Here is a 72,089-nt window from a genome sequence, read left to right on the forward strand (position 1 = left end):
AACCAGGATTACACCCTGTTGCTCTTTTACTGGAGTAAAAGCCTCTTCGGTGGTGCAAACCCAGCCCATCGGGAAGTACTGTTACTGAAACCAGACGCTTCAAAAGCCTTGATACTTTTTTTGGAGCAGGCATTAGGAGTCCAATGTCTTGCTGCATCAAGGCAAAAAACATCAATCCCTTCAGTTGCAAAATTACTCATGAGATTTGAGATTTAAAATGGGAGAGGGTTTATGGACTCTCTTGGGCCAAAATTAAAAGTCCTTGAAGAAGTTTAGTTGACTGTGTGACTTCAGGAGACCCTGAATTTGAATGTCAGACTGAACAGAGAGCACTTGTAGAGGTGGATGAGGAAACAGAGGTATCAAAATGAAAGTAGCCAGTGCCAGTTCTGGGTAACGCACGGGGCTTTTTGAAAAGAGCTAGTGGTATGACTGCTAGATTAGATCTGAATAAGTCCGAGTTTACCACAGAAAATGAGATATCTTTTACCCACTGCTTCTGCTCAAGCTGGAAATACTAGAAAAATTCCCTCTGCTTGTGGCATTTTGGCACTTCTGAGTTCAGATGAGCAGTACACAGATGAGCAGTTCAAATGAGAGATTAATAAAAATCAGGGAAGGACCTAAACCAGAACTCTACCAAATATCCATGTATCTGAGAACTTGTTGCACATGTGGATAAGTTCAATGAGAGATGGATGCAGGAGAGAAAAAAAGCACAGCAGTTTCTCAAAAACATTGAAAAACTAATTCTTCTGGAACTGAATTTTGTTGTACAAGCAGACAGAGACTTATCAAGGACCCAGTTCTGTGAAGCACAGACACACAAATTAATAAAGAAGGACTTGAGCATGTGTGTAAAATTAAGCATGTACTCAGCTGCTCTTCTGATCAGAGTGTAGATTCTACTCCCTAGCAGTCATTTCCCACTTGGAAACCCTTGTCAGGAAGAGAAAGGGGAAGAAGGAGGCTTGTTTAGCACTATATTTTTAGAGAGATTTTTAATGGAATATTTGTTAAGCTTTCTTCCACCCTAACTCCCCCCTGCCTGCTGTCTGGGTTTTGTGTGTGTTTTTTTTAATGGCTAGCAATGCATCACAGTGCGGCTGCTGTTTAAATATTTGCCTGAAAAAAATGTAGTCTGTGCTTAAGAAAAGTGGTTTGGCACAAACTAGACATTTTCAAACATCCATTTACCAGATGGATCACTTTGTTCAATTACAAAGAAAAAAAAAAGATGGTGAAGGAGTTGAAAATCGAGTGGAATGTTCCTAAGCACACAGCATTGTTTACTATCTGCATGTCTCCTGGCATCCTGTGAGAAACTATCAATAGGCTCTTCAAAAATGTTCCTTCCCTTTAAAAAGTCTGCATTTTTAACTATAATAAAAAGGCAGTAAATATATTCTACAATAGCTTGATGGAAAAATGTGCTAAAGTATTTCTATAAATCAAATGTAGCAGTTTGGCATTAGCTCTGAGGCAGTAAATTTAGTAAATTAGGACCAGATGATTTTAAAATAGAATCTTACATAACTTTCTAGCGTGATATACATTTTTTTTTTTAATTTAACACAAGTTTGTCTGTCTTCATAAAGTTATCTTGGCTGCTACCAGAATGTGGTTCGGTCTTTAAGGACCATATTTTTTGTTATTTATCAAGTGTAGAATATTTTAAATATCAAAGTAAGATGTGGAACAGGTTTCTCGAAAGACAGAAAAGGCCATAATATGTACTGATCCACGTAAGGTGTGGGGTGCTTTGTATCCCTGATGCCCCTGACTATTTCACTCCTATTATTTTGATTAATAATAGTCTGTATCTCTATTCATCATCCTTTTTTTGCCCTCCTTCCCTTTTCCCACAAATTCAAGGAGATGTCTCCCTCCATTACTCTCTAGAGTGGTTACAGCTCCTATAAAAGCAGCTCGGTCCAACAGACTTCTCTCTCACCAATGTGCTTAGGTCAGGAGTCAGCATTTGGGACCTTGTATTTCTTTATACTATCCCACTCTTGATCTCTGCACCAGAATATTCACCTCTGAGAAATAAGGAAAATCAAATTATAAGAAGAGTCTAAGGAGCCTATGGCACCAGCTTCAGTCTAAACCTTTTGGCCCTACCTACACTTTTATCCCTGAAACCTGCTCTCCCAGCACAACTTCAACTTTCATTTCTGCACCAACATTTACACCACCAAACAGTCACATCAGACCACTCCTTGTGTTCTGAGGAGAAGGGATTACATACATATGTCCTCCTTGGTATTCTTTTTGAGCAAACACTCAACCATACCATGGTCTTTCACTGGAGGCAGCAACTTCTGGAACAGCTGCTGTGGAGCCATCCCAGTGACTGGGAAAGCATGACCAAGGTCCTTTTCCAGAGCACCCTTACTGTCTAGAGAGCCAAAGCCAACACCCTCTGTCTCAGAACTTGCAGATAAAGGAGAGTGTCTCCAGTACTGACTCATGGCTTCCAGACAAATGTACTCCAGCACAACAAAAGAGCTAAGCCCCTCCTCAACATCTGCAAGGACATGTGGAGACAGATCTTTACAGCTCCCAGACAGGGCTGAACTCTGAGGATATGAAGTGTCAAATCCTCGTGTCACTTCTCATGACTCAAGCCCTCATCAGACTTCAGAAGCAAACACCATGAGTCAGCTGGGATGTAAGGGAAAAGGGCAGACAAAGACAAGAGCAGAGATGCTGAAGGTGAGACCATCAAGGGTTGTGCAGAGCCTTCCTTTCATACGATCCCAAGACTGGTGCTTCCATTGCCTGTGCAAGTATCCAGACGGAGGGAAGGAGAATAATAACTGGTGGATACTTGTGAGGGCTGAGTTATCTGCAAGTGCTGTGTCCCTCAGCAGAGCCAGCCTGCCGTGAGGAGCCACTGAAGTCCTCAGTCCAAGGCTTGGGATGCTGCACAGCATGGCCAAACCCTTGTCCCAGTGAAGATGAGAGAAGTTTTGCCAATGGGAGCACGCTCTGTCCTTTTCACCCCGTCTTTGGCTACCCTGCTGCTGGAAGCATTCAGAGTTTGCAAATGGAAAAGAGAGGGAACAGAGTTCCCACGTTCCTTCTCTTCTAGCATTGTTTCCTGAGAGTCCTGCAAAACACAGCAATGCAATGATCTTTTCTCTAAACGACACCACACTGAAATGCTTGTTAAAAATAACAGAAGAAGAGGAGGGGTTTGAAAGTCAGTCATTTTCCTTTAAAGAATGATTTTGGGAGAGTAGACCATAAACAGATTTAGATGGCAGCAAAGAAAACCATTTTTGGCAGTTTTGTGGAGATGCAAATTTATACTGAGTATGAGATGAGAGCTTAAACAACAACACGCAAGGAAGAGAAAAATAAGTCAGACAGTGTGAGACATTTCATATGCTGTTCTCTGTTGTTATGGATATCAACTGATCTCCACAGATCTATTTGAAGCAAAAGAGAGAAGAGATGATTGCTTTCTGATCTTATATTCTCCCTCCAAACACCTCCAAATGAAGGAAATTTCCTTGAAATTCCTCAAGCTTCAAAACACATCTAGGCTAAGACTTCATGGGAAGCTTGGCAGTAAAGGCAAAACAGAACTTTCTCCTTTGTATTTTTTTCTAATCCCAAACTTGCATTTTATTAAAGTTTTATTTTTGCTTCTCCTCCTACTGGAAAAAACTGGCTGCTGGCTAGTGAACAACCACTGAGCTGATGGCCTTACCAGAGAGAAATGCTTTTGGTTTGAAAGAGTTGCTGATGAGAGACGGGGAGAATGAAAACATGCAATAAAATGCACGTATAAAATACAGCAACAGCAAATATTTTTTGCTAAAAGAAGTGTGGGAGATTTGCAGCAAAAGGTTCTTAAAAACAGAGAGAACAAATATAACGATCTTTTTAAGCAAAATAGACACAGCTGGCTAGTCCAGTCACAGGACAATTCCTTGAATTATGTGAAAAACTGATGGACAAGTTATGGTCAGGAGAGATTGTATTTTTTGGGTAATTTTTGATGTTTTGCCAAGTTAAAATAGTGCGCATTTTGCAAATCAGAGGAAGGAGAGAATATTTTGACACGGTTGGCTTTGGTCCTGACACCCAAAATGGAGTTAAGATACACAAATGCTCTGTACAGAGAATTCATGGGATTTCAAGGGTTTTTATGTAGTATTTTAAATCTATCTAATATATGTGTGAGGAGTTAATACACTCCCTTCTTTATACACTGCTTTTGTACCTTTATGTGCCTGTACAAGTGTGTCCACACAAGTCCAGACCAAAGTGCTAGCATATGTGCCTGGAATTGAGCTCCTTCACCCTTACCAACTGCAGGAATGGGAAGGCAGGAGGAGGGGTAGGAGAGGTAGGCAGGAAAAGTAGACAGGAGCAGGGCACCACAGGCTGGAAGGAGCAGAGCTGTGCGCTACCATATTCAAGAGAAAGCTTCTGGGGATGGAAGTTGCTGCATATTACTCTGTGTGTATGTGAGGAGGTGAGAGAGGTCGTATCTCCTGAGAAAAAAAACTTGCTGGTCCTAGTCTGCAAAACCTTACCTTTCCAGGGTGTCACAGGAAAGTGAACCTTTTCATTTCTGACCACTGTTTCCTACTTAATGGTCCACACTCACACTCCTGCTTTCATTTAGAAGCTCCTCTGCAGTTGGATTATGTGCTATTTAAGTAAGTTCCCACAAACCTGGTGTGCTGGATGCATGTATTCAAAAGAAAATAAGTACTTTACTCAATTCATTCCCATTTTTAACAGTTTTAATATGTAGTGGAATAATATAACATGTTATAGGTGAATAAAATCCCAGCTCTTGAGTTTCACCCAACATAGGGAAAGCTCAAGTAGAAAGTTCAGGTAAAGATTTGATCCTTTGGACGCCAGCACTATGACTTCTTACAACTGCATGAAAATGTTAACATGCCTAAGCTCTGTGCCCAAGTTTCTTATCTGAGGCAATTCCAGTCCCAATCCTGGATTCCTTTCATCTTAAACACGCTGTGATATCTAAACATACATTTCCTCTTGAGCAACCTCCCCTATATTACATTTATCATATTTCATCTGCACAATTGTGAGCCGGAGAGAACGGAAGTCCTTTGCAGTCTCCATAGTTGTGCTACTGCTCCATTTTTCTTTGGAAAAGCAAGAAAAACTCTTTTGGCATCAGTAGGTTGAATGGCATGCACGCCACACGTCGGGAAGCAAGCCGATATTTTTTAACCCCATGTATTAAAAATGTTCTGTGCTGGAGGGGAAAACAAGGGAGCGTAGTCTGCAAGTACAACTGTTAGACTGGTTTGTTTGTTTGGGAAATGAATAACCCTTTGACAGTATCTCTGGAAGCAACAGGCTAGTGCGTGCTCCATGCTGACATTCTTTTCCCTCTCCAGTCTTCCCTGCATACCTCACATTCTTCTTCCCCTCCCAGCAACATGAGCTCCTAGGCAAGCAGGCACTGGAGACCCAATGTGCCACTGCCCTGCACCCACCTTGATGCCATGGGCTTCTGCCACCTCTCCTCTCACCAATGGTGCACCAAGTCTGCACCAGCGCATGAACCAAGGTTCCCAGAGCTCCTGCTTTGCCTCAGCTCTGCAAAGGGTGCATGACAGCTCAGCTACAGCTGGTGCTGTCCTCTGCAAATTCATCCCAACATTGCTGAGAACATGAAGTCCTCCTGACTCAAATGCTCTAGACCAGCCATCTTCACAGGGAGCTGCTGCGTGGACCTGGAAAAGCTTTTCACAGGATCACAGAATATGCTGATTTGGATCACTGAGTCCAACTCTGGCCCTGCACAGCAGCATCCCCAAGGGTCACATCATGTGCCCAAGAGCACTGCCCAAACACTTCTTGAACTCTGTCAGGTTTGGTGCTGTGACCACTTCCCTGGGGAGCCTGTTCCAGTGCCCAACCACCCTCTGGGTGATAAACCTTTTTCTAATATCCAACCTAAACTTCCTCTGACACAGTTTCACACCATTCCCTCGTGCCCTGTCACTGGTCGCCACAGACAGGAGATCCAGGTCTGCCCCTCCTCTTTCCCTCACAAGGAAGTTGTAACTGCAATGAGATCTCCCCTCAGTCTCCTCCAGGCTGAACAGACCAAGTGACCTCAGTTACTCCTCATACAGCTTCCCCTCAAGGCTCTTCACCATCCTCACGGCCCTCTAGGAGCTGGATGTCTTTTTTGTACTGTAGTGCCCAAAGCCGCCCCCAGCCCTCGAGGTGAGGCTGCCCCAGCTCAGAGCAGAGCAGGACAATCCCCTCCCTTACCCAGCTGCCCATGCTGTCCCTGATGCCCCCCAGGACAGGGTTGGCCCCTCCTGGCTGCCAGGGCACTGCTGACTCGTGTTCAACTTGCCATTGATGAGAATCATTTCTGTGGCACTGATTTCCAGTGCTGGAACAGAGATAAATTTAATTCTTTTCAGTCTTGCATTCTTTTTTCTTTTCTCCAGAGTAAGATGTGTCCCTCATGCTGTTTTAATAGTCATTCTACTGCTTCCCTTTCCCATGTCCATTCTCACCTGAGAAGGTGACTGTTGCTTCTCGTAACAAGTGAAAATTGTAGTGGTATTTATAACCACCCCCCTCCCTTTTTTTTAACTGAACAAACTTTTCGGGTTTTATTCACTGGGTCAGGCTGGTAGCTTAGTGACATCCAGTGCCAGAATATCTAAATTCCAGCCTCCTTCTATGATTTCTCAAGCTAACAAAGGCTGGATTCACTTTCAAAACCTTTTGGGTGGGAGGACACCAGTATGTTTCTTTCTGGCTGGTATTTGAAGCAAAACAGAGAGGACAGAAGGAGCTGCATTTATTCCGCTTATCTGAAGGAGGGTCACTAAACAGGGCCTTGATGGTTGACTTACGAAGTTAAATGAGCAATTCCTGATGAAACACTGCATAAAATGCCCTTCTCAAGAATGTGAACAGCCTTTGTGCCTTATTGTGAAAGGAGGTGGGATGCCTGTAAGATTAGTTAGTATATATTAATGTAAATGTAAATTCTAAAGTAAGGCAAGTGAACTAACCCTGTGGTTAAAAGGCAGCTTAGGTGAAATGGCAAAAGGCAGGCAAATTTAAGAAGATAATTCTATGTCAATTTTTATTCTCACAATTTGACCCCTGCATTTAAATCTCACCACTACAATGACTGCTACCCATTCCTCTGTCTGCCAGAACAGATTTCTCATACTGTTAAATGGAATAGAATGCTTGCTTTAAAAGATTTCCATCACTGATCAAAGAAAAACCGAGCAGACTTTGTTTTGGTTTGCTGAAATGCAAAATATTCCCTTTTTTGGGTGAGAATGAAATATTTTTCTTATTATCTCCTAGTGAGGTGGGAGAGGGAGCCTTTCTGTGCAGACAGACACAGAATCTTGCCCATGTCAGTGGTGAACTTTTGTTAACGTTCTTCTCAGGAAACAGCAGCGTTTCATCTTTTTCAGCAGATTTGTCCAAGCAAGCAAATTCCACCACTCTGAGTGTGTGTACAAAACGATTCCACACTGAAGAAATTCCATCCATTGCATATCCGCTGAACCAGCCTGGGTAGCATTATATAGGTGACAGGACACGAAGCTAATTATGACCCTTGTGCTAAGAAAGTGCAGTGGCACTATAATGAAATTAATTCAAATCCAAATCCCCTGGCCAAGTATCACAGCAAGAAGAAATGCAGATGCCGCTCCACATTATCCAAGAGATAGTCAGGCCTTTGTGAAGAGGGGGGAAAAAAGAAAAAAGACAGCTCAATGTTTCCCAAACACAGAGCTCATAGACCCTTCCTGAAAAGGCTCTCTCAACTGTGAGGGAGACACTCTGCTGTGTCTCTCTTTTCTCAGATTGTGTCAATGGGGAAACGGGAACAAGGGGATTTCTGTTTGAGTAACCTTTCAGAGCAGGATATCTGTCTCGTGTTCCCCTATCAATTGTCACAAGGTGATAGCTGGCTGATGTGCTTCAGCGGGTATTCCCTTCCTGGCCCGCTGGCAGCTCTGCTCCATGCTGTATGGAAGGGTTGTGGCACAGCCCAGCTGACAAGCAGTCCCTGTGGCTGCCCTATCACCTCACCTGCTGCCACCTCCCAAATACCCAGCACCCCAGCCGGCAGCCAGGAGGGCAACAGGAAGACACATAGCAGAGACATGATTAGAAATAAAGCAAGCAATGCGCTCAGCAGGATGGGGTATGAGAGCAGGAGACAAACAGTAGGTTGCCCAAATGAGCAGAGAGTAATATTAATTGCCCTCAGCAAAAGCAAAGAAAGAAACAAAAGCCACTGACAGAGGCACAAGACAGAAATCACAGAACCCATTTGCTACTCTGCTAGAATTGCAGTGGAATAAATATGAGGCAGTGAATCAAGCGATTGCTGTGCTGCAAAGCAAAAAAGGCACATTACATGAATTACCCTCCTGAGAACTTCAATAGGACCTTGTAGTTATAAATCCTGGCAATATAGCTCAAGCTGCCTCTGAAACACAGACATCAGTAATGTCTGGTCCCAGCTTCCTCATCAGCAAGCTGCATTGTATAATTGAGCTGATTATCCAAGGCAACCGACTCAAAACTTCCCTAGGCTGTGCCTGAAATACAATATTACACAGCAAAGGCACGGCCGCCGCCGAGGTCACCAAGAACAGCAGAGTGCTTGCACTAACCACAGACGTGCCTGCCGCAATCCCGACTTCTTACAGCAGCACGAGGAGCTTAGAGGATCACGTTTACAAATCTCCCTTTCAAGTATATCTAATTCCTGATATCCGTGATAGACCATGGAGCTCCGCCATGCTGCCTGCTCTGCTACAAGCGTGCCTCTGAGTGGGAGTGTTTCACCCTGGGGGAAATTAAAAACCCTCTCAGGGTAAATGGAGTAGGTGGGAGAGGGGGAGAGAGGGTGCGTGAATAAAATGAGCAGTGGGACTTCACTGCGCAGTGGTGTGCGATGGCAATCTCTTTTTTCTCCCTGTAAAATACCAGCTCTTGTGTCTGCTCCTTCAGAGTTGTAAAGTACAGCTACCAACACTGACACACTTTGTGGGTTTGTGCCCAAAGTGTCATTCCAGTGGCATCTAAGTAAAAGTACTTAGTAAGAGTTATGGAGAGTGATAAAGGCAAAACAGTACACACACAGGAACTAGAATTTCATATTAACACATCTGTTACCTCATATTAAAATCAGTCAGGGATTTTTTACACACATTAAAAGCAATGCAAGCTAAAATAATAGCAGAAGGCAGAGCTTCTCAAATCTGCTTAGGTTTCATAATGTGATTGTAAAGCACAGTGAAAAAACACCAGTTACAAGAAAAGTACCACTATTGGTGGGATGACTGGAAACCAGATGCTCTGTCTGAGTTTAAATATAGGTGAAGTCAGAAATACGATGTTACTTTTCTTATTTTTGTCTGCAATACTTATTTGGTTCTTGCTGATACTGTTTTACAATCCTTAATGCATTTATCTTCATGGCTATGGTGCGATGGGAAGTGATTATACAGAGTTTATTCAAGGAAGGGGATCTGGACACCAGTCCAATACATGCTAACACCTTAGCCATTGCATCCTCTGTACTTAAAAGAATTTTCTACTTGGAGTATGAAGAGCAAAAACATGCAAAAAGAAAGCCAGTGTTTCTTTTATTCTTAACTCCTCAATTAAGCAATGTTCCAAAGATATTTGCACTCTCCTAACAGTAAGCTGGTTATATACACATAATCACTGGAAGAATTCCTTTCTTAATTAAAGTTTCTAAGGACACAGCAATAGAAGGGAGTTTCATTCTCTTGAAACTACCCAAATTTATTTTGATGCTGCACTTAAAATAACGCTGCCCTATACCCAGTGCGTATAAAGCATCATCTGTTTCACATTTCTTCTTGGGAAATCAGAAGAATCAATAGCAACAACAAAAATTGAAAGAAAGGCCCAGAGAAAAACCCAAGAGATTGGAGCACTAAAGCTACAGCCCAGCCACAGTGGCTCTTCTGCACTGCAGAAAGCAGGAGTTCACTCTTGCCACTAATTTCTGAGGCTTATTGTGTACTGACAGGGACACGCACTCATGAGCTATTAGGGCATGTGCAGTCAAGAAGACAGCGTAAGGGGGAAAAAAAAGCAATTTTGTATTCATTTAGTGAATTTGTAAAGTATAGTCACATATTTTATGCTGGAATTGGAGAACAGAGGAGACTGCAGATAAAAGTATTACATTCTTTATCAGTCAAGAAGCCATTTTAGCAATAGGATCCCTCTCTAGAGGATTAGTCACATGAGAATTTAAGGATAACATTGTACTATGGAATGTATTTGTGTTTGTAATCTGGTAGTACAAGATTATTCTTTGCTATTTTTCTTTACACCACTAGAAATAGCCTTGAGTCCATCTGGGATCTAAAAATGTTGGGTAAGATCCAGCTTGGGCAAAAAGGAGAGAATTTATTTCCTGTTCCTGTAAACAAGCTGGAGTATGTCCCATAAACAAAGATTCCTATTATGTGCTCCATATTAATCACACCTGATTAAGAGATCTAACTTGAAAAGCATGGAGGATCACCACACATCTATTTTCCCTGCTCTTTCTTGCTCCCAAGATACCAGAGTTAATTATTACTCTCTTCCAAATAATCCTTATTTACCATGGTCACTCTTTATAATGGACATCTCCAGGCCATTAAAGCATTCTTGGTCTCTGGTGCCTAATCAGTGTTAAAATAGCAGCCAGGCAAAGCGGACACTTGGCAGATTTATTTGAGCAGTAGTAGCTAAAAAAGATCATCATCTGAGGACATATAAGAACAAAAAATAATTGTAAAGACAGGAACAAAGCAGTGTTCAGCCCCCCCAAGAGCTGCATGTGAGAAAAATGCCTATGGGAGGGATGGATGGAAAGGTTTACAGAATCACAGAATCAGTTGGGTTGGAAAAGGTCTCTGAGATCATCGAGTCCAACCCTTGACCAAACACACCACCATGTCAACTAGACCATGGCACCGAGTGCCACGTCCAGCTGTTTCTTGAGCACTGGCAGGGTTGGTGACTCTACCACCTTCCTGGGTAGCCAATTCCAACTCGTTACCCATCCTTTGCATAAAGAAATTCTTCCTTGTGTCAGACCTGGATATCTTGAGGATACGCCCTCTTGTCCTATTTCTGGCTGCCTGGGAGTAGAGACCAACCCCACCTGGCTGCATCCTCCTTTCATGTAGAGAGGATAAGGTCTGCCATTAGCCTCTTTTTCTCCAGGCTGAATACCCCCAGCTCCCTCAGTCTTCCTTCACAGGACTTGTGCTGCAGATCCATCCCCAGCTCTGTTGCCCTTCTCCGGACCTGCTCCAGCCCCTCAATGTCTTTCAGTACGGGTCCCAGAAGTGGACACAGGACTTGAGGTGTGGCTTATCAGTGCCCAGTACAAGGGATAACTGCCCTGCTTTTGCTGGCCCCGCTATTGCTGATCCTGGCCAGGATGCCATTGGCCTCGCTGGCCACCTGGGCACACATCAGCTCTTGTTCAGCTGCTGCCCGCCTTTTCCGCCGAGGAAAAGTCGAGGACACCAGCGTTGAAAAGGCACGGGCGGGGTCTCGGGGAGCAGGGCCGCCAGCCCTGGCTCCGTGCGGGCTCTCTGTCCCAGTCGAACCTCCCGCACCCGGTCCCGAACCCGTGTCCCAGCCGCCTCCCCTCCGCGCCACCGCCGGCGGCGCCACCGCGGTGGGGGCGGGCCCGAGCGCTCTGCAGATGGGGGCGGGGCTATGCAAATGAGCTCGCAGGGGTGGCGCGGCGGCGCGCGGCGGGGCGCACAGAGCGCGCGGGGATGCGGCGGGGCGCGGAGCCGCAGCCATGAAGTACAAGGTGAGCGCGGCGGGGCCGGGCCCGCACCGCAGCCCGGGCTGCTGCGGCTGGGGCCGGCGCCTTGGGGCCCCCTCCGCACCTCCCCGAGGCGAACCGTGTGCCCGCGGCGCGGCCGGGTCTCCCTTCTGCCTTCCGCTGCGCTGTCCCCAGGCGCAGAGCCCCGGGGAAGGTGTCAGCGGGGAGTGGGAAACGAGGGGGCAGCGAAGGGCTGCGGGGACCCCCGGGTGCTGTGCCGGTGTTGGCGGTGGAGGGAGAGGAGCTCCCCTCGGTTTTACCGCCGGTGCCGGCTCTGGATAACGGGGTGAGCCCGGGATCGCGGGAAGGGCGGCGGGCGCTGCGGGATGCTCGGGCGCGCTCGGGACGGGTACCCCCGGTCCTCGCCGGAGCTCTCCAGCCGCCCGTGGATGTTTCCCTATCACGGTGCGGTCTGTTTGATGGATCGCAAGCGAGGGGGAAGAAACCCTAACATTTTTTAAAAATGGGTAGCCTATCGTCCGTATTGATTCCTGTCATCCCCTTATTAAATAATCGCTTTTAGCGACCTTTTACTGGAGGGGGAGTGGTTGGTTGGTTTTTTGGGTTATTTTCAAAAGGCACAAATGCGGAGCCTTTGATCCTAATACTGCTCACAAACGTCTGGGCAAGGTACAGAATTGCCCACAGGGCATTAGATTTCTGTACAGACATACCGTAATCTCGTGCGATTGGAAAAAAGGGGGGAGGGAAGGAAAAACTTTCCTTGCCCTGCCAAAAATAACTCCAGCGTCAATAAAAAGGTGATTTTGGAAATGTCACACGCTATATACTTACTTGGAGACTAAGTTGCTTTGGAAGTGAAGTCCATCTCCGTACTAAACTTAGGCGGCATGGTGTGAAAGAGTGCTGATGCTGTGGCAGAGTGTGAGAGAAGTACGGGTAGGTAAATGGGCACGGATTTTCGTGCTCTTCTGTACCTCTCTGAGCTCAGACCAAGTTTTCAGGGTCTCTCAAGCCAAACTTTGGGAAAGGTCAGAGTTAAGTTTCCAAAGCAACTGCCAATTTCTCCGTCTCATGGAAAGACAAGGGAAAAAGAATTTGTGTGTGTTAGATGTGGATTGACAAAGGTAATCCATGGCTTTGACAATTTTGAGGTGGATCTCATAGCTTTTTTTTTTTTTTTTTTAAATTGCGTCTCAAACAATTCACTGATCTGAAGTCTGAGATAAAATTCATCTCTTCTCTTCTAACTACTCCACATCTAATCAGCCCAGGTAGACTTTATACCTGCCTAGAGAAGCTGTTACTGTGAGCAGAAAGCATCAGGCACTCAGGGGTGGAAGGGCAGTGTCACTCTTAGTCCAAAGCTCACAAACTGCTTTCAGGCTGCTTTCAGGGCCAAGCAACACTTGTATTCCAGGAGCGAAATAATAGTCCTGCATAGTTATACAGGTTCCTGATTCCTTGTATCTAGCCCAGTGGCACTGCAAAAACAGGGACAGATAAAGTGGCTCGAAGGTGGGAAGTCTTCCCTGCTCTGTTTCCTTGCCCTGTCTTGTGGGAATGAGCATTTTGGGTTTGGTTTGTGATTATGTAATTCTAGACAGAGTAGGCTAGACAGAGAAAAAATAAGCCATTAAAAATAAATTAATAAAAAGAGAAATTAGAGGGGTTTGGCCTCAAAAACCTTCTTGCTGGATTATGGTGTTTGTTTACTTTCCCTGGGAAATGTGAAGTAAATTACACTGTTTAACTGGGACAAGCATTCTTAGATCTATTTCTTATCTCTAGAGTAATACACAAAGAAAATACCTGCACATTCAGTCTTTGTTCTTTCTGTATTTTCTCTGTTTATCTTCCCATGGTAAATTTTTTTTTATTCTGTACATGAAATAAAGGAACAGAGAATGCTCATGGCCTGCCTGTGGTTATGCCATCACTTCAGAGGAGGTTTAGCATCCAGGTGCAGATTTGGCCCTATTTAACTGTTCCTGGTATTCTTGGGGCCTGTCATTCCTTCCTTTCATTATGGTAGTCCATAAGGCTTCATTTAAAGAAATAAGTGAAATGCTTATTATAGTTTAATTCAGAGTTTTAACAGTAGGACAGGAACTGATTCATGGGTGAGACCCTGAATACGTCTCTCCATCACTCATGACTTTGCTTCCAGTGTGAGTAAACCCAAGGTCATTTCTGGTCTAGAAATCCTTTCTGATACTCAATCTACACATTTTTTATTCAGGCATTTTCAAAATTTGTTCCTTCCCTCTCTTCCTTCATCTGAGCTTCTTTTATTGTCCATTGCATTCTTCCATCTTAATACTCAAGTCTAAATCCTCTGAAAAGGAGAATCCCTGTGGATTTAAGCAAGTTCAGAATTTTACCTTGCACATATCTCCACACCATTGTCTATCTTTTGCACACTGTGTGAAATTCAGTGATTTTGTGACTATTTAAAGCAAAGAGAAACTTAACCCCAGGTCAGCTCCTGTTCTCCCATTCATATGAGGACGCAGAAGTTATTTTAACTGAGCTATGGAAAGATGGGAAAGGTTAAGCGTAAGAAATAGTTGTGTTGGTTTGGAACATTTCTTAGTCCCGCTTGTCTAACTTCCAGAAACTGATTCCTGTAGGGGCGCAGTTGCCTGAGGGCAACACCTCAGTTCTTGGATGACAACAGCTTGCCTTTTCTGAAACCAAACCCAGGCTATGATTCCAAGGATGGAGAAGTTACTGCTACAATACACTCTGTAGCAACAGAAATACCAGTGGGTCATCACGATGAGGTGGATGGGAGAGGGAATATCTGGCCACCAATTCCAGCAGTCTTATCTCAGGCAATAAAAGTGTAACAGAAGCAAAAGGCAGAAGATATTATCATAACAAGGCTTTTGTAGCTTGGTGTCTTTTCACAAGCAAGACAAAATAAGAGGGGGAAGGAAGGAAGAAAAGGGGACTTGTCTGTTTACTAAAACTTCCAAACAGTTAGTGAAAGAGGAGAGGAAAAAAGCCCTGCATTCCTTACCTCGTTTAAGCCAAAAGGAATGACGTAGATGTAAAGTATGAGGTCTTGATTATCTATTTTTAGATAATTTGTTGGGCAAGGAAGAAATCTAAATAGGGTTCGAAATGCCTGCCATTTGTGCTAAGGCACAGTCCTGTAATATATAGACTTGATTACAATGTCTGCATGCCAAGACAAACAAAATAGTGTCCCTGGGAAGAAATACAATATTCTCAACCAGAAGTGCTTGTGAAAAGCTGCTTGTAACCCTGGCAATGAAAGACTTTGAGTATTGGACCATGTAAAAGGGAAAGAACTGTCTGTACTTTATTAACCAAATCCTCTCCATTTCATTTATTCCTCACTCCCCTTAGTTTCACTTTTTTTTTCAGTACCTCAGCAATCAAGGGTGGCAATCAAACTCAGAAATAAATAGGAACTGTAGAGCCTTGTAAAATGTAGTAGGAGAGGAACAAGCCAACAAGGGGAAAACCTGTCCAAGTTTGTGCCATCTCTTACTGTCATGAGTTTAGAATGGAAGTTTCATGATTTTTCTCTCATCTGTCCACATACGGGATGAGTTGGCTGAGATGTAGCAGGTCAGGCCTAAGTCAGCAGCAGCACTAGTGAGATGTAACCAGAAGGACTTCGTGAAGGTCCCCTTCACAAAGCTTGGAGGGCCACTGTCATTTCAGGCTCTGGCTGTAGCCTCTGTGTGCCCTCCTTCCCCTCCCACACCTCCTCTGCAGATTTATATTTGTATACGTAATAGAGGTGAGTGCCCCAGTACCCAGTAGTTGAGAAGCTCTCAAAATTGTGTCCCCTTGCCCTACCAAAGTCTTGGTAGGATAGCAGGGTGCTTTTAATTCTGTTTTACAGATGGAGCTGCTGAGGCTTAAGGATGTTACAGGGCTTATTTCAGAGGAAGAAGAGCCATCACAAAGCATTACAGCAAACAGCATGTAGTTTTTATGCCTGATTTTCCAAGCTTTTATATTTTTATGCTAGCAGCTGCTCCTGAGTAATGTAGCTGTAAATCTATTTAATCAGAAACTGGTAGTCTAATCTGTCTCTGTCCAGTAGTTTCTAGTATTTGATGGGGAAGCAGAACTACCAAATGAACAGCCTTCCTTGTTTTTTAATAGTTCAAATTCAGTTTGATTCTAGATAGTACAAGAGGCATTAGATACTTCTCTGCGGGGGGCGGGTTACTCTTGTTTTTAAGGTCCTGGTAGAGGTTGCAAGTTGCATGTTAGACTGTTACTTGGCCTTGAGATATCTTGACTCAACTCTACTGATTTCAAACAGTGCCGTACTATCAAAATACCTCATCTAAGGGGACCTGTCAGATCAGAGACCAACAAAACTGTCTAATAGTGAGAATTTAGAGAAACATCTTCTGCAAAGGAAAAATGAAAGCACATTTCAGTGGTTATAGTCTTAGGCTGAAAAGCTCTGCTTTTTTGCAGAATATAGGCTAGATGTTGAAGTCTCATGAAGTGTTATTGTGAACTTGCTAAAGTGTTGGAGCACAGTTCCTAAGACTGCAGACAAACTCACCTTTGGAATCTTACCATCTCAAGCCCAGAGATAAGTGGGGTTAGAAGACTTATATTTGCATTGATATCTGATCACTGAACCCTGAACTCCTGTGTGTGGAGTAGAAATTTAGTGTATTGCCTGTGCTCCATTATAAGTACCAGAGTAATTACAGCAAGGCCAGGTGCATACAAAAAAGTAGAACACCAGAGCATAGAGCTTCCTACTTGTCATATTGAGGTTATCCAAGGTGTTAGGGGCATGAGAGTGCCTTCTGCATACAGTATATGCACGTGAAGTCACTTTTGCCTTGCTTATTTCATTTGGGCTAACTTATCACAGGATTTAAGTACTTAAATCCCATTCATTCCAACAGCAATTAGGAACCCACCTGTCTCCCAAGGTCCAGAGTTTAATTCAATTTTTAAAGCAACATGAGTGCTTAAGAACAGTATGCACAGTCTCTCCCTTGGCTGCAACACTTGTGGAGGACCCTTATCTTATACTGTTCCCATTTCTGGCTGCACTTGATGGAGACAAGTAGCTGAACTTCTTAGGACATTAAAGTCCACACGCCTCTGTAGGAACCCACTTTTGGTGACATTTGGAATCACAAATGCGTAAGTCACTTTTCAGGATGTTCTTTGAGCATCCATGAAAGCAGTGGACATCTCCCGTTGGAGCAGTATACTCTGGCCCCTGAATGCCAAGCCTTCAGTGGGCTTGATCAGATACTCATCTGGTACTGTACTATAAAAATAATATTTATGGCAGGTATTGAGCAATGTTTATTATAAATGTTATTAAGGCTGCTGCTAAGTAAAGCTGCATGTAGAGGTACTTCTGCCTGTAAATGGCTGCAGCTCTCAGCATCAGTGAAACTGGGTCACTTTATAGCAGCTCAGAGTGCAGCCTCTGCATATTATTGCCTGATTATCACAGACTGCACTTGGCAAGTGCCCGTTTTCTTTTGCCTTTTGGTCTAGACATTACAGTAGTGGAAACTGTCTTAATTTTAAGGAGCTCATTTTTCCACAGAAGATTTGGACATAGCTTGTGTTTGACATGAAGCAGGGCTGCTAAAGCTATAGTTCACACTCCTAGGAACACAAGTGCACAGCATGACAAAAATTGTATATTTTTTTTCTCTACAGGGATGAGGCCAATTCTCACCTTTCTATTTTTATGTTGGTTTTGAAAACACTTTCTTCACAGTCAGAGTGGATCAGCCTGCCTGGAAAAGGAAGAATAATAAGAATGGGTTTACTCTACAGGAATGCAGTCAGCACATCAGAAACCCTTTCTTAAGCAGGCCTCATTGACAGCAAGGTTGAAAATTTTAGCAATAACAATACTATAAATCACTTGGTAACAGCAAATCTTAGAAAATGGTGAAGAAGCCTAGGAGTTAATCTCAGTTCTTTCAGTGAAGAAGATCCAGCCTAGCTGCAGACAGAGAGGAAGATACAGACCATTAAAAAATCAATCATTCTCTTTCTAAAGAAGTTTCTGATCCAAAGGGTTAAGTACAAGACAACTAGAAGTGTGTACACTGTTTAAGATACAGCTAGCAGTAGGTAGGGTCATGAATGCCCTTGTCCTGTGGACTTTACATCCAGTTAAAATGCTTAGGGCAATAAACCAATTTTTACTGCTGTAGAAGGGTGTATTTACAAGCAGATACCTTATTTTGTTTTCTGTCTCTTTTTATGCTGGTTTATTTTGTTTGGAACTGCCCAAACTAATCTCTCACATGATCAAGAATACTGCTGAAGTTGCGTTTCAGCCTGAAATTGAGCACAGTAACCAGAGCTGCTTAAAACTCACCTACACCTTCACCATCCCTCTTCTCTGGGGTACACTTAGCTAGAAAATGTCAGCTTGCCAAAATCGAGCTGTTCTGGAAGGCTTGTTGACTTTTGGCCACTGCCCTGTAGAATGGAAATGACTCTGAACTTGGCAAGCATCAGCTGCCAGCCAGGCTTGGCTCCCCTGGAATTGTGATTCACAGGTAACGTACTACCTGTCCCACCAGCCTGCTGAGGGCTGGAAGGAGCCTGCAAAGAGGAGTTCCTGAGCTTGTTTCTCTTTAGTTAACTGGACTCTCAGGGCATTCCAAGTTATAGCTGCTGTTTCGTATCCTAGGTAGTGACACTGAATTGTTAGAGTAGGATGGCTTTCCCTTCCAATGAAACTTTTTTGAAAGAAGAGTATGTCCTAGTTCATCTAAGTTCTAAATTTTAAAAATATAATTTAAAAATCATACTTTTCAAAGCTGAAGACATCAAGCAAGTTGGTGGCAATACTGAGGTCATATGTCTGTGTGTGGTATGATTTCTTGACCATCAAGTTGTAATTGTTTCTCCAGAGCTGCAGAAGGGTTAATTTTGAAAGGAGGGTTTGGGGTTTTGGTTGTTGGGTTTTTTTTTTTTTTAAGGAAACTTTGTCTGGGAGAAGACTGCTCACATATGCCAGAAAATGGAAAACTGAGAGCTCAAAACACACGTTTTGGGATTCTTTCTTTCCGTACTTTTTTTTCCCCCTTCTGCTCTGCTTCTTCAATTCTTTAGCATTTAACATCCGATCTCCTTTCATTAAGTTTTTAATTGCTTGCCTGAGGGAAAGAGGTTAAGTTTTACATCTGCTTTTTGATTCTGATGTACTGTGGTTTAATCACAGTGAGATCATATTTACTCTAAGGGTATTGTTTGCATGCTTGATTTTTATTTTTTTTTCTCTCCCTGTTGATGTCACAAAAGGCACACAGCCCTCAGACAGATTTGAAAAGGCCTTTTAAAGTCATGGAACAAGATCACACCCTTCCTTGGGTGGGGGGGGAAAGGAAACCGGTTACGAGGCTGAAACATACACAGAGAGCTTAGTGAGTTAGGTGCGTTGGAATTTCCCAAAATATTAATAGATCTCGAAGGTAAGTCAGGGGGAAGTGGTCTGTATTCCCAGAAAGAGAGAAGAGAAGGGTATTTTGGCATTCGTGTAAAACCCCAGGAGCTCAGGGGCAGAGGAATAAGAGGAGTAAGTGGTGGGTGCCAGCACCGTCACAAGCCATGTGTGACACTGCGATGGCAGCAGCAGGCTGGGTGGTCTGGCAGCCCAGCCGTGCTTGGAGCCGGGGGTTGCCCAGGACTGGCCAGAGGAGCATCCATTCCCTCAGCTGTGCCCCTTTCTTTCCAGCTGTGCCCCTTTTCCAGCCGTGCCCCTTTTCCACGGAGCACACGGCGGACATGGCACTGGCGTGCAGGGAAAGGGAACGGCCCCGCTCTCCTGAAACTCCCCCTGCTCTGTGCAGCCCTCCCAGCGCCAGAAACACCTTGTTTAACATCTAGGATGTTGTGTTGCTGTGATTGCCTTTGTAATGCCTCACACCCCCTCTGACTGGAATGAAACTGGGCAAGCCAATAAACCAAAACTCAATCAACAGACAAAAGAATATCGCCTGAGCAAACAAAGGCAGCCTGGGTTTTTTTTTTTCCCTTCTTGCCAATGTAGAATTATTGTTTTGTTGCTCTGAATAGATAGGGAGCCAGAAATCTTTCTTTTCAATTCACCTTTCCATTATGAAACCTCAGGCATGGCAATAAGCTGATGCACTCAGTGCAGAATAGTGAAGTATTTTATTCACACAGGTCAGAGCACCAGTTAGGGTCTTTGTTCTAATCTTCGTTGCCACATTTTTCCTTTTTAACTTCCCCCCCACCCACTTTTTCTAGCCTCCGAATTCCTTCTTTCATAGACATGCATTTGGATTCCTTCCCATGCTACAGGTTCATGTCTGTGCCTCAGTTTTACAAAGTACATTGTCTACTACCTACAAAAGAAAAAAAATGGACACACAAATATCTCCTGTTCATTTAAAACTGAGCAGTTGTGGTGCAACAAAAAAAGGTTCTCAGACCAGAGCACTTTCAGCCTCTCACATGTTTATGTCGCATTTGAATCCCAGTCTGGGCTCAACCAATGGATCACATCAGCATCTTGGGCAGGAGTGTGTAGTGCCTGCACCCTAGTTGGTCTGCTCACTGCTTACCCACCCTGCTTGATGGAGTATTGTGTCTGCAAAAACTGTCAGTGAATATTCCAGAACATGAGAACCACAGTGCCTACTTTGGCTTACCCAAGTGTGGTCCTGTAAGAAAGGGAACATTCCCATTTTTCCTTCTTAACTTTCTGTGTAACTTGTCTCACTACCAAAAAAAAAAAAAGAGTCCCATCCAGGTCAAACTCTGAAAATCAGGCCTCTCAGGCAGACAGAAGGGCTGGGACAACTTGGTGCAATGCTGAAACAAGACACTTGCCTCTCTGCCCTGCAGAAAGAAGGTTTTCCACCATCTCAGCCTCCAGGCAGCTTGGTCTGCTTCAGCATGCATGACAGGATCTGTTCCAGAGATGCACAGGACCAGAGAGTAAGGATACTTAGGGTGGATGAAGAGCTGTCCTCCTTAGGGCTCTGCTGAGGCTGTTGGCCCATAGCTCTCTCGAGAATTAGCTGTGAAACCAGTCTTCCAAATCTGTGTGTGGAAAGCTGCCTTAACTTCCATCCAGCAGGACTTCTAGTTGTTAGGGTGAGCAATGCTCAGCCAGAGCATCTTTGCTAAACCAAAAACTTGGGGGGTTTGGTATTAGAAAGCAAGAGAGTGCCTGAAAAGTAGAACTACAGGCTTTGCCTGAGGAGCATACTGAAGCATTACCGTGGTGAGCATTTGAAACTGGGCTCCTTATTTTGTCATTATTAGGGGGTCAAGTGAGCTCAGAGTTCCCAGAGCCAGGCACAGGCTGACTTCCATGCTCAGGGCCTTTGCCCTGCTGGAGCTGCAGTAGCTGTGACAGCCTACTGGTGCAGAGGCTCTTTGATACGTGCTGTGGTAGCACTTCCTGCCTCCTCTGCTTTACTGTAGACATCGTCGTGAGATAAAGAGCAGAAGTCTGCACACAGCTTGTTGCTGGCAATGAGTTGTTGCAGGTCTGCACATGGATGGGGGCTGTTTATGGCCAGGAGGTGCCATTCCATCGTCCACTCCTCATGTCACTGCCCACAGGGACCTAAGAACATGCCAGTGCAGCTTTGAGTGTATCAGGCACTGCCTTGGCTGTTCACGCTGCCCTCTTCCAGGTTAGAGCAGGCCAGCTAAAGACGTTTTTTCAAAGCTGAATGTCTTATTCGGTGACCTCTGTCAACTTCTATTAAGTAGCCTTTGTGATAAGTTGTTTGTTATAGATAGACCTGTTACCTACTGTGCCTCAAGAGCTGCTTTCCTTGCCAGCACAACACAATGAATGCTTTATGTCAGGAGCAGTGACAGTGAGAAATAGGAGATGGGAGCTGAAAAGAATTGAAGTTAAACTGTCCAATGACTCTTGCACTGAAACCCTTCTGTCAGAAGGCACAATAGAGCTAAAATTTTCCTCTCTCTACCAGTAGGTAGACTATGTATCTCAGAATAAAACTCACTTTTTACAGGGTTTTCAGAACGATCCTTTTATCTCACAGGCAGATCATTACTGTTGGCCTAATGCAGCCCTACAAGGGTATGTAAATGCTTAAGCTTCCTTTGGAATAGCAGACATTCATTTTTAAGAAATCTAAAAGATGGGAATCTGCATCAAAAATATTATGAGATGGATAACTAAAAATGATCCAGCCAAAATTAAGCTACTGGTTTATTCACAGACGTTGCCCCCACCTTTCCTTCCTTTGTTCCTCCCTTCCTACTCCCAAGCTAGCTAAACATAGGAGAGAAGCTGTTTCTCATTTTAAGAAGCAGTTTGTCCAATAATAGAAAAAAGGGGTCCCACCCTCTTTCAGTGAAGTGCAGAGGCAGTTTTCCCAGTCCTGTTTGCACATAAACTCTACACACAGGAAGCAATATTATAAAACAAGACAAACCCGAACAAAACAATACGCCTCAGCAGCCAAGCACAGAGCGGGGATCAGTATCCTCGTATTGCACCTCTGAGGGATGCAGCAGAAATTCTTTGAGCTTATGGTTGGTTGAACCTTTTCCTGGAGCGTTCATTCATTGTGGAGCTGGCTGAGAGGAGTCAGGTCGGCAGCCCTGTGCTGGGAGCTTGGCACCGCCGCGCTCGGCCCTTAAAGAGACCATTGTGTTTAATCTCCCAGCATGTCATTTATTATTCCTGCCTTTGCTTCCATGGCTGTGGGCACCTCACACACTCTCGTTACCCACGTCACTGGGTGTGTTTACTCTAACAGAAGTGGTAGATATTTCCACTACTCTCCTTAACTCTTGCCTCTTCCCTCTTCTACCACTTAGCCTCATCAACAAACAGCCTCTTCATTCTCCAGGCTATGAATTACAGAATTCTGTGAGTTGCCTTCACTGCAAAAAAGGGCAGCCAAAACAGAGTGTGATCTTCAAAGTATTTTCATGTGTCTTCATCCAGCTGCAGATGTGTTAGCCATCAATTGCAATGGGCTAAGGAGAGAGTAGAACACTTCTGACAGTTCTGTAATAGACCTCACTTACTCAGCTGAATTTGGCCTGTAGTTCCTTCAACGTCTGAGAAGAAAAGATAGTTTACAGAGTCTTACTTTTTTTAGTTTGAGTTCCACAAGTGGAACAGCTGACAGTTTTCAGAGCAGCATCTCTTGCTTACTGGGTCATGCATCTTAGGTGCAAAAGAAAGAAAAATCTAAGGCATGCAAAGAATACAAATTTCCCCTTTCCAGCTTTTATCTAATGGACTTTAAATGGCAGTAAAGGAAACCTCAGACAGAAGTTTCAAATCCCAGGTTCACTTTACCTAGAGAGAGCTTGAAAGCTTTATTTTTGTCTCAACCGCTGTAGAAAGATGGGACCATGGGCATTTGATCTGCATTTGATCTGGAGAGTATCCATTTCAGCTCCAGTTTTTTTAGGCAGTTTCTGACACATGGCATCATCAGAGTGTGCTGAGCCTTTTCCTGCAGTATGTTCCAGCTAAAATCCCCAGGCAGCAGCATTAGGGTCAGGCTCCCTTTGGCTTTGACCTGCTGACAGCTGAGATAGCACTTTGTTTAACAGAAGATTCTAAAACTTCCGGTTTTCTGTGATTTTACATAAGGTGCTTTTGACTGCACTCGTGAGCCCAAGGTTAAGAGGAATTTAAGCTTCTTGAGAACAAACGCGGGGTTTTTTTTGTTTTGCCTCTGCAGAGCATTAACACAGCAGGGGCCTGACCTTGGCTTCAGCTTCCAGACATCCCGGTATTGCTAGCAAGGCTTGGCACGAAAGCTGAACTGAGTCTTTCCAATCAGCCATTAGTTGTAGAGAAGCCCTCCTTACTTGAAGTAGGGCTGCCACAGCACAGGGGGCTCAGGAGAATGGAGCTGGTGCACAGAGACCACAGGTACTTTTGGATTTTGAGGGCAGCACCACTGCACCTATCATGTAGTTAATTTAACTGGACCAAAGGAGAGCAACAGACACTTTCAGTCTTACTCCTACTAAAAGAAGCTGGTAGCTGCCAGTATCTTAATTTATGAAGTGCAGATGATTTCTATAACAAATTTTTTTTTTCCCCTATCTACCATCAGGTAATTTTTCCCCTGCCTTTACAGAACTTGAGTTTGTAGTTGTGCATCTGTTGCCCTCCTTTTTTTTTCTTTTTATTGGGAATATAAAGGGACTTCTGTGCAACTTACCAGTTGTGAAAACAGTTTTCTCTGCCCTTTCTCTATTGCTGATTTGTCTAGGAAATGGCCAAGGTTTTTTTAGCATTTAGTGATACCAAAAGGTCACTACTGTGCTTTTGTCTTCTCGTTATCAGATCTTAGTGGTCACTTGGTGTCGGTTCTCAGACAGTTGAGTGGACAGAACCATGCCTCTTCAGCGCAAGTCCAATTAACTTCATGTAACTGCCCCCACTCCCTTAGCTGATGAGACAAATAAGAAGTGTTGATATATGGGCTACAATGTCCACAGAATAAAAAAAATTACTCAGGTTTGTCAGATACGGCATATGGAGATACGGCCCACAAGTGTTGAAAGATGTCTTTGATCAGAACTTCTTTCCCTGTGTGGAAAAGTAGAGACTGCTATCTTGATCACCACAGCAGGTTAAAGGTGCCTCTGTGGTTTCCAAAAGCTTTCCTTCTGTGGTCACAATTTCATTTTTCTCAAGCCAGATTTTGCTGACTCGTGAAAGTAACTGTGACACTGTTTCTGAAGCTCGCACTGAACAATCCTGTGGCAGAAGAATGAAGTCAGGGAAAACACAGAAGGTTTGCTTAGCAGGAGCAGAGCCTTTGCTGCTGGCACCAGGCAACAGGCTTAGTGTTTCTGGTCCCAGTGCTTATTTGGAGGAATATTTTGCCTGCTTCACTGCTCCATCAATGACTGATGCTGGTGGCATGGCTCTGGGCTATTTAAAAGGCCTTGGGGAAATGGCTGTAAAACAAGCAGCAACCAATTAGTATAATTCGCATACTGGTGCCTGAGTTAACACCAACAATGAGAATCTGAAGCTGTTTGCAGCAAAGAAGTTCTTGAAGCACATCCAGAAAGTGTTAATATGCTGCGTGCCAGGTGGTGAGAAGGTCACTGGGACAGAGATAATGAGCAACTGGAAAAAACAAAATTCACATGGGAACTTTTGTCTTCTCTAATTCTACCACCATTTCGGCTTTGTTCTAAGAATTGCTTTGCTGTAGAAGCTAATCAAGCTTTTCAAATACCTTTGAACACCAAAGTATAGAAGAATACACATTTACATTGATTTAGCCTGCTTGGTTTGTGCTTCCCCCCAGCCAGCTGTAATCTTCCTCCTTTAAACAACTCTTCTGTGAAAGTCTTCTTTAAGTTGCACAGGCTCTAGTCTCATTAGTAGATTTCCCCTGCTAGAGATAAGAGATTAACTTGAATATTCAGATTAGGCAGGGGCTCTTGTTTTCTGAGTTTCATGGACTCTATTAAGCAGCCTGGTTGACACAGCAAGAGCACAGAGGTAGTACTCAAGAAGAGACCACTGTTTTTGACCATGTTAAATAATAGTTTCACAGTCCTGCCAAGGCATGGACAAATATTGCTCCCTGCTTTATCTATATTCTTCTGATATCTTAGTGTTGTTGAATGATGACCTGAATAGACGTACATCAGAGGGAATGGTGGGCCCCAGTGCTGTTTTACATGGGAGTTCAAAATGGCAATCCTACTTTTCCAAGCCAAAGCTTAATTTGTACCGACCTCACTAATGATGCTGATGAAAGGCAAAGCCAGTGTTTCTCATACATTTGAAAGCTGATCTCCCATTCAGAGAAGAGGAAACTGATCTCGTTCACCCCATTTCAACACTGCATGTCTTGGGAAATGCAAGTTCACCCACCTTTTATGTGACATCTGAGCTTATCCCCCTTCCATCCACCAGTCAGCCCTGCACACAACCAGCTACACTGCACAAGGTCAAATGAAAATCTCTGTCTTGAGGAAGCACAGGAATGATGGGAAAACACCAGTGTATCAACAGGGAAAGATATAACAAGTGAGGGATGATTTAGAAAAAGGTTCTGATATATCCAAGGAGGAGGATAAATATGACAGGTAAAAGCACTAAACTTTACTTGATGCTATTCCTTTGACATTTGAAAGATAAATCTTTAAGACAGCTGCATATCCTTTTTGGTGGATTAGCTCCATTTCATTTTGTGTACTGCATCCAGATATTTCAGCCTGAGCACTCCAGATCTAGGGCTCTATATATTTTTTCAAGTGCTTACAATTAGATTATAACCATCTCTGCTGACCGCCTTCACTGAAAATCAGGCAGTCATGGAGCAGTTGTTTCCAACACGTCTGGAAATATCACCAGAGCCAAGAAATTAAATCTTCATGGCCTTTTTGAGTGGTCCAGGAATGTTAGTGCAGACAGCCTGCCTACTTTCCATTGAATACCTTGGCCAGTTACTCAGAACTGGATGTGCCATAGAGACCTGCAAAGAAAAAGAAAAGAGAGGTAGTTCCGTCTGTGAGAGGAGGTGGTTCTTATTAGTAACACATCACAGCCAACAATCTTACACCATCTTAGAGCTGGCTTAAAACTTCGTAGCAGAGGTACTGCTGGGAGTAGAACCCCAACAGGACAGAAGTCAGGGCAAGCTGCAAAGCCTGCCTGGAGCACTGGGCAGATGCTTGGGGGTAGAGCTGTGAAGGTCCCTTCTGTTAATGGCACTGCTCCACTTGACATAATCAAGCAAAATGCATCTAAGAGTCCTTAAAATATGTTGACACAAGTCAGACACTCCTTGACTGCCCTAAGACTCCCTTAAGTTACACACAGAGGCTCTTTGTGCTGCTGGTTGATACCCACATTCTTACATTCTTTGGCCCGCAGAGATGGGGCACTGCTTTCCTCATGGCACAAGCATGACCCCACTTGGGGTCACTGGAGACGTTATTTCTTTAAAATTATATTTTTCTCTATAAGATATTTCTACAGAAGGTGGAACTCAGAGGAACCGTGTTCTTTGAAGTTGTTTTGGAGGGGTGTTTTTCTTGGTGGTGGTTTTGAGGCAGCAGGTGAGGAAGTGTTTTACCTTTTAAGCTGCTGCTATGCTGTGCTGTGCCCCTGAAGAAACTTGCAGAGAGTGAGAAGGAACAAATGCAAAAACGAGCATCATAGCTCAAAACCTGTGATGTTTTGTCAACTTTTATTTTAGACAGCTTTTCTTACCGGGTGGTCTACAGATCCATCACTTTAAGGCACCTGCAGGTGTCAGCTAAAAAATGCCAGGCCAGTGTCTTTACAGTAATGGGATCTGCACCTCCATGGAAAGTGTCTTGGGACCCCACAAACATAAAAATGTTTGGGAAAAACTACTCTGGATTACTCACTCCTTGTGAGTCTTGTTCAGGTTTATTTTTAATGGCTGCTAGCTGGCTGTAGCAGTACACAGAGCACATTTATAGGGAAATCAGTGTCAAGAGGTGAAGGTACAAGCCCCTCATTCACAGGAAGAGTACCTCAGTGCCAAGAGCAGAACTCTCCTGACTTTCTGTCTGTTCAGGTGACTAGGCTGTATAAAGAGCTTCTATCTGAACCACTGTCGCTGGAAAATTTATCACTAGCAGTGTTGCTAATGCATAAGCCTCTCATTTTTCCAACTTGGGACAGAGGAATCCTGTGCTGTATGATTTTCCATGTTATTTTGATTTCTTGCAAACCTCTTTTTCAAATTCAGGTCTTACTTCTTATCACTTAGAATGTGCTTGAAGATACAGAAGAATTCAGGCTTGTTTGTTGATTTGCCGTTCTCGCCTTTGTTTCTCCACAGAACCTTATGGCAAGAGCCCTGTACGACAATGTCCCCGAGTGTGCAGAGGAGCTGGCCTTCCGCAAGGGAGACATCCTGACGGTGATAGAGCAGAACACTGAGGGCCTGGAAGGATGGTGGCTCTGCTCCCTACACGGCCGCCAAGGCATCGTCCCGGGCAACCGCGTGAAACTCCTGATAGGTGCCGTGGTACAGGACAGTCCTTCTGGCCAGGAAATGCCCAGCTCAGGATTGATGAATCAGCCCTTCAACCACCAAAAGATCTACCAAGTGCCGAGCTCCCACGCCTCAGCACGGGACCCTGTCTACCAAGTGCCACCTTCCCACCGGAATCAGGGAATTTACCAGATACCAACTGGTCATGGTCTGGTGGGACAAGATGTTTACCAGGTGCCACCCTCCATGCAGAGGTGTATTGATGGTCCATCTGTGACTAACAAGGTGTGTGCGTTTGCTTTTACTTCATAGCTCCAAAGCAGCTCACCTGTGCTGAGAGAAGTGTGTGATTCAGGCTCCTCCGAGGCTCTCACATGGCACTCTCACATTGTATGTTCAAAAGAGCTGCTGCAGCAAGATAAACTCTGCCACTTATTACTGAACAGTTACATCATGTGCCCAAGTATTTTTTGTTTAATTAAAAATTATATACTGTCACTGGAGCAGTCCCAGTGGGTCTAAACTACAAAGAGGAATCAATGATTGATGTGACAAAGGCCATACTCATAAGAGTTGAGGAAACAAGAGGATGATGATGATGAGGGATGTTTTAATAGTAAACCTAAACCTTTTAAGAGTGCACTTGATGTTTACCTACAGTTAAATTTCTTGCTTGAAAGCGAGAGCTGCAGCAGCTCCATCATGCAGCCATTATTGCGTTATTGCATTATGTGGGACCCCCTTATTCCTGCTGTTCTTCTTAAGTTCTCCTCATCTTCTGCCTCTCCCTCATTTTACCTTCACAAGATACCTGACAGGTGTCCTGGTGACTGAAAAGGATTAAGGAAGATACCCAAGGAAGGAATACAAAGCTAAAAAGAAATTCTTTCAGTCCCTCCATTCCCACTTCAACAGCTTGAGATACCAGCATCCTCCTTACCTTTAGAGCTTAAAGCACAGCATTAATATCCAATTTCTGTGAGCAGATAAAGGCTCTCTCAGGAAGTTCTTTACTGGTTTAAACTTTCATCTAATTTAGATTGGCAAGACTATTTGTTTTGGTTTTTTCCCCCACATCACCCACAGGTCATCCTTTTTCATATCAGGCTTTTGGAAGTAATCTTCTAATGCTTTTATTTCCTTGTTATAATTTCATTTTCCTTGATAAGAATAAATGGATTTTTTGCCTTCTGAGCAAGAGAGAAAGATCTTTGTTGCTTGTTCAGCTTTTCCATAGTTATGCTTTATAAGCTGTGCAGGAAGATAATACAAGAAAATTGCACTTGCTGCACAGGCAGAGATAGGAGCTTTGTTGGAGCAATTATGAGGGTTTTCTTGATAACTCCTATGTATTTTCTCTCATTTTCTTCTTTCCACGTAGACTACATACACTGAAATCATTTTCCAGGGACAGTATTGTTTACCTCCCCATAGTGGATACCCTCCAAGGTAGTTAGTGAGCTCCTGGTAAATAGCCTATTGATGGGACAGAACAGAAGAGATCTCATTTTAGGGTATGTCTTTGGGAAACATTTTACATGTTCAGAGATGCCTCAGCTTGAGCACAGAAGGTGCACCATACAGCAGATCTGCACTAAGGTCTGTAGGAAAGCCCAAGGTATTAGTTTGGACCGAGCACTATGTACCTTCTTTTTAGTACCTGACTTGCCTAAATACTATTAGGATAGTTTGCTTAGCATAATGAATGCATGTTTCTACTCCACACAGAAAGAATTTTCCTACTGATCAGAGATTTCTTCTGTTTCCTCCCACCCTCTCCAGCTCCAATGAAAATAACAGGATGTTCTGCATAAACCTTTTGGCTGCTAGGACTTATGTTAAAACTCTTGGACCACTAAGATTCTGAAATCTTTGTTTTAGTCTTAGTTCAGTGTTCTTATTGAGGTACAAAAATCAAAATCTGCAAAGCACCTGTTTTCTCCAAGTTTCTGCCTAGAATTTTTTTCAGCAACCTTGATTATCATTTTTTCTGGATTCAAGTCCCCTTTAGAAAATTATCTATTTGTCAGAGTTGTAGCTTGTTTTCTTTTAATTCCGTGCAACCCATGAAAGGCCAGCTATACTTCCCACTGTAAAATAACTAAACGTGCACATTTATAAAGCATTTCATCCTCAATTGAAGTAAATGCCAGCCTGCTCAGCCCTAGCCAATATTTGCTACTTGCTTTAGTCCTGACTTAAATTTATTTAGTCTAAGAATCCTTAGTCTCATTAGTGGCTGGCAAACCTAATGGCAGCATCCTACTTTGATCAGAGGTAGATTTATCTCTTGCTCCTTGGAATTGCTCAGTTCTACACTGAAAGGAGCCCATTGGGATTGAAACCGTGGCAGGCAAGAGACAACTTATTAGTGAAGGAGATGTCTGAGGTAAAACTACTCCATTCTTTATCATCCTGATCTTGCCAAGCTGCTTTTTTACAGCTGCAGCTGCAACTCTGCTAATGCCTTTGTGAAAGAAAAGCCTAATTAAAGGGAAGCTCTTTAGCACTTGTCTCCATTGTATGAAGAAACAGTCTGCCCTCCCAATCCTCCTCCTCTAAGGATCAGTAAAAACAATCCTTAATATTAAGAAAAACTGGGTATCCTGAAGTATTGATTTGGGGTCTCTGCTTTCTCTTCCAAAACGAACAATATCTTTTCTCAGACTTGTGACACCTGCTTCAAAGGCTTAAATGAGCCACTCTGCCTCCTTCCATCAGCAGAATCTGCTGGTCAGCAAGCTGTGTATTTTGGTCTCAAGGATGTTGATGGGTTTTGCTGCAAGTTCTTGCTGTATGCAAGTCTTCTCCCTTTCCATAGCAGGAGCTAGAGAAGAAAGCTGTGTACTCTGGATGCTGCTTTAAGCGGGACCAGCAGCAGTTTCTGTACTATCCCTTTCTGCACGTGTCTGCTTGCTTCCCTTGTGCAAACGTGTGGCTTGGCTGCCATACAGGTTTGGCAGGCAGGGCTCAGGAGCTGCTGTCAGGCAGGAATTGTCTAGCCTCGAGCAGCAGTAAATCAGCAGCAGGCATGTTATTAAGCTGTGCTGAGGTAACGCATCTCCTCAGCCAGCAAGGCAGAGCGAGTCAAAAAGGAGTCCCGAGGCAGGTAATTACAGTGATTAATTGATTCTGGCCAAACTAGTTACTGACAACAGAGCTGTATTGGCTCCCTCTATCAAATAAAAATAGCACCTTCTAAAACTCACTCTACCAATGGCAGAGATAAGGAGGGGTGGTTTAAAGTTAGCCTTGGTTAGCCCCAGGCTTTTGCAGATCTGCTGCAAGTTCAGTCACAGAACGGTTCCACCCCAAAGTGTGGAGAGTGTCTGAGGAGCGTAAAGAGGTGAAAGCTGATGTTAGAATTTATTCCATCTTTCTGTGCTCTGCCTTGGACCTTATACTCTTTTGCTGCAGCCAGCAAAGAGAAAGAGACTTCAGACAAATCTGACATTCAGGAAACCTGGTTTTTATCCTTGTCACAGAATTCTGCATAGTCTTGAGTGGTGTTTTTGCATCTCATCTGCAAAATATGTGGGTTAATTATGAGGGAACTCATTCTGTACAGATTGCTTTGAGAACATCCTTTGGGAAAGGTGCTGCCAAAGCACAAAGATTCTTTTGCGTATGTAATTAATAATTTCTTCACACCTACTCTTTGAAGTAGAGAAAGCTACACATGAAAAAAGTCACTACCGTAATTCAAACATCCATTTTCTGATTCAGTCTTTCCCCTAGCTGATCTGTTGTGCTGTCCCTGCCATCTTGAATTGGCAAAAAATTTAAGGGAATTATTTCCTTGTTGGAAAACAGCTTTCTGTAGGAACCGGTAGAACTGTTGGTCAAGGAGACCCTGCACAAAACAGAATGAGACTGATGTGGGAGTTATCAGCCCTGAACTACAGCTCCCACAAGGCACACCAACTCCAGCAAATAGAAATTAATGCTAGCTTGGAACAAATCTCCTTTTTTGTTTGTTGGTCTGTTTGAACTGGAATGCTGCGGTTCAGGAAACACTCAGATTTATTCACCTTTTAAAAGTGGATAGAGCGGAATAGGGAAGGAACTCATCTTCATCCCTGGCCTATTTCCAAGTATAAACATGTCCTTGATAAACCAAGGGTTTCACACCCTGCCATCCTACTAACTCTGCCTTTATCAAGAGGTCACTGCCTTCAGCAGGAGGTTTGGGTAAACCATGGCTATGGGAACGGACCTTGTTCCTTGTCTTTTATTTATGTTAAGAGTCATGCTGGTTCAATGCACGAGAAACACCACCCCACAAGCAGCACCACCCTGACAATTCTGGCACAGACTTCAGTAGCAGGAGCCAGTTAGCCACATTATTACATTTTTCCTTCCAATTACACAAGTACTGTCCTAGCTGGGAGGAAACAAATGGCTCCTTATAATGTTTCTTCCTAAATAAGCCTGCCTTTACATTATTGTCTTGTTTTCCTTGCCTATTTTCATGTTTATGAAGCAAGAAGAGAAAGACATTAAGCACAGTAAAGAGTTGTGTGGCGGATTATTTTATTATCAGAAAGAATGGGATCATAGCTAATGTTTTGCAGTTTGTTGGTAAAATGTATTTACATTCCAAGATAATGTCCCCATTTACCCTCAGGCCTGAAATACCACAGTTTCCTGTGATGGGGTTTCCATAAGTGGCCCAAACAGTGATCATATAGTCCCTCTTTTCTTCTGCTTTCACATTACAAACTCTGCTTTGGGGATTTGTCTCCTTCGTAACAAAATATTGCTTCAGTGTTGAAAGTGCTGAACACACAGGAAGTTTGCTGAGTGCAGCAGGAATGGTAACACATACCTCAACACTTAGAGCTTGCTGTCACAAAGTGTGCTCTTAAAGGATGAAAATACCTCAAACTAAACGCAAGCTCAGTGGTTAAAACAACACACAGCCCTTTTCTTAGGCTCAGGAGTTTCACTTGTAACTTTCCATGTGATGGTAATAGGAGAACAACCATCTTACTGATAAAAAGGCAGTGCAGTTAATCCCTCATCCTACAAGGCAGAGCAAGCAGTAGTTAGTGACTGATGTGATTTAGAGAAGTATTTCAAGTAAAAGACTGCATTTTATTAGGCTGAGCAAATATATGAGCTCAGCATTACTCCCTGTTCCTCCCTGAGCACAGGGCTCTTTTTCATCAGTTCTATTTGTAGACCAGAGGCGTGCATTTTTCCCCTGGAGTATCAGAAAAAAAAGGCCAGTCCTGCAATCTAATCCAATAACCAAGGTCTTCGGGGACACAAATCTGTCTGCACAAGAGAAGGATCAAACCTTTGCTAGAAACAGTAAAACAATAGTAATAATAAAAGAAAATGCAAACTTATGAGCTCTTTCTTGGTGGTTAGAAACCTAACTGAACCTCTGGTTATGTCTGAAACAAAACACCAGATTTGGGTAATCTAAATTGCCCTCTAAGTACTAAGCAAAGCAGCAGAGCATTTTAGAAAAAAAACACATGAGTGGAAAACTGATTATTCAGAAAGTAAATCTCATCATAAGGAGGAAGTGTGGTTTCTGGAGATAGGAAATGAGTAGATGAAGACAGGTTGCTGGCCACCAGTAAATAGTCCACCAGTCCTAGAAAATCTAAAGTCTTGGCAGGCATTCTATGATTTTTTACATGTTTTGATTTGGAGGAAAACTAATTAGCACTAGAATATCATCATTCCATATGTTTACATGAAACATTTCAATTTTTCTTTTTTATATAGCAATGGCAGTATTGCATCTTTTTTTTTTTTTAAAACATGAATCTGAATTAATCTTTCTCCCCAAACAGACTGTTAAAATGGGAGCAAAGTGAAATTAAGGTAGTTAGGTTCCTAGGAGACAGGAACCTTCTTCCATAAGCCAGTCCATCCCTAATCCTTAAAAGACAGTAATATATTCCCATTAGGTTTTACCATCACAGCTTTTACATATGCACAATCAGTCATGACTGAGGCCTGGTATAATTATTATACAGATACAACAAACAATTGAGGATAGAGTTTATATCTGTTTAAAAGGTGTCTGTGCCTTCCATAAACTTGCCAAAGCAAGCTGTGCTAATCTAAACACCACTTACTAGAAGCACTTGTCTGTACAGCTGCCCTGAGATACCCATACAGAAAGGGAGCCAATATAGCTTGCGAGTCAGAGAACCTCTACAAATCAAATCAAATCAAATCAAATCAAATCAAATCAAATCAAATCAAATCAGGCTTCTTCCTCCTGGAAGGTTTTATTTACCTCTCTCAGAGCAGCGTAGTTCCCAAATTAAATGATTTAGGGGCACTTCCATTGTTTCTGTCCAAGTGTACCTCTGAGAACACTCTTGTGGAATTGAAACTCTCTGGCAATGCTTCGTCCCAACCATTTTTTTGCCCACTGGGAAATGCGATTCACAAAAACTGAAATTGTTGACAGGGAAGGATCTGTTCTGAGAAATGTCTGACAGGAAGGAAAACAAGAAGTCATGGAAATACCCTATTGCAACGATTCCCAAATGAAGCTCCCCCCTCCAGTCTAGAAATTCAGTATAGGAGGAAAGAAATAACAGGAAAAAAAGATTAAGCACCTCAAAAGATTAAAATTATTTGTATGAAGTGAACCAAACTGGTTTTTGTTTGTGAGCCTTCAGGATCTCATGTCATTCACAACAGGACACTCTCTGCCCTACCTGTCTTTAACACCTCATCCTTTTTCTTTCTTTCCTCTCCTCTGCCAAACTTGCCCTAAATTTGGGCTTCTGTCTTTGGAAAGAGACAGTCGTAGTATTACCAGCATAGAAAACAAGTATGGGTTTGTAATTAGTTCTTCATGTGACAACCTTTCTAAAGTGGGGAGACTAGACAGACTGGGATGGCCAAAGCAAGATACTCTTTTTTGTCATGGACAAGAGACCTGAATGCTGAGGTGCTGTGTTTTGCCACATACTTCCCATTTATCAAAACTGCAGCTCAGATTTAATCACAGTTTTCTAGAGAATGCTTTAGCAGACAAGCTTATTTCTCCACTAAAACTTATCACACAATAACTGGGAGGGGGGATTTTTTCTCTGTAAGACTTATCCATAGACATTATTTCTGAGTTCATGCCTGTTCTATCACAAGTCCTGTAGCACATCAGTTTTTTAGCTCTGTTGGCCAATGCATGCAAAAACGATGATGTCTCCGTCTGCCTAAATATGAATAATTGTCATGGAGATGACATGACACTGGTAAAACTCTTATCAAGAATGTTGGACAACTATCCTCTTCACACTCCTCTTAAAAATGCTGATGATTTAATAGTAATGATGTGATTTGCTCATCTCTCTTGTTGTCTTCCTCTCCTCTCAAAAATGGGACATTCTCAGAAGTGTTAGTTTGACTCTCTTTAATTACATTTTGTCAGCAAGAATGACTCTTACCAGAGTCTTGGAAATACCCCTTCCCAGTCAGCCTTGCAATTCAAGGCCAGCCAGCAGCAAGCCTGTTCCACTGAAGCAAGCAGAAATGTTGCTCATAACACAGCTGGCAGAAAGCCCTAGAGCTGGTGAGAGAGAGAGAGAGAGCAGGATCATGTCACAAAAACATCATTAAAAGAAAAACAAAAAGAAAACACCCAATCAAATCTTGCCAGTGACAGAGCTGTTGAGATTTTTTTGCTGCTTTGGACAGCCCATTTGGGAAGATCTGGAGATACAGACCTTTTTATCTGCAGTCAGTTTGCAATCATGAACATCAGTGAGAAAAAATTCAACGCTATCATCTAAAGCTGCAGCTAATGCAAGTTCAGCAGTATTCTACCACACTTCATAGAGCCCTGTCATTTTATACTAATCAGAGCTTAGGGCATTTATGTAACTTCACAGATTTTTTTTTAATTGTTTGGAAAGACTATAAACCTACATTTCAGATTTAGGAAAGACACAAATCTTTAAAATAGTGTAATGACCCTGCTTTTGTGTACTGATTAATTGGAGAGGTCACACCAGAAGTTAAAAAGTCAGGATTAAGCTAGCAGTTGATTGCAAAGCAGTTGGTTATACCCTTTTCACCAGCAATGAGGGTTTAAATCCAGGCTAGCTTGTGATGTCACATTTTTTCCACAATTTGTGCCCTGTATCTTCAAGATTCACAACCCAAACCTTGTATAAGTCTTGTTGAAATAATACTGCCTGAAAATTGTAGCACCCATTTTCATTACATGCTGTTGTTTACATGACAGTACCACAGGGGTTTTTTTTAAGACTGGGCATCTACTGATGAGGCACTTCACAGGCACATTTAAAAGTTTCTGTTTTAATGCCTGAGCCTGCAGAGTTCGGCATTTTAAATTTAACACACCGTGAATAAGTGACATCTAGACCTTCTTTAGCTTTTGAGAGCATTTACAGCAGAATCTTCATAGGTGTAGGTCTTGGACAGCGAATGGAGATAAAATGTAGGAGAAAATGAGCAGGTTTTTTGAAGATGAAAGCAGCATCAAGAAATAAATCCATCCTGTATCGTGGTAGCATTTTTTCGTGTGTTCTTATCTTCACACATCTGAATATTCTAAGAAATCTCTGTGGTGAACACCCACTCAAAGACAAGCAGAGGTGTCACAGTGCGCCTTGGTGCCGCATCTCTTTCTGCCGCGCGCTGCAGCTGATAACTCACTCAGCCCAGAAGATCAATACAGTCATGTCTGACAATTTCCTCTTGCCTGGTAGAGACGTTTGGGCCTTAGCATTCAAAACAACTCATAGTTGAGCTACAAGTCCAGTCCATCAGAAGAAATGCCTCTACAGACATCCTCCCGTCTCTTCCAGCTTGTGAGACTTGATCAAAGCTCTCCAACAACTCAGTCTTGGCAGAAAATACTACACCAGAACATTTTATAGCAGTCCAATGTTCATACATTATTTGGATTAAAATAAAGTGTTCTAAGTTCATAACCTGTAGCAGCTTACAAACCCAAACATTGGTAAGAGTATCCTTAGCACATGTGAAATGCCAACCTTTACTCTTTGGCGGCAGGGAAATACATGGTGTAGGTTATTGTATACAGAAAATAAGTAAAAGCATGATTGCTTGGTTTTTTTCAGAGCAGGCAACCAAAAGTGATACGGTAGGTATTACTGTCAGGAAATTTATTACCAGTCACTGGAAATCCTGGTGCAGCTTGCAGAAGACATGAGTGGAAACACTACCTGCTTTCTGTAAAAATGACAGTTTTATCCAGCTAGCCAGGTTCTTTCAAATACCTAAATTACCTGTCTCTGTCTTTCAACCCAACCTTCCTTCAGTTCAGCTTAGCCACTGAACCTTTCTCCAGGGGAAAAAAAAAAAACTCAAAACATTTAAAGAGACACACATGGCTTCCTAAGTACATGCAGCAGAACAGGAAGAATGGCCAGGAGGTGGTTCAGTGCCTAATCTGACATCATTCAGTGGCTCCAGCCACTGCCTTCTGAAAGTCTAGAACTTCTAGAGAGTAGGGAATTTTTTCCCCTTAATTTTCTCTGATATTTCTCTATATTCTCTTTATCTACTTTATGCTTGTTACAAGCCTAAAGGAGCCCAGATGGCTGTTACATATCCACCTATGGGCCGCAGGAGCAGAATTTCAACAATTAAAGTTTCATATTGAATGTACAGAAACAATTTACAACAGTAAACATATGTGATTTTTTTTTTTTCATTTCCTTGCACCCACTTTGATTATTTTTTCCCACATCCAGGCTTTGTGCCAGCACCCTTTCATGCATCACCACTTTGCCTTCTGCAGGGCAGAACTCTTTCCAGGGTAATTCACCTGTTGAGCCCTGCCCATGGGGTGAGGAGGAGAGCATCGTGGGGTCACATACGTTTTAATGCAGTTCTTTGTCCCGATTTAAAATATATTGCCCTTCTTTCCCACCTTCAAAAAGCATTATTTAAAATCTATTTTAGAAGCAGTCAGCAAGCATCAGTGGGATACTGGGATTGAGAGGCCATACCTGGAAATACCAAGCTGCCCTTTTTAGCTGCCCTGTAAAGCTCACTGGTTTTCCATCATGCTGCATATCAGGAATTGCATGAGAATTCATGAGAACAGGCCCAATTCTGCCCTCCACGGTACTGCTATGAATTCAGAGTAATTTTGTTTGCTTCAATAGGTTTATTTGCTCTTTGTCCTTGTGAAACAATGTAAACTACAGTGTTGTGTATCTGCTGTAAGCACGAGAATGGTCTTCTTGTTGCTGTAGTTAGGAATGTTCTCTGCAGCCTAACATGCATTTTAATCCTGGAAGAAGTAGAATGTTGGTTTTTCTCTCCCTATATTTAGGAAAGCAGGATTTAATGAACCACAGCACTGGACATTTTGTAAAGTACATGCACATTCAGCTCTTTTTGTTTGGTTAGAGACATGCCATTGGCATGGAAAAGGCCCAAGTAATTGCTTTTGGAAGAGCGTGGTCTTCAGCAAGAACAGAACAAACTTTCTGCCCAGTTGTCTTTGTTTTGCAGTACCGAAAGTTTGAAGGCTCATTACACGTTTCACCAGAGCCAAAGCTGGTGCCTGTTAGCTGCTCTGCACGGATTAAGTGGTTAACAATGTTTTGAGAATGTTGGGCTAGATAGTTTGTGGGAACACCATCTGTTTCCTTTAACACGTAAACAAGGAAAATTGCTGGTTTGAAATGCAGGAATTTTTTTTTTGTACTTGGATGACCACAGGCATTCTTAAAAGAGAAGAGGTAAAAGGAAAAATAATACTTGTGAGGTATGAAGTGCAGTGACATTTGTTAGAAAATAAATTTGTGAATGTCAGATGGCGCTGCTGTCCCTGTTCTAGAAGTGGGTAATGTGGAACGTTTCCTTTACAGTCACCTCCTTCCTTCTAAATTAATCTTCAAAAGTAAACTACCATCAAAAACAAAACCATTAAAAATTGTTCAGCAATGCATTGGAAGGGCTGAGCATCCCATTCAGAAACAGCAAGTTAATTTAATATATTTATGGGTAAATATCCATCAAAAATCAAAAGTTACTTCTGACTGAGTTTGGTATCTTTCATACCTCCATCTACCCAGCTACCCCTCTCTTCCTCAGACAGAAGAAGCAGTGCAACCCCATGTCCTGATGTCCCATGTGAGGTCACAAGATTAAGAACAAATGCCCCACATTTTCCCTCTGTCAAGCATTCTTTTAATTACTGTTACAAAATGTTTACTCAAGATAAGCTTTGGTGATGACTGCTTCTGATTTGAAGCGATCGGGAATTAAGCAGTCCAGCTTAATGAAAAGTGTTGGAAGGAAAGAGGAGTGGAGGTACAACAGGAAACATTCTTGTACTCAGTGCAGACCAGATTATCATCTGCAGGAGCTTTTGCTGTGAAATTGCTCATGACATGTTGTTACTGCACAATAATCCTCCACACAGGGAAGCATACCCAAGTCACTGGGAGAAAAAAGCTGTCTTTCAAGTTAGCAAACATTGGTTGTTGCTGGGTTTCTTAAAGTAATATTTCCTTCCTTTCGCATAACTTTTTTGAAAGCCTAAAGAGGAGGAGACATAAAAACATGTGATGCTTTTTTATTTGAAAAATAAATGCCACTGTGAGTAGAGTGCACTGCTAAACACAGCCCTGTAGACAACTCAGGTCTTCTGTCCACAGTTGCACTTGCAGGCAGACTTTACTAATGAATACTCAAAAACAAGCATTTTGTGCTTTAAACTCTTGCCTTCTTTGACAATAGCTAGACACACCCAGAACAGGGTTTTGTTTCAGCCAAATAAAGGAGTGACACTGCTTGACCACTGCTTCAGGTCTGGGAAAGAACAAAAGTGTGTAGATGATACAAAAAGTCCTGCAGTGCTGCGTGAAACTGGCTTCCTTCCTGTTGTCCATCTATCTTTAGTGTAGCTTTTTAGGGTTCTATCACAGCACGGTAAATTCAACCAGCACCCTTGGAGTACCTTAAGTCTTTCATACATCATTTGGTATGTCAGGATTTTTTTTAAAAATGGGTAAGGCCTCTAAAGGTGAGCTACCAGAGTAGTTGCAGCTGCATGAAACTCCTGTGTGCAGAGTGAGGGAGAATTTCTCTTCAGGTGCTGGGCATGAGCAAACTTCTCTTCCATGCGTGTTCCAGGCTCCATGGTGCAACGATATCATCTGTTTTGTGACCAGGGATTCTTGTTACAAAAACAAAATACCATGTTTATCTGTAAGAAGAACAAATTGTTTTACTTGTGTGTGCTTACATGGCTTAGTGGTGGACTTGGCAGGGCTGGGTTTATGGTTGGACCCACTGATCCTAAAGGTCTTTTCCAACCTTCTGTGATTCTGTGCCTTTTTCACCTGTGCTGCTTGGATCAGCTCCCTTTTTTATATTAGAGGCATGTGACTTTGTTCATGGAGATCAGGTCTGTGAGCAAGAAGAGAATGGTGGCGTCTTTTATCACAGAATTACAGAATGAACCAGGTTGGAAAAGACCTTTGAGATCATTAAGTCCCACCTGTGACCTAACACCTCTTCATCAACTAAACCATGGGACTGAGTGCCAAATCCAGTCTTTTTTAAAAAATGTCCAGGGATGGTGACTCCATCACCTCCCTGGGCAGATGATTCCAATGACCAATCACTCTTTCAGTGAAATTTTTTTGTTCTAACATCTAAACTTCCTGTAGGAAAGCTTAAGACTGTTTCCTCTTGTTCTGTGAGTCATTGCCTGGGAGGAGAGATCAACCCCCACCTGGCTGTAAGCGCCTTCCAGGGAGCTGTAGAGAGTGATAAGGTTCCCCCTGAGCCTCCTTTTATCCTGAAGGACTTCAGTCATTCAGTTCCTGGTGTAGAGCAAAACTGAGCAAGTAGGTATAAAAATTTCACACTGAGCAGCCAATAATGATGTTTTTGGAGCCTGACACATCCTGAGTCCTGCATTGTCCATCTAGGCAGGGAGCAGCAGGTGAAGCAGAACCAAACTGCAGCAGTGCCCCATTCCTCCTCCTTCCAGCGCTGCGTGGGGTCTCTGGCTGCCTGCCATGAACACCCTGTTGTTTCTTTTCTCTGGGATGGTCAAGCAGTTCTACAGCATATTAGCAAGCAGCCTAATGCCACAGTGTTCACAGCAGCAGAAGGGCTGGTGGAGACGGGCTACCCAGGAAACACCAATTTTTTTTACTGTGCATTGTCAGTTCTCCCAGAGGATCACTTTAACACACCGAATGATTCATTGAGGCAACTCCATGGTTGTAATTTTGGAGCCCTTGGAAGGAACGTCTGAGTAAACATGGCTTAAAACCAAATCCTTCTGTTCTTGACTTGGGTAGAAAGCATTTGACTGGCAGTACACAGCTGGGGAGAAGAAAAGGATGCAAAATATATATGGCAAACTATTCTGGTCTGGTCACTAGCCCTTACTGGCAGAAAAAGCATGAAGTGATGTTGATACTAGTTAGAATTTTCTCTGGCAAACAGAATAATCCCAGTATTACATGAGAGTGGCCTGGGAGGGATACTGTCTGGAGTGATTCATTATGGGAAGCTTCTAGCAACTTCAGAAAGAACTTCCTTAAATTTTTGCCCATAGATACCTTTTGCAATGCAGTAGGTGACTCTGTGGGACAGAAACGGCCTGCCATGAACATAATATTTTTAGATTCTTTAAAAAAACACTCCTATATGTGCAAGCCCTACTAGCCACACACCCAAATGAGCAGGAGTTCTCTCCTACGCAGCACTCTGGAGACTATCACTTGCAGTTCCTGTCTTCTGATGCTAATTCAAGGAAAAACACTTGCAAGAGCCGTGGTGTTCCCCCACCCACCAGGCGTGGGCTGTTCTCCTTTCCCCACGGCCCACACAGCCAGGGCAGGGGCTGGAGCTGCCTTGGGCTTCCCACTGAATCAGATCAGTACTGGTGCTGGCAGGGCACCCACCCGAGGGGAAATCCAGCTGCATGGTGCTGGGACAGAGACCACACAGCCAAAGCTGGGCAGCACGTGAAAAAAGGAAAGTCTGTGTGGTTAACACGGCAGAGAAGAGGTAGGGGGTTAAGCGTGAGGGACTTTCCCTGAAGACCTTAGTCAAGAAACACTCAGTGTGAAATCTGGCCGGGATGCAAGGATTCCTTACAGCAAAAACATCCACGGGATCCTTACTGAGCATTTGGGTAGAAATGCTGCTGGTATGACTTGCATACATTTCTAAGGAGTTAGGTAGCTCTGGTATAAAATTTTCCCCAGCTGAGTACAAAGCCGCATCTTATACAAGCCTGTGTAATTTGCCATTTTGTGCCTTTGGCTTACAGTATTTATATTTTTTTCTTATAGCTAAGTAGTGGCAGCTGGGGTTAAGATGTTGGCCTTTCCACTACCAGCCCAGTTCTCTTTTGGGGTTAGGTAACATTTCTTTTATACCACACTGTACTGAAATTCTGCCGTGCAGATACTCTCCAAGACTTAAGGCATTTATTTTTCACCAGATTTTATTTGTAGTCATTATGATAGTTGATGGTTTACAAAATGCAAAAAAATGTAAATTCTAAGCTTGCTTGTTTTTCAGAGGCTGTTATTGCATTACATACTTCAAGAATGGCTTGACATTTCCCATCTCTTAGCCACTAATATAGTAAAACCAAGTAGAGACAGCAAAATGGAATGTCCTGCTTTTGGAAGGTTTAAGCATGGCATTTCTATGTAAAGAATTTCCAAAACCATAACTCAGTTCTCCAGGATGTTGTGCTATAGAGCACAATAACTACCACACGGAGTCCTGCTGGAGTAGGTGGAAAACATCTCTACAAGCAAAGGCATAGACTCCCAGAGCTTAAACATAGTATTTTAAGACTGACAGTGGGGACACTCACACCTAGTAGGATGAGTGTACACCGCCCTGGTCTCAGTGAGTGGGTGGTGCAGCCATCACCTCTTGTGGTCTGTGCTAATGGAAGGTCAATGGGAAGAAAGGACTGAGCTGTCAGACCTGCACAGAAGCTGTGCTTGACAATTTGAAGACAGTGTAGAGCACTAGCAGACAGTCATGTCAGAGCTGGTCTGGAAAGAAAAGATGGTGCATTTGTAGCTACTAACACTGATTTTAGGGTGTTCAGCTCTCAGAAGGGTAGGCAGACTGGTGTTACTAACAATGCCAATGGAGCAGGAATGTTAACAGGACTGGATTGTTTATACCCTGTGCAGTTACAGAGAGAACATGCCAAGATCCTCAGAGACTTAACATTTCCTCTTTTTCCTTTACCCACAGGTAATAATACCAGTCAGGTCGGGACAAGGTTATGTTTATGAATTCCCTTCCAAACACCAGAAGGATGCCTACGACATCCCCCCCGTTCGCCCTCTCCAAGGGGTAGGTACCAATAAAAGTGCCAACAGGGCTGACAGAGCACAAAAGGTGATGAATTTCTACCAGACTTTTATGAGCAAGGCAAGTTCTCTCATTTCAGAGAGAAAATATGTTTTAATTAGATGCTGTGGCTTATTCACAGATCACAGACGTATTTCAAAGTTTTATTTGATGTTGACTAAGATTTGGCAGCACACCAAACGCAAAAGTCCCATTTGTTCTCTCTGTTTTGATCAAAGAGTATATCTGAACAGAATAAACTTGCTGCCTGGGAACATTTTTTTTTCTCTGTACTTTGTTGTTGCATAGTTGACAGTAATTCACTCAGTAAGGGTAAAATTATCGCCTAGATGAGCAGCTGCTATGCAGAGAGTTGTTTTCACCATCTATTGACTGCACCATGTCAGTGAACTTGAACTATATCTTTCTTCTGGGGAGCACCCTTAGCTGTCCTTAGCCAGGACCACAGGCTTGTAGAGTGGATGCTGGCAGGACCTGGAACTCAACCACCCTGGATGTAAGGGTGTGATCAGTTCTGGTCACATGTTCACCCCAAGAGGTGTCTGTAATAGACTGACCCTGATTTACCTCTCAGGAAGGAAGTCAGCCACGGCTTCATCTCTCCAGCCTGCTGTCCACATCACTGCCCAGAGGAGACCTAGCAAAGTGCATTTCCTCCTAACTGTCCAAAATTCTAGGCAAATCCAAGGTGTTCTCCCATATGAAAAAAAGCTGAAGAGCTCTGGTCACATTCGAACTTTCTGAGAGGAAACACAGAAACTATGAAAAATCATCTAGTAGCAGAGCTTTCCCTGAGGTGACTTGTTTCTGTAATCAATCTATTCTTTCTTCAGATATATGACATTCCCCCCACATCGGTTAAGGGGTCTGCACTTCCAGTTCCCATGGGAGAAGCAAAAGCTTTAGGAGTGTATGACATACCACCTGCCAAAGGGGTAAGCATTACTCTGTTTCCACAAGATCCTGTATTTTCGTGTCTGGCCAAAGACATGTTCTAACAATGAATGATCCTGAAGGAAAAGGAGATTCAGTACTTCAGACACTTCCTTAGGTTTTTAAACTGCTAAAACTGGTGAAGTGAAGCACTGCATCAAAATTAAGGTTATGAACTATAAATTGATAATTAGACCTACATTATCTTTGTGGCAGCATGCTGCCTTTTTGGATTTTGCTGCTTATGGGAATTTGCATTGAGATGAGTGATAAAAAGTGAGATATTAAAACTGACTCTCAGTCAAATTTAAGATAAGTAGCTGACTCTTTGAAAGTCAGTAGCAGATCTTCCATTCCAAATGGAAGATGGTAAATATTTTGCTATTCTAGACAAAGGTTTCATGGTTTATTTTCTGTGATTCAGGTCTATGCTGCACCTCCGTCTGCGTGCCAAGATGATACAGCCCTGAGGGAAAACTTGCAGGGTTTTTCATCTACAGTGGGCCACAGTGTAAGACCAGAAGGAGTATATGATATTCCTCCTCCCACCACCAAAGCAACTGGAAAAGAACATAATAGATTTTCTCCTGAGAGCCTGGTATTGCCAGCTGGGATGTCACAGACACAGAGTGTTTATGACATCCCTACAAACCATCAAAACCATTTTCTTGGACAGCAAATTGCACCTGAAAAAGATGTTTATGATACCCCGAGGGGAGTTGCATTCCCAGGACAACAGACAGGACTCAGTGAAGGTCCCATCACAGAAGGAAGAGAAGGTGTCTATGATGTGCCACCAGCAGTGCTCCAAGAAAATAAGGGCTTACAGGATGTGACTGATGGGATGAATAGGTTGTCTTTCTCCAGCACAGGAAGCACGAGGAGTAACATGTCCACATCATCAACAACATCAAAAGACTCTTCTCATTCAGCATCAACTGCACAGGAGAAAAGACTAATACTTGATCCAGACACTGCTATAGAGAGGCTTTATCACCTCCAGCAGATGGTGGAGGCAGCTGTCAGTCACCTCACAGCCTTCATTACACCAGACTGGCGGTCCTATGGGTATATGGAGAAACACATCAATGAAATTCACGCTGCTGTGGATAAGGTGGAGCAGTCGCTGCTGGAGTACCTGCAGTTTGCCAAAGGATCAGCAGCCAATGCCTCCTGCCTGCCTGAGTTCAGCCTTCTCAACAAAATGAGGAGGGAAGTGCAGAGGCTGGAGGACTCTCACCAGATCCTTACCCAAACCAGTCATGACTTGAACAGCTACAGCTGGTCTTTGAATGTCCTGGCTGTCAACAGGATGCAGAGCAAGTGCGATGACCTGGACCGGTTCATTATGGTGGCGAAGACGGTCCCGGACGATGCCAAGCAGCTGACCACCACTATCAGTGTCAACGCAGAGCTGCTCTTCAAACAGGCCCTGGGCAGCTCCCATTTCAAAAACGTACCAGAGAACATAATGAACGCTGCTGACTGTGTGTATGACAGTCCTCAGATGCAGCGACATGCAGAAAAAGCACAGAACCACTGCAGCTCCCTTGCCCCACTCCTGAGCAAAGGCCAGCACCCTTACAGTGCCACCAGTGAAGGCTCAGAAAAGAGCTGGATGGATGACTACGATTATGTTCACCTGCAGGTGGGTAAACCCAGCATCTTGTTCTGCATAAGGCCATGTAGGAATTGCTGTGGTTTGTGTAGAAGCTGCTTGTGGGAAAGCAGCAATCAATTGCCACACTAATGCATATTTGAGGGTAATTTCACCAGGATGATTACCTCCTGTCAGATAGGACTATTGGATTTGTACACTATCATTTCCTGTACTCTTGGTGGTGCACTACCAGTGAAAAAGCCAATACAAAGCACCCTCTTTCTCGGCCTGTGAGCTGCCTTTTAGCTCAGGAGCGGTTTTGATTTAACACAGTCTCTTATTTTATGCAAAACAGGGGAAAGAAGAGTTTGAAAGGCAGCAGAAGGAGCTTCTGGAGAAGGAAAACATCATCAAGAGCAAAATGGAGCTAGAGCACCATCAGGTATGTTCTCCTGGGTATATAATTGCCCTGAAATGCAGCATTCCTCGCACATGAGCACTGGTCAAATCGAGCAGGAGGGAGCCTTTTCATAGAGCAGTGTGCATAGGATACAGAAAATAAAAAGCAAAAAGTTAAAAAACTCTAAAAGAGAAACAAGCTTCTGTGATGTCTCACAGGAGGTCAGTCACAAAGTCAGCTTGAGAACTTGGCTTTCCTGACCCACCATCCAGGGCCTTAATCACTGGACTATACTGGATACATGTGCCACCTTCACGTCTGTTTAGTGAACATCAATACCATCAGTTTAAATATTGTGCTGAACATCACTTTTAGTGCTAAAATAGTGGGTTCACAAGATGGAGGGCTATCACTTTTCCCTCATATTAATTCTTCAATATGTTGTTTCCATATCATATGGCAGAAAATTGTACAAGCAATGAGGAGGTGAGATTGAAAGGGTTTTCATCTCAAAATCCCACAGACAGCCTTTTAAAGATTGTGTAGGAGTTCATTGCCACTTGGATCCATCTCTCTCACTTGTGATTTCAGAATACTCCAAATGAGCAACAGCCTGTAAATTCAGGAGTTTGGGTTGTTGGGTTTTTTTAATGCAAATGAAGTATTTTAGATGTTTCTCCCTTCTGAACTCTGCATGTTTGGATCTATAGTAGTCAAAGCACTTGATCCTAGAAAACATACTGTTACTTTTTACTTAGCATAAGGTCAGTGTAGGATACCCAGCGGTGTCCCGTGGCACAAAGTGAAATCATAATATATAACAACATCTTGGAAGAATACTTGCTGATGGGAGCTTTTGTTTTTCCTTTCAGATCCATCAGTTTCAGCGTCTGGAGCAAGAGATCACCAAGCCAGTAGAGAACGACATCTCCAAATGGAAGCCTCCGCAAGCCCTGCAGACCTCCCACGACAGCCGCCTGCTTTTGTTCTACTCGGACCAGTGCGAGACTCACTTCAACTCCCTCCTAAACGCCATCGATGCCTTCTTCAGTTGTGTCAACTCTTCTCAGCCCCCACGGATCTTTGTGGCACACAGCAAGTTCATCATCTTGAGCGCTCACAAACTTGTGTTCATCGGGGACACGCTCGCGAGGCAAATGACGACTCAGGACATGTGCAATAGGGTGATGAACTCCAGCAACCAGCTGTGTGAGCTGCTCAAGAGCGTTGTTCTGGCCACCAAGGCAGCTGCCTTGAGTTACCCCAACACAGCATCCCTGCAGAAGATGGTGGACCGAGTAACAGAGCTCTCTCATCATGCACAGTTGTTCAAACTCTCACTGGCCCAAATGGCATCCTTATGAAACCCAGCGGAATCCAATCCGTGAGCAGCAAAGCAGAAGAGCAGACAAACTGGAGCTATTTTTATGTAAATGATATCTTTTTTTTTAGATATTTTTTATTAAATATTTTAAATACATTCTTATGCATTAGAAAGTCTAATCAAATCAGGGATCTGGGAATATTGTCTGGTTCTATGTTATGTTTCTTATACACATTTAGATTTGTATACACAGCATATATGTATATGTTGCTACCTTCTTTAAAACATCAATTAAGCACCTTAAAAATTAAGTGTCGGGTAAACAGTGCATATATTTTGTATATACAGCCTGTTTCCTCAGCATATTTGTTAACTGGATGCTGCACTCCTTTTGTTTCATTCCATCTTGATGCTGGTGCATGGACTTGGTTGTGAAACCTACTTGTAGCAATCCATGAAGCAAGTGTAATGGTTCTCATAGAACTCCATTCCCTTCTTAGAAATTACTTTCTATAGGTGAATTCTGTGAAGTTTAACTCCTCTTGATGCTATTTTGTTGTGTGAAACATTTGGTCATTCTGACCAGCATAGATGCACAGCTGCAATGAGCAACATATCAAGCATACAGCATTTGGGAGAAAAGCATTTTTAGGCCATGTAAGAAGCAGGGCCTTCAGAGGAGGAAGGCAGAATTGTATATATTTAATATCTTTTGGCATTCAGATTTCACTGTTTCTAATAACTGTAACATGGGATTTCAAAACCGTGGATGGATTCCCAGCAATGTAATTTCATACATGTTTACTTTGTATGTCCTTGCATTGGCAATTTAATTTAACAGTCAGGCATGAAAGCCTTATTGTTTATGGACTCAGAGTTATCCTGAGGGCATCCCAGGTTCCATTGGGCTCATCTTTGAGGCTATGAATGAGCAATGTTTCAAAATACCAATCCCTTTCAGAAGGATTAACATACAAATTGTATTTCGTATGGAAAGAAAAGAGCTTAATTTGAAATAATAGATATTTTAACATCTCTATAGCATATACACAATTTAATGAAGAAATAGCACTTAATTTTTTAGGACTTATTATTGGGAATCAGTTGCTTCTGTTGCAATTCTGACTTCCATTCAACTACTGGGCTTTTTTTCTGGAATTCTGTTGCATAGGTGCTGATCTTCTCTGCACTACACTATTTGCCAAAAATTATGTTCTGTTTTAATGGACCATTCCATCAGTAAGCACGCACAGTCCCACCTACTAATTTTCAATGTAGATACTTAAAAATTGTTCACAGAATGTTAGGCTCCTTTAGAATTTTCATGCGTGCTGGTCACTCCAAAACTCATCAGCTTATTTGTCATCATTGCCTTCTGTGAACCCCGTAAAAATAAGTCACAGAACACCATTTGCCTGTGGTTGCCAGCCTAGAAGCTGTGTTTCAAAGTGAGCAGTAGCTCAGGAAAATTCCAGGTGATTCTGGCATTTTTATAGCAGAAACACTACTGTCCTTATTAATTCAAGGTAGTCTCACTTTACTGTGTTTGTAGCGTTTGCTGGATCGCTGGTAACTACATGGTCATGAGATCAGTAGCACCTGAAAAACAAGCACTTCTCACTTCTGCCTGACTCCTGGCTTTCCCATTTTGTAGCTGAACATGTGCCTTATTGAAACAGGATTTGTTGTCCTAGAACCATTTCAGCAGTGTATGAAACCCTGCAGACTTAATGTATTGTCTTAGAAAGAAGACCCCTCTTCACTACCATAATGTTCCAAAGCACAGAACATTCCTGGAAGGTCAGTGGAAGCCAGCACAATCCCAGCTGGCTCAGGATGGGCTCCGAGGCTTGGCCCGGTGTAACATCCTGAAAGGGCAGTTGTGATTTTGTAACCTATAACCAGTTGCCAAAAAGCAATCTGTGTGAATCTGTCTTGTGCTATTGTTGTTTGGGATTCTTTTGGATTTCCTTGTCCGTTTTTCTCATTCTGTATATTTCTGTATATTCTTAGGAAGTGAAAATTTGTTTGTAAGTGTAGTGGTTATGTTGATAGTTTGTGCTTTCCAAAGGAGAACCTTTATTGCAACCATGTATTACAGTTTGTTATCTTGTAGAGAGTAATTTTGAAATAATTAAAATTACTAGCTTTTTTATATAAAAAAGGGCAGCTTGGTCTTATTTTTTCTTGTTTTCAGAGTCTTCTAAACATACTAAAAGGAAATATTGCTGCTTGTTAATGCTATCAAAGCCATTCTAAAATGAGGAACTCATTTTCCATCTTTTCACTGGTCAGTGCTTGTAGTAAAATGAGAACTTGGGGGTTTAAGAGGAAGGGCCAGACAGTTTCTCTACCTGTCCAGAAGCAGCAGGTGAAGCATTTGTACAGCTCAGATACACAAGCTATCAAGTCCAAAATACAACAGCCTACACCACACTGAGCCACGATCCTGCCCCATTCCTACTGCATAAGCTGCATCCCAAACCGCCTCATCCTAGCACCAGCAGTGGTCCTTCACGTGAGTGGGGCAGTTCCTCTCAACACAATCCCACAGTAAGGTGGGACTGCAGGACACAGCTGTGCCTTCTACCCATTCTGGCCTGCTCCCCTCTCCAGTACTTACTGGTGAAGCCATGATCCATGCAGGAACTGGAAAAGCAGCTTTGCTCAGGCACCTTTCCCCCCACACTCAGTGATAAGAGCACCCCTATTCTACTACATGCAGGTGGGGCATTATGTGGGTGTGAGTTCCATCTGAAACAACCCCATGGCTTTAAGGATCACAAAGTTTTCCCAAAAGTTACTTTCACATTTCACTGCTGCCAAGGCACTCGCTGCCCTACCTCCTGTCAAACATCCAGAGGTGCAAGGAGGAGAGAGAAAGCCCAGAGCTGGCACTGCCCTTGCACCAGTTTTTGGCTGCTAATGAAAGACATCTCTGCCAGGAACCATAAGAGTAATGAAAACTTTGAGAGCAAAGTGCTTGGTTTGGCTCACCACGTCCTTGCAAGGGGACAGCTGGGGATGCTTTCACACAGAGTGCTCCATTTTGTTCCCCTGCTAAATTTAAAAAGGTCGGCTAACAACAAAGAAGGGACTGGACAAATAAAATAGTTCAGAACAGAAACCAGAGCCTCTTTGCTCCTCTCCTTTGAGCCACAATGTCCTCATGCAGTTGTCAAGAAACTGCTGTTGTTTGGCAACCAAGTTGATGGCCAGTGTGAAATGACTATCTCATGGCCAGTGTGAAGAAAAGTCTGCCTCACGCTAGTGGCAAATGCAGAACACACATAGCTCTTTACTCCGTACATTAAATAATTACTATTTCATGTTTATTAGAAAAAAGCTTCCTTCCTCTTCCAGGATGATGAGCGGATGAGAAGAAAAACAGGCAAAAGCCATCCTTGAAATGGGCAGGTTTTAGAGAAGTTAACAATGCATAATAATATGACACAGGACATAATTCATACTGCACCACCCCCTTCTGCTACCTCTGCTGTTCCTTGCAAGCCAGGCTTGTGCAGCTCCTGCCTTTTCCACAGCGATGCACTGCTGCAGCCTCAGCAGAGCCACTGCCTGCTGTTCCAGCACAGGCAGTATGGGTGAAGGACACCCACTTCCCACTCCATTGCCTGATGCCAGAGTACACCCCAGCATCTGCACATCCCCCATAACTTCTAGGCCCTCTCTGAGCTTTTGGCACTCTCTGACACGAACATCTGGGCTGCATTTCAGAAATGTCCCTCCCACACCTGTCACCAGCTCTTCAGAGTGCTTGGCACACGTGTGTCACCTTCCCTCTGCCTACAAGACAAGCATCTGTAGCTTTTCAGATCCAAATTCAGCTTTTCCTTATTGAGCCCCCACTTCCAGGCTGTGGGCTCTACCTTAACATGCCTCGATCTCAACCTAAAGGCTTTTGAATCTCTTGGGATTTTCTCCAAATGTGTCTCTTAACCTTCCCTTGCCGTTTCTCCTCTCACAATGTCCATAGCTTTAGTCAACATTTAGACAGAAACAATTCCAGGGCAAAGCCAGGGTCATCCTAAAAGACAACACAATGCATTCCTCCCTACTCCAAAACACGCCTGTTCTTTTTATCTTAGCCTGTTACACTGTCAGTTTCAAAAGCTGCGTGTGTGTATCCTTCTTAACTCAATGGAGCTCTTTTTCTCCTAGAAGGTTTTCCTGTCTCAGAGATGGACTATCTAGATAATGGAGATTTGGGGTCTTTTTGAAAAGAATTTATTTTTGCTACTTGCACCCAAATTTCACCTACGACAGCAGCTTTCTCTGTCCAAGAGCCTGGATACAGCTGCATGGCTTTTCAGCATCACAGCAAAGCTACAGTTGTACCTAGTGCTGCGAAGTCCTTCCCAGAAATTCTGTCATGAAGAGGGCATTGAAGCCCAGGCTTGAGAGTGCCTGCATAAAGTGAACAGCAGCAGGAAAAATATCTAATCCATCCCTATTATAAACCTGTTGACTTCACAGAGAGTAGGAATGATGTTTGACTTCCTGAGAGGTTGCATGAGGGGTAGCACAGACTCTCAGTAACTTGTACTACTTCATTTTCTCTCTGATGTACTGCCCAGAGACAATTTTACTTTGATTAAATTAGAGCTAAATTTGGAGTAGAGTTCACTTCATGAGCAAGGCCTGGACATATTGCCAGCTGTTGGATTCATTTAGGAAACCCAAGTACATCATTCTCTATTCAAAACCCAAATACTTAGCCTTACTGCCAGTGAGTTATGCAGGGTATGAAATAGCCAGTCAGCTGTGTGACCTTGGAAGAAATACCTCCCCAGGGCATTGATCTCCTGGGAAGTTGCTGGGTTCAGATCAGGGTGCTCTTTATCCCCCCACCTTCCAGGTCATTGGCTAGGACCACTTAGGGGTGGCTTCCCAGAGGATAGTTTCAGGTCAAAATTTCAGAGCACAGTGTGGGCATGCACACTGCTGGCTGCTGTAGAGGCCTCCTCTTCAGCTCTCAAAACAGCAAAAAGTCAGTAGTTGCCCATACCTTGGGCAAAAGCTCTTTGTGCCTCCTGATACACCCTTGTCTCTGCAGAAACACTCTTTGCTCTCAGATGTTGTGGACTGCTGAACAGGAGAAGCTGAAATGTTCAGAGGCAGTGCTCAGCAGAGGATCACTTTCCCATCTCTCCTGGGGTTTAATCTGCAATAAATTAACCTCTTCACAGCAGTTTGTGCTTCAGTTCTGTCTTTTCAGGAGACCAGCATCAGCCTTGGCTCAACCCACAATTGAGCTGCAGTTTGTTTTCTGCACCTCTCTGGGTTTAATTTCTGGCCCTAGCCATCACAAAGCAAAGTCCACCAAGTCAATGCTCCTCACAGGAATTTACCTTGCTCCTATTGGTGTCTCCATCTCGATGAGTCATGCCAGTCCCTGCCGAGGGCAAAGCCCAGTGCCTGGGAAACAAGTGCAGCTGCAATGGGCTCAGCATCCACACCACTGCCCTGGCAGGAGTTTCTTCCTGTCTGCTGAGCACCAAGGGAAAGGATATCTTCTTCTGTACATGCAGCAATTCCACATGCTAGGCTGACTGTGATAAAACCAGGAGTAGGGAGCATGAAGTCTCCAGGAGATCCATGAAGCTCAGCTCATCTTCTCCGCGTTGCCTCGGAAGACCAGCAGCAGGAACAGCAGCAGTCCCTGCTCACAGTGGGCTCCCAGAGGGTTACACATTCCATGAGGCTGGGCAAAAATCACAATTCCTGGGTTCCATGCAGGCCCATGCCCACAGAGTGTCGGCTCCTCTCAGCCAAGGGAGGGATGTAAAAACCCTGTTGCTGGGTGTGGGGAGTTGTCCTCTGAGATTGGGAAGACTTTTTTTCTCCTTCCGTGTAATTTTCCTCAATTACAGAAAGAGTGATCAGAGCCCTTTCCTTGATAGAAAGCTGCAGGAAACCAAATTCAAGAGGCCCTTCACAGCTTCCTACTTATCCAGCTTTATCTTGCTCAACACTGCAGTCAGGGCTGCCCAAACCATTGCTGACCAGGAAAACACAATAACAATGTCCCAGAAGCATCTGCTATTTATATGAAGGCAGACCTAACCATGGTTGAATTAAAGTTACAGTGAAGGACAAGCATAAAAATCTGGAGGAGAGCAGAGGACAAGAAAAGAAAAAGAAAAAAGCCTGCTCCAGCTTTAAATTTTCTTACAGAAAGGAATCAAAGTAAATCTTACAACTTTGTGTGCAGTTAGAGGACCCCAGGGCATTTTGCTGTGCATTGATTCAAGTCCTCCTTTATTCCCAGTCAAGCTCAAAGACAAACAGCCACAAGGGTGAATGGTCATGAACATGAAAAAGGAAAAATAGACTTTTACTGTTTCTTCACCCTATGCTTTGTTTTTATGAAGGCTGTTAGGAGCAGCCCACCCAAAAGCCTTTTATCTCAGGAGGTGACTTGAGCTGAAAACAGGTACCTGTAATTACCTTGCATTCCAAAAGGGAAGTTAACTTACCTGGATTTTCTTCATGAGGCAGTTCAAAGGGAAATTAATTTTTGATGAATGAGCATGTGCATTTTGCAGTGCTTGACCTGCAGTTAGTTTTCAGGCCTCACTGTTCTAAACACAGCTTTCACTTGTCCACTCGCAGATGTACTAAAGGAATAAGCACAACAGCCCTGCTGCACCTGTATCACTTTCATGGGAATTTCTGCAATGACCAAATGGACATTGCCAGAGCAGGGCTGCACTGCACAGAACACCTCATTCCACCCTGAAACAGCAGCAGGTGGAGCTGCCTTCGCTCCTGAGAAGGTAGAAACCTACAGGTCCCTCAAACACAGGCATTACACAGAACACTGGTTCCATCCAAGAAGTAGGGCTGCTGAAGACACCAAGATACACAAATAAGACTTTCTTCCTCACTCCGTCCTTTTCTCTCCGTGGGGGTGGGTGATGCTCAGAAATGCCTACATTTGGATTAGCCTGTATCTACTCTCAGTGTAGAGAGTACACCTCAGATGCAATTCATCCTGCCTACCTAAAGACATTTGCTTGTGAAATATCATCAGAGTCCCCTTTAAGCTGATTACAATCCAATCTATAAGATTAAATCTACTTTAGGATGAGATAAATCCTCAACAGGCTCCAATGGTTGATTGCATCTTCTTAGGTCTTCAAGTGCAGCTGAAACAAGCAGCTCAGGTACAGATGACCACATCATACACTATTAAATTTTGAGGATAATGAACACTACCTGGAGACCTGCCTCCTGAAACTTGGTGGGGACACATACCCAGCTTAAGTCACAGCTTGAACACTAAAACACTGTAGAAACTCATGGACTCCCTCCAGCCCACCAAGCCTGAAGCTGGTATTGGTAGCATCAAAGCAGGTTCCAAGGGTTCAGCAAGTCAGGGCACTCCTGGAGCCTGAGCCAGCAAACATCACAACCCATATCTAAGCTGAGTACCCCCAGTCCTGCCACCTCCCCCTGCCCTCAGACAGCCTCCAGGTTTTAAAATCAGCCCTGGCTCTAAAGGCCCATCAACTAAAACATGCTCTGTGCCAGATGGGACAAAAGTTGGACATGCAAGTAACTCACACCTCTGTGCCTCCACTCTCCCAGAAGTTTTCTTGGCAGCTCTGTGCTTCTGGCAGTGCAAAGTCCAGATAGTTACAGGAGCTCCCAGCCTGAAGGATTCCTGGGTTAAGTTGCTCTTCCTTGTACCAGAGCAGAGAAGCACAGGAGAAGAGGGAAATGAGGCTGATTTCCTTAAGGTCACAGGGGTGGTTGATAGGTGATGTTTAGCCCCCCTCCACAAGTAATCGGCATACACCTCTGGATATCTTGCTGGAAAAGTGTAATGTGCAGTTTCAGACACTAGTTTCCAGGGAGAACATGCACCAGATGCCAGGTTAAGTGGCTTTGGCACAGGAAGGGCTGAATCACCAGGAGAGGCTAAAGCAGAGTCAAACAACTCTTAGCTTTGAAACACTGGTTTCAAAATTATTTTCTGACAGAGTGAATTTTCTTTCTTCTTCTAGTTGGAAATGTTTTGTCTTTTTTTCATTTTCTCTGAACACTTCTCCACTACCAGCACATATGCCTCATCCCATTTTTGTCTGTTTTTCTCCTCATATGGGAATGAGGATGACACAACAGCAAACAGTAAGTACCTTACATGGTGACTATGTAGATCCAGCTGAAAGAGATTTCACTTTTTTTTTTCCTCTTCAAGATACTTGAGAATGAAAAAAACCAACAATAAAACTTTTAAAGAGTTTGCTCTCAATGCTGTATCTAATGACACAAGAAAAGCCTTGTATCAGCCAGGCACTGCCTATGCAGAGACCTGCAGTGGCAGCTGGCAGCACAGGAATAGTCATGTATTTGGGCACTGTGCTCATTAGCTGTTAACCAGATAGAGAAGTGTCAAGACAGTCCTAGGCTACTGCTGTCTGTCAAACAAATAACACACTATTGGATAAAACAAAAGCTCCCAGTTGGAGGCCAGCACAGGATACCAGTATTACCAGGTAATATATAATCCAGAGCCCTGCAGTTGACTGGTTTTCCAGCAAGTGATTCTGTCTCAGGCTGTTCTAGCATAGGGGAAAATCCCATAATTCATGTATTTCATATGGAGCCATTACAGCTCATCTGCTACTCATCAGTGGGGCTCTGCTAAGTTAAGTTTTCCTGCTAAAATTCCTGTAATAGGCAGCCACGGGAGCCCGTGGCATCTCTTCTACAGCAAACCAAAATGTTTGGAGCAACCCATCTGATCCATATAAGTTATTTACAAGTAATAACCTCAGCAGAAAATGCCAATCTCTACTTCCAGGCAAGGCAACAGAGCATAAAATCTCCATGCTCTGTGATCATTGCTCAGTTTCTCATCCTATAAAATAACCAATCAAGTAGAAAAGTGAAATTCAGCGTTTCCTACATGAATGCATCCATGGCTTCCCAAGAGGACATTGTGTGACAAGCAGCTAGGAGGCCATTTAAGCAGGCTCTGCTCCTCAGCAATGCTGCTTTTCCACAGGCTCAACGATGAAGGCACAAGCCTTACACACACAAAGCCACAGCTGTGGTTTCATCACCAGCTGATACCTATTTTTAAAGCTCTCTCCACACACACAGCAGTGAGTCCAGCAGGCCTGGTTTGTCTCCAGCTCTTGCACTTTAGGTAAAGAACAAGTAATAACTTTTGCACAAGCAGGAACTAATTAACTCTCCACAGCTTCCTTACACAGGTGAAGTCAGCTACAGGAGGGTGGGATGGTCTCACACCTGCTGGCTGCAGCTCAAAGCCCAGAGGCAGAACCCAGCTCTGATCTCTGCTGGTCCTGCTCATGTGCAGGGCTTCCTAGGCAGGCAAGGCTGCCATCTCCTCCCATGGGCAGCACTGAGTGCTGGCTTCTTACTGTCTGTTCGTAGCAGTAAATATGACAGCTGTTTGTGAAACAAAGGAAGGATTTTCTTCCTTCTCAACTTTAGAGACGTTTTTTAGTTGAGGGGATGTGCGTGTATTCCATTGGTTTTGTTCTCTGAGCATTTCTAGTGATCATTTAAGAAAGTAAGAACTTCCCAGGCGGGTCAGCCCATGGAGCACACAGCCCCATATTCTGTTTCTGAAGGGGCTTAGGGTACATTCACTGGACGACCCTCCCTAGTGGTCACAATCATTAGATACTGGATGTCAGGAAACAGCACTGACTAAACCTGTCATTATCCCATGAACTTGGGATTTGCACATGGAAGTATCCAGTAGTTGGTATCTGTAGGTCCACAACCTTATCTTCGTTACATCTGTGGCAGCAGATAGCAAGTTTTCATTACCTGCTGTGTGAAGTGTTTATCTACAGGTGGGACATCCCAAGAAATCTGTAGCTGCAGCCAACACTCAAGTACTAGACGAGACACTGGTCCCATCATGCACCTGCACCTTGAAACAGTGTCCTTAGTCTGTGGTGTTGTGCTTCCTGAGTGGGAAGCATGCACTGAACCCACGACACTTCCCTCATCCTAGCACACTTTCTTCCTTTCCCTAGGACAGGCTCACCCTGCTGTCCATCACAATTACTTTTGATGCACCCACTAGTCCTGCTTAAAGTATCTTAAAGCACTTCTCACCTAACATGAACTGAGAGCAAGGGTCCTGGAGAATGGAGAAAGCACAGCTTGACTGAAGTATTTTCTGTTTTTGTAGACAGATCCTGGCTAGTCAGCCTCGGGCTGGAGTCTGTACAAGAGAAAAATAGAAGCCCTGTCTTTCTAGCCTTAAACACCATAAAAAAGGCTGGCTTCAGCTCTTCCTCCTGCTGGCCAGTGGGCAGAGGCTTCTTCCTCCTGTCCAAGCTCCCACAGGACGGGTGGCTAGCCACAGATGCAGTGGTCCAGAGCATTGGCAAGCAGCTACTTTCCCATGGCATTTGTGCTCCCCATGGAGCTGCCTGCTGCCAGGCAGAGGAGTGGTGTTAAGAGCCAGCGCCACCCTCAGCCCTGCTTTGGTGTTACAGACAGCCCAGTTTTTAATCCCAGCATTTATTCTCAGCTTTGACCTGCAAACTCTAGAGATCACTAACACAAGAACAACAGCCCTCAGACTCCTCATGCACACACCTGCACATCTGGAATATGCCTGAATTTCCCTGGCAAGCCAGACAGACTGAAAAAAAAATTGTTTGTTTTTAATTCCAGCAACTCTCTAAGTGTAAATGCTAGATTTGCTAATGGTGAGTCACTGTAAGTCTTGAGTAATAAATGTGGGGAAAACAGGCTTCTCCAAACCGTGCGCAATGAAGTGGCTCCTCCTCCCTTAGACAGAATACAGAGTCATCAGCAGTGCAACTCAACAAGGCTCCCATCATCTCTCTATCCCCTATCTTTTCTCAAGGATTTTGGTTTTTAATGCAAGGAAAATATTACACAGGCTCTCTGTCTCCAAGTCTAATATTAATATTGTGCTAATAATATATATTTTATATTAATAGCAGGTTTCTGTTGGACTAATACTAATAATAGATTTTGGGAGAAGGTTTTAAAATAAGCTGATCATGAGCCTTTGTTTTACCTGCTCAGTAACTAGCAGGATTTAGACCAGCTTTGATGGGATGGAATGTCACATCACACCTCAACTGTGAGAAGCATAAGGATGCACTGTAAAGGACTGCTTTCGAAGAGATCTGGACAGCAGGCAGCTTGCCCTTACCATCAGACTGGGTAAAACCCCACAAAACCAACACTTTCCATAAGCTGTTGTAGACACTGGTACAGTATGTTTGTAACCCTAAGAAGAAGTGCTGCTGTGGTGTGTTTTGTAGGCTTTTTTTTTTCCTTAAGCATGGTGAGAGTTAAGAAAAGCAGACTTCTCTTGGCAGTTTGGCATTTTTGAGACCTCCCTTCCTGAAGCATATAGTCAGCCAAACAAGAACCAGCCTCAATTCCTACAGGCAGCTGCCCTTGTACTTCCCAAACCCACTAACTAACAGCAGGATTACTGTTAACTACGAAACAAAGAAATAAAAAATAAAGCGACAGCACCAGCAAAGGAGCTCAGCAGTATCGGTCCTGCAAGGAGGACCCGTCCCCAAAGCCTGGCGGCCCGTGCCATCTAGTGGTGACGACGCGCCCTTCCCACCCAGACTGGATACTTAAAAGCCTCCAGGATTTTATTATCTATTTCTTTATTTAGTATTTCAGGCTGAATCTGCAGTGTCTGGTTCAGGGGTAAACGTTTTCCACTATCCATTACATCACTTCAGGGCTCAGGAGAAACGCGGGGACATCATGGAAGCAAGGACAGGGAAAAGCAAAATCGAGTCTACCCTCAGTATGTGAATCTTTCAGAAAATGCAAAAACTAAGGCTGCAATAAGTGTCACCACTAGTACTTCAGTGCCACAATTGTTGCATGAACCTCGTGATTTTGCCGGAGAAGCTGTGGATGCCCCATCCTTGAAAATGTTGGGTTGGATGGTGCTTTGAGCAACCCTGTCTAGTGGCAGGTGTCCCTGCCCATGTCAGGGAGGTTTGGAACTGGATGATCTTTAGGGTCCCTTCCAGCCCAAACCGTTCCATGATTCTATGATTTTGGAAAATAAAGAGGCTAACACAGAAATTCAGTAAAAGACCTGCAAATGAGAGCCACAAAGTGAAATTCACAGCTGCCTGCCTCAGCATGGCCTCTCTGCTGGCCTGGAGGAAAGATGAACATTTCCCCACACAGTTGTAGTACCCGTGCTGGTTCGTGTTTGCCAATGTGCCCCCAACCCACTAACACCAGAGGCTGATCAGACTGGTTCTGTTCTTGAGAATCCAAAAATCAAGTTGGGCCAGGATCAGAAGTCACAGCAGACGTGGTGCCACCCAGCCACGAGAGGGGGCTTTAGGGGATTATCATCATTGCAGAGACGCTGCAGACCTGGCATGTCACATCCTCTGCCTACGCCTTGCAGACACCTGCACCCTGCACCAAGCTCAGCTCTCCTGCAAGCACCCAGGTCACCAGGCAGCATCTCCTGCTTCTCCTGAGGATGTTCGCAAATCAGGGTATTTCCAGAACTTGAGGGGAGAAACTTTTTATATTTCTAAAAACTGATACCACTCATCTTGGAAACAAGTGGTGTGAAGGAGACCGATTTTGATGCATTCCACCATGGCAAGGAAATTGCCTGACATTTCTAAACACAGAAAAGGCAAACAGCTGATCATCCGGCATCAAAAGACTCATTTGCCACAGGAACTGCAATTAACTCAAAATAAGCAAGAAGTTCTCACAAAAACAGAAGGCTCCTGATTAAGTCCTTAAATAAGAGGGAGTGGGGCACTGTGCTAGGAAGTTAAAGATGGACTTCCACTAAAATTCAGCGTTGACACAGCCCCGGTGGTTCAACTTGGCACACAGTAGTAGGATAACTTGCTTTGAGCCACAGCCAATGTTACTTGTGAACCAACACATTTGCTGGCAGCTCCCCATGAAAGATATTAAAATACTCTAGGCAGAGGAGAGGAAATTGATATGACATAGAGCAAGGTATTTTCCTTTGCAGTGTTGTGAGGAAGACACAGGCTACATGTAACTTCTCATTTTGAAACTCAGCACTGTTACCTGCATAGAAAGCTGGATGTTTTAATAGTGTGGACAGAAGTCAGCTGGCTGAATTGTTCAGCACACCCAGACCCAAGGAGAACGATTCACAGGCATTTACCTCTTAGGCCACATATTCTTCTTCTACCCATCCCAGTTCATGTACACTGCCAGTATTTGGGACAAGTCACAGTGGCAGTAACACAAAACAAGCCAGCAGAGGCAGGTACACCACAAATAGTATGTTATGTGTACAATACTTGGACAACAATCCCAGTGTGGCCACATTAGGCCACGTTCCCTACATATTAGAGTCTTTCAGCTACCAAAGTTAAACGAACATTTGTGCTATTCATTTCCCACTAGGGAAACTGAAAAGGCCTGTAAATAGAAACATACGGAAAATAAAGCCCAAGATGTACAGTAATTTCACAGCTATAAGGCGCACTGGACTATAAGGCGCACTTCCGGGTTTGGACCAAAATTTTAGTCAAAAGGGTGCACCTTATAGTTGTGAGATTACTGTACTTGACGGCAGTGTCCCTCTTTGTGAAAATAATTTCTTTGCCTGAAGTGGAGTCCAACACTGCTACGTGTCAACATTAGCCCTAGACCAGACATGATCCTTCTCCCAGGTGCTGCCTGGGAATCACTGCCAAAAAGTCTCCCTTCCACCCAGCTTTCAGAGATAACAAACACAGATGATCAAAACACAAGAGCTTCTGGTTGACATGAAGAGCACAGCAATATTCACATCTTAAACATTTAATATAAAAACCCAGCATATTCGCACTGCCAGCTTCCAGTCCGACCACAGATAAAAGACGTTCACGTAATAACCTAAGCAAGATGTAACACTGCTTAGATTTTATAAAGATTGTGTATTTTAATTACATACATCCAAGGCCACAGGAGACCCTTGACAGCACACGAGCACCCATAGGGAGGGCACAGTACCAGTTAAAACAGCTTTTGGTGGAACTCGGGGCAAATTTGGACAATGGTGCTTTTATTGATACCACTGGGAATGGACCACGAAGGGGTTACTTGGGATCACCACCAAAGCAGAAAAGCAAGCGCATGTTTCATATGCACCTGACACCAGCTGCCCATCACTGATTGTTCCCATTTACATTAGTTCCCAACACACACCACCACAAACAAATCCAGCTTTCTGAGGTGAGAAGACCCAGGTACTCAAGTCACATAACACCAAGACATTTTGCTGCACCCCATTAGTAGCCTGTTTTTACAAGTGAGAAGAGTGGGACAATAGCAAAATAGTTTGCTCTCTCAAGATATTTCAGATTTTTCTTCAAAATCTGATTATTAAATAACAGGATATAATGTATGAATTTTATTTAACAGAAGCAGTAAAGGATGAAGCATGTTCTCACTTCCTTCTCCTGTACATCTTCATTTCCAAAATAAGAACTTCCTACCTCACCAAGACACTTATTTTAGAAAAACCAGAGTCTACAACCAACCTTAGAAAGATCAAAAAAAACAGAGCGAGGAGGTGGCTTGATTTTTGGGGGTTTATTGTTTGTTTTGTGTTTTTAGTTGCTGAAATGAAATTACAACTTTCAAGGTATAAGGCAGAAATAAACACCTTTACTAACAACTACTCTAAAAGATATACACAAACCTGCCCTTTACAATGAAGTGATCTGCAGGTATTATACCAACTAGAATGTGACTTTTGACAAGTCCTCTTTTGTAGTGTTTCATACTCAAACAAGCAGACAAAAATCCCATTCAAAAAAGTAATCAGAAAATCACTCAGGTCAAATATTCATATCAAGTCTGATTATTTTATTTTTCATCTGTGCAGTCAGTTAAAAGAACAGTTAATAATGAAAACAGACAACCACAGAAGATTTAGGTACAGTTTTGTAACACTGAAGAAGCAAATGACCACACTGAACACATTCTTTATGCTGGTCATTTCCAAATGAAACAGAAGGACATACACAGGTCTAGTTCAGTGTAAAACCTGATATTAAGCAGCAACGTGATCACAAATTGCAACACTGTCACATACAACACAGGAAATTACTGCTTATTCAAAGTTACACAGCCCCTGCAACAAAGATGATATGACTATATTTAAAATAAGAACCCAAAATACATTCAAGATAACGGCTGCAACAATAAGGCAATAGTTTTAAAAATAGATCCCACTAAACAAAACAAGATCAACTGTGTCACCTGTTGCCTTCATAAGGTTTCAGACTTGGATGGGTTAATTCAGAGTTAAGTGCTTACCCACCACTAATGTTTCAGAAGGACATTGGTAAGAACACCCGAAGACATGAGTATATTGGACTGCCAGCAATCACAACCCAGGTCTTATCACAAGTGCGTGTCCCACACATACAGCTTTGCTCTCTCACACATTTGCATTTTTGCATTAAGTGCCCTGTACAAAGATTTCACTACCGTTTCCATCAAGAAAAATTTTGCTTTGACAGAAGACATCAGCATTTCAAAATTCTTCCAAACCACATTATATAATATACCTTTGGCCTGCTACTAGTAAGATCATTAAAGCTATACACTAGGCAGACAGCGTTATTGGCAGCTATGTCACAACAACATTAAAAAAATAGCATCAGCTGTTTAAACAAAGACTGAAAATAATTTTGGGGAGTGAAATGTACACCTACAGACAGCATGGAAGGGAGAAGGAAGTTGTTTGGCTAGAGCAGATAAGCTACCCAGAGGTTCCATGTCCATCTTATTGCATATTTCATCTGTGTCCGCATTCAAACCCACACGGATTTCTCCTTCATTATCTTGCTCCAGAGTCTTGATTTGTTGCACCTTTGGAGCTACCCTGAACTAGCTATGTGTATTGCCATAACTTCACATTTCTTCACAGCTCCTAGAAGCAGGGACTAAGTTACTGATTCTTAGCCAGGGACACTACAGGCATCAGCCTTTTGCTGTCTTCTGTGCACTAAAGTCTAGATAAAGTGAAGTGCAGCGGAGTGTCAATATCCTATGTCAGTACAGAGTATCTTTATTTGTAAGCCTATATTAGCAAAGCTTAAGACAAAGATGCTAATTTCTTAAGAAAAATGTCCCAGTACTTGATTAGCACTGCTAGACTGGAAGTCTCACTGTGTGACAAGACATAAGCACACAAGAAAATTGTCACATTAAGTTGTGTGAGGCAAACTGAAAGCAGCAGGGAAGAGAAACTGATTGCTTTTGCTCAGTTTGAATAAACGGGAATTTTACTAATTAAAGAAAAACAAAAAAAAGCAAAAACCATCAACAATCATTAGACATTCCCTTGCCAGCAGACAGGACAGAGGAGGAGACAATCAGTATTTCAACATGTGTTTACAGGATATGTGCATAGCACTGCCTAATCATGCTTCAACATGTAACCTTTATGCTTAATATATACATGCTTGCAAATGAAACTAAGTCTTTTAGACTCCAAAGGAAAGTCAGGGCTGATCTTACGTATTTTAAAATTGAAACATCCAAATAATTTTTAGAAGTGAATGCCCCTCAGTGGATTTTGATCACTATTCAAAACTGACAAATTAAAATATAAAGACACTAACAGAGTGCTCTTTTCCCAGATGTAGGCCTACTTGATGAAAAATCTAAGTGGTGCAGCTTTCAGTCATATAACTGAACCACATCACAATTTGGAAGCCATAGGTTAAACTTCTTAACAGCTGAAGATACAAGATCAGTTTTAAAGTCCTGATTAAGTTTTCATACATGGAACAATGATCCAAACGCTACCACATATCCAAACTTTGAGAGAAAACTGAAGGTATTCAAGACAAGACCTGTTGGTAGTTCTCTCTTACACGCGTCAGAGGTGGTACATTCATGTTCCTCCTCTTTCCAAAATCTCATGCATCCACCTTCAGAGTTGCTAGATAAACACAAGTGGAGCTCTTCATTCTGAAGTGAAATGTCAAAATAGCTGTAGAACTCATCCTCAGAGAAAACAGGAGCAACTGCTGATCACCAGTAAAAATCCGTAATTCCTCCAGCAAACCTGAGGTACCAAATTCCCTGCTGGAACAGTCACAGTGTCCCAGCAATGTCTGACAAACTGATAAGAGAGCCTTAAGTGCTTCCAGGGAAAAAAGTGATGTCAGATACCAAATACCTGATGTAAAGGTGTACAGGGAGAGGAAGAGAAGTGCTCAGTATCCAAACACCAAAGACGACACTTCAGAATACTAAACAGTGAGTAGTGCATAACCCAGCCACCTCCCTGTCTCTGGCACAGGTTGGACTTGGAGTAAAAGGTTCAGGAAAAACATTCAGAAGCAGGACTGTTTAACCTATAACCTTTCTTATATACCAAAACCAAGAAAGAAGGTCTTACCACCTGATTGCTTTCTTTGCATCTCCTTCTTTTTAAAAAAGAGGAGCTACAAAAACCTCCAAATCATGTGCATCTAATATGATGTTTCGTATTTAATTTATACTTTTTATATACACAAGAACTTAACTAAAATCTCACTTTAGAATACGTTCTAAAGCAGGATATTCTTTCTACTGATTTTTAAGTTCAGGTGCTTTCTCAAGGTTGAAAAAATATATATATTCATATACAGCTAAGGAAATAAAATTCAATTTCACTCTATGTAGTTACAGTGCTGTAAAGAAAAAAATAATTTATAAACTATTTTAAGTCTGAAATGTTTACCATGTTCAGACTAATGCAAAGGCTAAGCCTATGGTCCAGGACCTGTTCTTCATCTGCAGGCTGAGAGGAGATACAGGAGCTCAGCATTTTTGTGATGGAGATTTCCCTCTACCGCTCCCTTCTTCCAGTACTCTGTGACTTGCTGCTGAAGCCTTCCCTGAACCTCTACCACAGTAGCACCATCCATCGGTAGCTCAGAAGTAAAGGTCCTTAGGGAGCAATGTTAACTCTTGGGTGAGTTTCTCAGTAAGGTGACACCACTGAAGGACACAGTGCAGAGGTGCTAACCATCCACAGTTACTCAGAAGTTTAATGGAGTACTTTAAGTCGTGTCTCCTGTAGGTGCCCTTCGCTGCCGAGCTGATTTCTGTCTCCCTCTCTGAGGCGAGGGTGGAGTTTCCTGTTCAGTTTCCGTTTCTGAAGGCTCGTTGTCTCCCTGCTGAGACCCCGTATCACCTATCAATTCCCTCAGGAATTTGAATTTAGACAAAAACAATTGCCAGACCACGTACCATCCTGCAGGAGAAAGAAAAAAGGTACTGCTTAGTTACTCCATACAAATTGATAACCAGCTCTTCAGCAAAGTATATCACAAAAGAGAAAAAAAATTGATCATCTCCCATCCTCTATCTGCCAAACCCAACAGCCCTCCACAACACATCCATCCCTTTTTACAGTCGTAAAAAAACAATTCAACTTCATAAAGTTTGTCCTCATCCAGAAGAAACATTTAAGCTCCAGGAAAAGCCCTACACATTCCAAACTGAACTGCCACAGTACATAGGTGGGTGATCACCATGCCATCACACAGATAAAGGTCGCAACTGTCAGGAAAAAATGAAGTCCTGTGGTTATATCTCAAACAAGGACTCAGGGTTCATTACACGGGCACTGTGAAAGCACTAGAATTTCTCCCCTCACTCAGCAAACACTCCATTCTGGAAATCGCATTTTAAAAGTTGCATTACATAAACACTATTAAGCACACTTGCTCAGATCTTCAAATTAATATCATATTTTGTAATAAAACCTTTTCTCAAATGGACAAGGTCTTCCTTATGTTCACTAAAAGACTACATCCCCCAAGTTCAATGAGATCCCTCACCATTCCCAAATCCTGCTGAAGTGAAATTAACATTCTGTGGTAAATTATATTCTGCTCCACTGCTAAAATACTCTAGGTCCCAAAATTATGCAAGTAAAGAGATGAGATGGCCACATGGTCACATTTCTAGAATCTATCTTTAAAAAATACTTAAGATCCACCTGCTCCTCCTCCTCTGTCTTGTCTAAGTGCTTCTGTAACAAGTAGCCAAAAAACACTTGAAAAAACAGATATAAATATATCTAAACCTAAGCCAGAATCTTCATTTTAAAAGAACCCACTGAACAGGTATACAACTTCTCTGTGAAATACACTTAAGTGGAGCAAAATTCAAACAGCTTTTTGAAAACAAATGCTACAACATTATTTGCAACACCAACACCCATCTGGCCTGGACAGAGCTATATATTAATAGTCCCAATTCTCTGTTCAGAAGGTCTTGCCAGCTACTTAAGCCTATACTGCTGACCTACTGAGAAATTAAGAGCACTATTTCACAGAGCTAGGGAAAACTGTCCTCCCAATTACACAACTTCCAGCAGAAGTAGACTTCTGGGAATGGATAACAGGACATATTAGAAAGCAGGGAGAAGGTCTAACAACTAACTAATAAATAAATAACACTTAAATAACCACAGCACCTCTGTATTTCTTCCTTTTCTGTAATCAGAGTCAATAGGACAATCCGTTCCTTATGACAAAAACAAGATCCCACCCTTCTCCTCCTTCCTGGACTACTTTTCACATTCTGCTGGTTTTTTTTAATGTCAGTAACTTCTCTGCTCCTAAGGAAATCGAAGGAAAGCTTTTATATGACAACCTTTTATGATCTAAATTAATTCCTAGAACCTACACAAGTATTTCCTTTCCCAAGAATACCTAAACCATTAAATGACTTGTGATTAAATTGAACCTGACGGCCTGCAAATGCATTGCACTCCCTTGCACTCAGAAAAAAAAATGATGGTACATGGCTGGGTTTGGCTTCTGTTTTCTTTCAGAACTAAGAGTAAAAACTGAGGTAGCAGCTCTTTGAAAGTTGCTTCTAATGAAAGGGGAGAGAGAGGAGGATGAGCCAAAAATATTCAGGGCTTTCCCAGGGCACTTTTACAGAAGCATTACTTGAGTGTCTTTGGTGTAAATCAATATTCCATTAAGGGAAGTATTTTAACTTAAGCTAAATAAAGTCAACCACGGGCTTCCTCTATCACTGCAAACAGGCTACTTAACACCCAGAATTACTATGGAGTGTGTGTTGGGGAAATACTGTACAAAGTTCATTTGCACTTCTCAAGAACAGCCTAATTTCTTTTCAGTGTTTGGTTTGAGTTAGAGAGCAGAGCAGAATGGTCTAAGCATCCAAAACCCCAAGTACCATGAACAGATTTTGGAGCTCTCTAGCTCCAGACTACAAACAAGACAGTGTAAACATAAATAATCAGCCAAGGAGACTGGTTCTAGCAGCCAAACAAACAGACGAGTGGTAACAGGCAGGTGAAACAAACCACAAAGCAGTGTGTTGAAAAGAAAATTACAACAGACTTAACAAAGGTAATAGTGGGAGGGCAACCAGGCTTGAAAACTGGAATTTCAAAAACCTCACGAGGTCTCCTAGCCGGTACCAGAGACCTTTAGGTATAAAGCAATCAAAGAAGAAAGATTTCTTTCACTTGCTCTAGTTACTGTGCCAGCTTGGATGGAAAGTTAAAACAGAAAAACAAAAAAAGCCCAACCCAAAACTAACACACTTGTCCAAATCAAGTTAAGACTGCCTCTTCAGCTGAGCCTCCCTGTCGCCTCACTGTTACTAAATAAAAAAGAATTTCCTTGGAAATAACCAGACTATTAAAGAACAACTCATTCCGGGTAAGAAAAAAATCTCTGCAGCAACAATATCAGCTGAATACATCATCAAACAAAACCACACACATAGACACAAAGCCTGGAGGCAGATTCACATTGTCTCTGAATCAGAAGACAATGCATTTTCTACTAATTTCTCATTCTCTTAAGAACATTGTAAAATGGTAACACTCGGCACTGTGCCACACCAAAGAACTGTAAGTTACATAACTGTGTTTTAAAAAAGAAAACAATTATAAACTAATTTAAAATACACTCACAAAAAATAGAAAATGGGCATCTCTAGGCATTCTTGTCTAGATGTGGCTCTTCCTGGACAGGTAACTGACACCATTGGTTTGCATCTCTAACACTTCTACTCTGTTCAGGTAAGCTGCTCTCAAAGAAGTCCTACTGGTTTAGCTTCACTGCACACAAAACATTTTATTAGAATCAGTCTTTCAGTGCTTGCTTTATCTTCTTTAGCTGTTTGATTTACCTTTTAAAATCATCCTAAGCTTGACTGAGCCTGTGGAAGCCAAACAGCACACCCACAGCATGCCTTCAGCAAACAAGCAGTAATGACATGCAGACTACAATAAATAATATTTCTACACTAACTGGTGAAAGAAGTTGCCTCTCAAAGCAGTAAACATATATCAGTGCAGTGCAAAGCAGGGGATCCAGCTCTTGATGTAGCACATACCTGAATCCAGTGTTGCGAAATCTAATCTACCAGTGTTTTGCAGCTAGGCAAAACAGCAGCTCCCAGCCTCGCAGAGTTTACTACTCATTAAAAGCTGGGAGCCACCATCTCACTTAAAAATGCCACAGCCAGATGTCATGCAAAGACATTTAAGCCACATCTGGTACCGTGCCATCAATATGTCAACCCTCTTCTAATAAATCACGATGCGATGTGCTTGTGAAGATGGGGCTGAGTCAAAGCCTTTGACTAACTCATAGAGGATGTATGTAACATCCATGCAATTCAGATGCTAAACGGATTTTACGATTTTACTAGACTTCATTAAAACTATTTCTTCTGTTACTTCCCACATCAGTTCTTGGTTCTTTGTAAAGGGGAAAGAAACAGTGATTCAACTACAAAGTCAGACCCACTCCAAAACTGAGGGATAACAAGTCTCAGGCCCATTCACCTTTAACTGGCCTGTATGCAACAGCTAACAGAGTATTCTTTATTGGAGCACTTTTCTTCTTCCATTTGAATCAGGAAAAGCTAACAAAAGAAAAGCCCATGTGTTAATATGGAGTGCTGGGGAAAAGAAACTTGATTTTTCTTATGTGAAATACAAATGAAATCAAGAAAGGCAGTATGGTGATGCAGTAACTGCACAACACAGAGAAGACTGAGTTCCCAGTTCTGACCCTGCTGTGGAAATCCTGTACAGTCTTGCAAGATCATTTTACTTCTGTGTCCCTACTGATATGAAAATAGAATCCCAACATGCCAGAACATGGGTACTAATTTAGAACTGGGGTATCACCATGGTGAATGTTACCTATATTCAAATGCTGAGGTGTCCATCACAGAAGTTCCTAAGCAGCTACAGCTGCAAAAAAAATGAGCATGGAGTTTTAGATGCTAACCTGAGATTTGGAAGAACAGGGCTCTTCTCTGAGCTCTGTTAGATAACTCTGCAATCATGCACAAATCACTCCATCGACATCTCTGAAACAGTGCAGCACCATTATACTGCCCCAGCTTTGCTATGGAGAGAGTCAGCCTGAAGGAAGCACTACTCTGACACTGGGATAACAAGAGGACATCAGGTGACATGGTGCTGGGCTCTGCACAGCTCCTTAAACCTGCTCCCATTCAGTGCAACTCTACCACTTGCTGCTTGCTGACTGAGCAAAAGCAAACTTGCTCTCTTCTCATCGCTCATCAGTTTCAAAACTCAACTTCAAATTAAAGGATATTTTCTCTTTATGAGTGGTCTAATCATGCATGACTTTCCTCATCTGTTCAGGTATTTCCCAAGAATCACCCATTGAAGATAGTTATAAAATTGTTTAAACAGAGTATTAAAGAAAAGTTATTCAGGCAGAATTTAGGGCTGAAATGTTTTCCCATCTGCAATTGAATTCATACTTGTGAAGTGAACCACACATTCATTTCAGCACTTAGAGTTACATGATCTTTATTTTAAGGTTGTAAGTCTCAAACTGCATTTCATTAGCTCTTTTGCCAAATGAGATGAACACTTCCATCTGTTCCAGTGAAGGCACTTTGGCAATTTCCCTTGGCTTCATGCATTACTACACTGGGAAAATAAAACAAATACACAGAGGTAAGCAGTACTAGAGCTCACCTTGGCTGGTATTTTATTTCATCCTATATCCTTGACTATGCACAAGCTCCTCCCATCTCAAAGGTGCAAGGAGTACACAAAAGCAGCAATTAAGACCACCAGAAAGAGAAACTCAGATACAGTGGCAATAAAAAAGACAGAGCAAGTTATCTTAGCCCCTCTTTTAAAAGAGCAACTGAAAATTTGCTATGTTTACTGCATCTCAATGGTTTCTATGTCAGATGTGATCAGTTTACAAATGCTAGCTGCAAGCCTCCCGTGCTTCTTAACTAATGCAGATAAACACAGAAAGCAGCAGTTGCCAGCACCCAGACATGTTTTAAAGAAAAGGAAATCAGGTCACTTATTCAAATTACATTTATAGACATAAATGCCTAATTCACATTGCTGAAGAACCAGTCAAAGCAACTTTTGATAATTTATGCAGTTAGGATTTTTGTGCAGACTCTGAATTTTGTCTTTTCACTTTGAAAAAAATGGTAAAATGAATGTTTTTCTCATTATTTAAGTTTTGATAGCACTTATCACATGTGGATGGGCAGCAGAAATCCATGTGATCCTAAGATGTTTCCTGGATATTTATGTTTATTACTCTCTGCAGGCAATCACACCATGAGTCCTTTTATGAGCCACTCAAAATCCAAGTCCCAGCTCTTTGCTCTTGACCCTTCTTCTCATAAGGCTGTTTCAACACCTCTTGTCAGATGGCTGGAAAATACTCTCATCATCAGACCAGCCTTACTCCAGAATATATCCAGCTCTTCCTAAGTCAGATTTGTCCATTGATTTGTATGTCTCACTGGCTGGCTTTTCCTCATATCCTGTCACACACAGCACTTAGGCAGTTTCTTCTCCACCTTCTCACCTACAGGTCACTACTCTTTCCAGCCTTCCCAGAGAAACTGCCTGTCACTAGCACAGATAAATAATTAAGTTCAAAAGACTCTTTTTTTTCAGTAGTGGTCTTGACACTGTCTTCCTTGAATATTTTCCATGGCAAGAGAAGTCTTAGTGATATAACCAATATAAATTAATTTATGAAAGTTGAGTGATGGAAAAATAATTACAAATACTATAAATCCCTATCAAATCCCATGGAGTCATTTTTAAGATGGCAATAGTTTAAATCCCTCCCCAAAAAAATCCAATGAATGTGTCAGCTTCCTGTGTTCGGTACATCTGAAATCTAGGTGACTTTTAGCAATCATTTTATAAAGTCTGACACTGATTAAAGTAAAATACAATGAAGGAGTCAAAGCAAAGTATTCATGGAATTCAAAATGAATGTCCAATATGTTACTCTGAACAGCTAAGTATTTACAAGCTGCTTAAAAATAAAGTTATTAATTACTTCTGCTTTCTTTAACCAAGAAAGCACTAGGCAAATTATTATGTTAGCAGCCAAAGTTAATGCTTAGCATTTCTATTCCATTTGTCATATACAGACAAAGGCAGAAAAGCCTGAGGAAAAACGATGCTTGTTTCTGAATCTGAACAGCAGGTTGCAAAATTGTATTACTCTTTCAGCAAGATAGTAAGCAAAAATCTTGTATGCATACTTTGAAAGTACAAAAAACCTAGCAATTACCATGCTGCA

The 72,089-nt window shown here is 42.8% G+C and overlaps 2 protein-coding genes across 2 annotated transcripts in view; one reads left to right on the forward strand and one right to left on the reverse strand.

Moving 5' to 3' along the window:
- The first annotated feature begins 11,807 nt into the window (after window positions 1–11,807).
- On the forward strand, window positions 11,808–49,593 carry NEDD9 (neural precursor cell expressed, developmentally down-regulated 9). The gene is made up of 7 exons (XM_033072490.1): window positions 11,808–11,869; window positions 27,673–28,113; window positions 43,063–43,164; window positions 44,016–44,117; window positions 44,540–45,763; window positions 46,071–46,157; window positions 46,988–49,593. Exons 1-7 carry the CDS (start codon window positions 11,858–11,860, stop codon window positions 47,477–47,479), a joined length of 2,460 nt encoding a protein of 819 aa, XP_032928381.1. The 5' UTR covers window positions 11,808–11,857; the 3' UTR covers window positions 47,480–49,593.
- Window positions 49,594–62,313: 12,720 nt separating this feature from the next.
- Window positions 62,314–72,089, reverse strand: part of SMIM13 (small integral membrane protein 13) — a 12,044-nt gene continuing 2,268 nt past the window's right edge. Inside the window, exon 2 of the mRNA XM_033071712.2 lies at window positions 62,314–65,725. Within this exon, the coding sequence (XP_032927603.1) occupies window positions 65,532–65,725 (194 nt within the window). The 3' untranslated portion in view covers window positions 62,314–65,531. The remainder of the gene's footprint in view (window positions 65,726–72,089) is intronic.

The sequence above is a fragment of the Catharus ustulatus genome, chromosome 1 (genome assembly GCF_009819885.2).
Source record: "Catharus ustulatus isolate bCatUst1 chromosome 1, bCatUst1.pri.v2, whole genome shotgun sequence".
NCBI classification, from domain to species: domain Eukaryota; kingdom Metazoa; phylum Chordata; class Aves; order Passeriformes; family Turdidae; genus Catharus; species Catharus ustulatus.

Bases quoted from the DNA above. Each gene is read 5' to 3' on its own strand.
- NEDD9 (XM_033072490.1), top strand. The intron at 28,114-43,062 runs GTGTGTGCGTTT...CTTTACCCACAG, and splicing joins GTCCATCTGTGACTAACAAG to GTAATAATACCAGTCAGGTC. The intron at 45,764-46,070 runs GTGGGTAAACCC...TATGCAAAACAG, and splicing joins ACGATTATGTTCACCTGCAG to GGGAAAGAAGAGTTTGAAAG.